Genomic DNA, 70,366 nt, shown 5'->3' on the forward strand with positions numbered 1-70,366 from the left:
CTCATATAGGGATCCATTAACATTTCCCCTGTTGTTGTAAAGGAGCCTAACCCAGGGAGTCTACTGTATGTGTGTGCTTGATTTTACTGTGCCCTTAATTGAGTCACATGTGACATTTCATGCTGCAAGAGGATCATAAGAAGGGGGGAAACACCACATTCCTATTGAGAAAATAAGTGAACTTGTTATTTATGAAAAACGGCTCCAGTACATCAGAACCTGACTGTCCTCATGTATTCATCAAATCCTCTATTTCTCTTTTATTTTACCTCCGACATGCAGATGATTAGACTAATAATTACTTCTTTTTTTTTGTTTGTCCTATATGTGTATGGAACGCATCACACATGGTTGAAGGTGCTGTTTAATAGAATACTTTCATGTGCTTTGTCTATAGCTAAAGATGGCATGCCTCCATTTTTCTCATGAATAAATTATAATGGTAGTGCTGTTGCTGGTTGAGAGACGTTTACAGGGATAATCAGTCTTCACACTGATGCCTTGTTAATCACAGTTCATTTGACAATGACAAATAAAGATAAAATCCTTCACGGATTATACCTAAAGTGTTTTCCAAGAAAATTCCCTCTGAATAATGAGGATTAATGTTCTGAGGAAGGGACGTCGACTCCACTGAGACTGACTCTGTTTTCAATGACGAACATTCGATTTATTTTTAACTTCCAGTTCTATAGTCCAGTCCTCTCATCCCGTCTCGTTCACCATCTGGTATTTTGCACCCAATGACTGCCCAAGTGTCTTCGTAATCAAACTAACATATTGTGAGACTGTATAAAAGGGACAGTAGTTTGATTTACATCCTGTCTGCGTTTTTAATGCTATCCATATAAAGGTCTGTCAGCAGGAAATGGATTCTGTCTGTGTTGTCTGTCCTCATACCAGCTTGTGCCAACGGTCCATTCACGAAGCATTTTTAGGACGCTGTGTCTTCCGCTCTGGATTTTCAAGTGGAAGTCAGGGCTTACAGTAGAGGTTAGCAGAGATGCTCAGTTCACACACCAGGCATCTGTTTGGTTTTGTGCAGCAGAGGGAAAGGTCTTACTCTTCCTGTCTAGCATTGGAGATTTGAGTGATTGCATTCCAGTGTGTGTGTGTGTGTGTGTGTGTGTGTGTGTGTGTGTGTGTGTGTGTGTGTGTGTGTGTGTGTGTGTGTGTGTGTGTGTGTGTGTGTGTGTGTGTGTGTGTGTGTGTGTGTGTGTGTGTGCGTGCGTGCGTGCGTGAGTGAGTGCGTGAAAGAAAGTGGTACACAGCATGTTGCTACTACAGTAGGTGACACGTCCTCCATGCAGATTGGAAGCGTCACTCTCCGTCAACAATTGTCTTTTTTCATTCAGTTCGACTGTACATAAAGCCCACACAGCACGCAATCCCAATCATAAAACCACTCACACACCATCTACTGTCTGTACTACTGTAAGCTGATTTCAGAGCACCCAGACAGTATGATTTCGAGGATCAGTGAACGGCAGATTATGAAGACTAATCCTTAAGGGCTATCTGTTTAGAGGCAAATTCGACTCTTAGCAGCTTTAAGCGGAAGTTGCCACTGAAATACAAATGAAGTCTGTGTCCATCAAGAGCTTAGGCCTTACAGTGTTGCACTCCAAAGCCACATATGCTCCAAAGGTATTCAAGGCCAAATGAAAGATGCAATGCAACGGTTCTTAATCTCTTTTGACATGGATACTCTTGCAGTATGCCAAAAGCTCCTTTTAGGTCCATGCACTTTTAAGTTAAGGGTGGCGCAGCCGCGTGTGATCTGATGCCATACTGTACATCGATATGAAATGATGTCATAAAGAGAAAATAATCATGTCATTTTAATCTGTGTGTCTATATGCCTGGCCATCCTAGTGCATGCAAAGGCAGCAGCTGTGCATGTTCAGTGACATTCAGAGGAGCAAAAGAACATTAAAATTTCTCTCAGGCCACAGTTTTGTTTTGTTTTTTCTTTTTTGTCTTCGGTGATCATTCATGATGCTCATGTCCATGTGATTCCCAGGCTTAGGCAAAGCTGTAAGGGAATGTGTTGTCTTATTATCTCCTATCAAATCCAAACGGATCAGTTCGGCCAGAGAAATCCATTTTGGCCTCTGTCCCAGATAACTTACATAAGAATCTATATAGAATATGTCATAGCATGTTTATATAACTCTGACTGACACAGTACTGTAGTCAGATGAAGTGTACCATACATTGTATTGTTCTGTTCCTCTCGGTGATTTAGATTATAGGCGCTCAAAGCTACATCTGAATATAGAATAAATATGTGTGTCTGAATGCATGTAAAATGTTTTAATACCAAAACAGGTAGTGGCCATAAGCACGAGGTCACTCCAATATGAAGTTCTTCTTAGAATTTAATGCATTAAAAATGTGCAGAAAAGGTAAAGGTAAATGGTGAGAAAGAGACATAAAAGAATGAGCAAATATGTTGAGCTGTTGAACTGAATAGCTATGGTGACCTCTTGATAAAATTAAATGCAAATACCAAATAAGGATCTAACATACCAAATGATAGCACACACTAAAACATGACATTGTAACAGTAGTATAATTAGTGAAGAATCTTCAGTCAGCAAACGGTCACAGTAATGTCAGCCACTTAACATTAGCGAATAAGCTACAGGTGGTACCAGACCAATTAGGCTGTAACAGCAAAGTCCAGGTATGTACTAAATTGAGTGTTAGAAATCAAAAATCATGATCGTGAGTTTTTTGGGCCAGCTCTATACTGGGATTCCCCCTCAAGGGGAGGGAGGTGGTGGGAGAAAGGAGAATGATGGAGGTTCCTGATGGAGAACATGTTCCACCTCATGCAGGACTCTCTGACCACACCGTACAGCCCCTCCAGTGATGGGCTGCTTCACTCGTGTGTGAAGGAGAGATATTGCAGCTTCGTCCTTCCTGCTGCTGTCAGACTTGACAATCAACTCAGCTCCCAGGAGACCACACACAGCAAAACTGGCAAATTCATTCAGCACAATGTCAGCATATTAAACGGGGGAATACCAATATTTCCTATGTGCAATAATGCAAACTCAACCACCGTCTATTTTACTTATCACATTGTTCTACTTGTTTATCATCTCTTGCTTTTTGTTTTATTGATGTTTCTTACCATTACAATATCCGTTTTGCTGCTGTAACACTGCATATTTCCCTGCTGTGGGATTAATAAAGGATTATCTTATTGTATCTCTTATCTCAAATTGCTTTTGAATTCAAGTTTTCATTTGTAAGTGAAAGATTTTTGTTGTTTCGGCTGAAGTTACATAGTCTCACTTTAAACCTGCAATAACAGATTGCTTTGGCTACTTTGGGACAGCGGAAACCACCTGATAATACGTCAGCGTTAGGCAAACAAGTTGACCGCATCACTTTAGGATCATACGCCTGCCACACTGGAAGCCAGAGAGAAAAGCCAGCTGTCATATTGTTTAATTTTTGGGGCATATGGACACACATCTGTCATTCGTTGCTCACATTTCACATGAAAGACGACAGAATTAGTCAAGTTGTATCAATAATGAAAAATGCAAGATTGACAGTTCAAATCCTGGCTCCCTTCTCACCTTTGCACAGCTGGCCAATCACAGCATGAAGTCTGTGAATGTTGGATTGTTGGTTTTGGAAAGCAACTCAAAGGGCTGAACAGAGTCCACCATAATCTGAGGTCAGAGAGGTGTGAGAGGAAGGGGTTTCTAAAGCCAAACGACCATCCAACAAGCTGTCCTGAAGAAGCACTCTGGCCACTTAAGTCAAATTCACTCGGTTACTTCTGTTTTGGTGTCTTGAGAGAGTCTGTCATCTGTTAGGAGCAGGGCAGGTGGCATACAGAGAGTTTTTAAAGATGAGTCTCTGGAAAAAACTAGCTATTGCCTCTAATTATTAGCCTGGTCATGGCCATGTCCTGTAAGTGCCAGAAGCTATTTTGGTGCAGTTCTTAATGTCAAAATAAGTCACTGTGAGTCGAGACTCTTAAGGCCAGAGGTGGAGAGTTTGGAGACATCCTGTAGTCTCAGTCCATTAGAGCTCATCAATAACTGACCCAAACAGACTAAACCAAGACTGTGACCTCAAAAAATAAAATGATCATGATTGTACCTATAGAGCAGCACTGAGGTCCTCTGAGCACTGAGGTTTCCTGCATTCAAGTCGACCTTTAATCATTCCAGCTTGTTTACCTGTGAGGCTCTTAAGACAACAGTATTCTGAAATTTTGTCTAAACAGCAGCAACATGTGGCTGTCACGCTAAAACTCATCCAGATCACACAAATAGACTGAGATTCATATTCAATCTGTGTAGTGTGTGCTGTGCACATATAGCAGAAGTGCCTCCTCTGATAGGTGGCGAACTGAATTATCCTCCTACAAAAGGCTTTCAGGATGTGTGAACATTCATCCCTCCACCCTGCACTGAAGGAGTTTCAATGTGTTAACTTGAGAGCAGAGATTAACTTCTTGTTATTGCCACAAACTCAGGAGACAGCCTATCACCATCCACATGGACGTCATAAGCAGTGTTTACCAGACTGTAGCCAAGTGTTCTGACTTCCAATATACTGCTGATATTCATTTAGACTCTTGTCTGCCATGGGCACGAACCACTGGGTGATTTAAGGACTCTGCACTTTGTGAGGCGTTCAGATGTGTTCAGATGTTTCTCACAATCATTTCAAAGCTCTTCATCAAATTGCATGTGTTATTTGAAGTGGGAGATTTACTCCTGTGCAACTGCAACAGCAAATGTGCCCCTCACCTCCTGATCACCTTAACATATAAGACCATGCGGAGGTGGTAATTACCTACAGTATCACCAGCGGCTAGTTCAACAGTATTTGGGACACTTTGGCGGAGGGCCTTGGCCTGATTTGTCAGTTTTCAGAGTCATGTTGAAGTGCGGCTTAGCCTCCAGGGCTGAACATGAAGGCATGCTGCTGAGGTAACAGAGATGTCAGGCCTATCTGGCCTCATTTACTCCAAGGTTTTAAGCACTGTTTGCACAGAGGCTCAAACGCTTTGTATTTTTAGCTCATTCTCACGCAGACGAATCACAGTCCTCATGGGAAACATCTTTGAAATGCCAACTTCTGTGTTCTCTGTGCTGCAGCATAGTTCAGAGTAGAAGACACTGACTGCTGTGGAGTCATGTGTGCCTCTCACAGTGTGCAGAGCTCAACAGATCACCATCAGTCTGGTCAGCAGCAGCAGCTCATCATCCTTTCTCTGACCTCCCTCTGAACAAGAGAGCACAAATCAGCTTCTCTGAAAACACAAACAATTCTCAGAAGTAAAGCCAAGGACAAATGAAAAACCTTCAACCGCTGTGAGGAATTTGATTACCTCTCATTTATTTTATTTTCTATTATAAATGTGGTTTTATTAAGCACATTGTGCATAACTGGGAATCATCAAAGTGTCACATATAATGTTTTAATTCACTACAGCTGACTGTTACTTTGTCAGCTCTGGGACAACAGATGGAAATGAGCTCTTTGCTACATCTGGTGCAGTAAATTCATTGTCAATTGTCCCCGTTAAATAAACAATAGCAATGATAGTCTTACTTAAAATAACAGAACATATTGTGTAAACTCAAACTTTCCCACATTAAAGTCAGTTGAGTAGTTTATGTACACACACTGCGCCCTTTGTTCCACACCCCAGGCTACTTAGAATAGGCCTATATTCAAATATACGGCCCTGTCAAAGTCCCTGAAAAAAGTATAATGTATGGATTGATCAGTACCGGCCTAGATCAGTAATCTTCAAATGGGCCTTGAATTCCTTCAATGAATCAACAGTCAGACTCACAAGACTTGAACAGTCTTTGGAAAATTACCCACATTGCAACTCAATCACTGTCACTTTGGTCAGAGATTCGTCTGTTGACGTATCAGAATCAGAATCAGGTGAAATCAGGTGTATCAGGTGAAATGAGGAGCGGGCTACAGAGTTTGGTAGGATCACTTCTTACTAACTTTCTCACCCCCAGATTTTTTAGTTTTTTTCAAACTTGGAGCGCTCAGCTCATGAATGTATTAGAGGAACTCTCTTAATGCATCCTTACTTCAGATCCAACTGATGTTGCATTTTAGCTACTTCCCCTGAGGCAATTTATCAGACTTCACACAGCTCCCTCTGGGGCCACAAAAGCCTTTCTACAACTTTTTTCCACACACGCAGTCATGCTCTCCAAGAGCTGAAAACACACTTTGATGTGTGAAATCGGTGGAGTTTCCTCTTAACACTAACAGCTCTGGAATAATATTAGTCAGTTAACCAATATTAACAGACTGTATTTAAAGGACCAGTGAGTAGGATTTAGTGGCATCTAGTGGTGAGGTTGCACATTGCAACCAACTGAAACTGAAACCAACTCTATCAATGAAAGTAAACTTATGAACATTACATTACGTTTCTGCCATATTCTGCCCATAGGTCCACCTCACACATTAAACAGTTATGATCCTTAAGAGCAAGATCTAGTTTTCAACAGAGACCTGTGCATGAGATCAGAGACAAAAAGAAATTGGCAACATACAATTTACATTTAAAATAGACATTATTTCGTTGTATCTATTTTCTATTCTATGATAGAATAGGCTAAAAGAACAAGAAAGAGCTTTAGCCTATTTGTTCAGCAAGTTATTAAATGTCAGGTTATCACGGCCTCTGCTGCTTCTTTTCTTTTAGAAAGTCTGTGCAGGAAACTTGATGTAAACATACTGACTTTATTAAAAGTGCTGGAATAGGCCTGTAATTGAATCATCGTCTGTGCGCAAAGGTCTTAAATTCAGAAACCGTGCAGTGGAATGTGGCTGCAGATATTGTTAAAGCCTTGCTGTTGTTTTGATTTTGATTCGGTAACTTTTCTCTTCCATATTTCCAGGCTGATAATCGCCCCGCAGTTGTGGGCGATGGAGGGAGGGGGGAGGCACTGAGAGGGAGACAGAGAGGGGGAGAGAGTGGGTGAGAGAGCGCATCATAAGAAAATCCCACACTCGATGCGTCAAATCCTTTGACAACGTGACGTTCTATAGGCTGGTCGCTCGTGAGGCCCCGCGTGTGAAAGAGGACAAAAAGTCCAGTGAGGGAAATGTGACACTTTGGCACACAGCTGCGCTCAGTGCGGGGACGCTGCTGCTAATCTGCGCATCGATGGAGACCTTTGGGAACAGCAGAGCGCCGAACGGGACCCGTACCTCACCAGGTGTGTTCGGAAATTAGCCGGCGCTCGCGCATCTCCTCCACCTGGCACCCATGAACTTTTCGGTCCTCCGCGCGCTTCTGCACCCTCCTCGCGGACAATGAAGACGTCTCGCAAATGCAGGACCCTTCTGTCGGTTAGCTTGAACTTCTTCGCCCTGTTTTTCTCCATCACCGCGTTTATAACCACTTACTGGTGCGTGGGGACGCAGAGGGTCCCCAAGCCCAAGTGCAGCAAGCTGCGGACGCACCAGTGCATAGACTACGGAGTGAACGAGACGGACCCCAACAAGGTGGTCTACAGCTGGGAGACCGGGGACGACAGGTTCCTGTTCCGACAGTTCCACACCGGCATCTGGTTCTCATGCGAGGAGAATATCCACGATGAAAGTAAGAGAAGGTGTGTGTGTGTGTGTGTGTGTGTGTGTGTGTGTGTGTGTGTGTGTGTGTGTGTGTGTGTGTGTGTGTGTGTGTGGCAGTGCTGGAATGTAACTGAGGACATCTCATGTATCCTGTAGAGTGCTCATGTACAAATTTGAGGTCATAGGCACACTTTAATTTCACAATTTCATTGTCTTTCCTGTGAAAATCATCTGTCTCCAAATTAGGTGACCTTGAATGTCAATGTTTCTGATGAACTGATTAGGTTCCTTTGTGTGAGAAAATCCTCCTCCTTTTTCTGCTAAGTAAACTATTTGAAATCCTCTTGGATCAGCTGGAAAATGCATCATCACAAAGCTGAAAACAGGCTGTTTTTCTGAGCTGGAGAAGTTGGTTTGTTAGAGATACGTGGTTCTCATGGGACAGAAACACTACAAACATGATGATCTTATAGAAAATGATGCACTGCTGTAGATTAAACTACCCAACAGTCTATAAAGCAGTTAAATGGAGCTCAGCCTTCAACATCTACAGCAGCAAAATGCAGCACACACTTTAATTCAGCAGTGATATTGGTCCAACAACATAAGATACAATAGTAAAACACTGACAGAGAGCATATTAATACACCATGAGTACTTTTACTTTTCATACATTGATGCATTTGCATTTTATTGGCAGTACTTCAATTATTTTTTTTAACCTAAGCAAGGTTTTTAATGCAGCACTTTTACTTCTAGAGGAGTATTTCCTCAGTGTCGTATTGATGCTTTTACTTAAGTAAAGGACCGAAATATCTCTTCCCCCACTGGTGTGTGTGCATGTGTGTGTGTGTGGCTACTGAGCTAGGTTAACTTTCCACCTCACCATTAGACACAATGAAGTGATGCTCAATGTGATGCTCTCACTGCTTATATTCATGTGGTCAGTGCAATGATTAATGGTGCTGAGATGTTTAACTTTTAAACGACTTAATGAAATGACTTTTTTTCTTATCTAAGATATTATTTCTCACTCGTTTCACTCCTTACATTTCCCAGTCTTTTGTTACAGAATAGATCATCATTGCCATCATCATCATCACACTTTACTTAAACAGACAGCAGGCTGTTGTCTGATCCTACAACCACTCACAATTCAAAACGCAACATACGACAAAGAGGCATTCATCGTTCAAAGTCTCTCATTTGTCGTAATGGAACACTCAGTTCAAATGGAGATTAGTCTCTCTTTGAGTTATTCCATGTCATGAGTATTTCAGGATAACCAACCATCCATTACTAACAGTCTACTTAGCAAATTGCAGAGATCTGATAGAACTGCTTTATCTGGTTTTATCTGGCATGAAACACAGAGCCAACAGCAGCATATGGGAGCTTCACTGTGAAGTAAAAAAGGGGGTCTGTCACACTGGAATATAGTCATTCAAAAACACGGGGCTTAAAGGGGGCGATGAGTTCCACAGGTAACGTGAGCCAAGGTCATGGAGAGTTCAGGTCAAAGGTGTAATCAGGCCAGATTAGTCCTCTCAGGTTAGTTCACTGCAACTTGATCATTGTTCCTCCGTTCAAAACTCTGTTAAACACCACTCTGTCTATAGCTGTGTTATCTGTGCTCATAATACAGATTTTTATGATGCACAGGAATACAAATGAAACACGCATTGAGATTACTCAAGAAGGAATTGCTAGCACATGTCTATCTCATCAAGGGGCTGTGTGATGGAGGGGGGGCTGAGACAGCTTGAGTTAATAAGGATTATGTAACAGGGGCCTTGATGAGTTTTTCCTCAAAACAGCTGTTGCCACCCTTCCACTACCTGATTAAACTGTTCCATTTACAACAAATCCAGCAACACACTCCGCTTGACAGATGACAGAGGGAAGACATCACATCTGCAAGAATGTGACGTGTCAGGGGTCATTTTTGATATCCTGTTTGTTCATCTGACGCAAGCTCTCATTACGTCTCACGGCGTGTTCAAGGTTTGACCGGCGTCTGTTATTCCAGTGCATCTTTTGGTTTCAGATTAATATCTCTATTCTGATTTATCATTGTAATTCTATGCAAAGTACCTGTAATTCAATAGGACAAGAAGCAGATGTTGAGCAGGCTTTTCCACACGGCAGCTGGTGACACTAAATCACCAGGTGACACTAAATCAGAAGCCCAACCAGAAGCGTTTCTGACACATCTGCCTCTTATCCAACATTCTGTTTATTCATTTCTGAACTTATGAACTCTGCATTTGGTGTTGCTGTGTGCGCATTGGTCAGGAGGTCATCCTCTCTTCTGAGCCAATCCAGTGAAACACACCTGCACAGAAATTGGGAATTAAACACAGATTAGGACTTGGACTAAGGCCTGTATCTGTGCAGTACTAAGAGAATTTTTTTATTCCGTTTCGTTTGCTAATCCCAAACCAGCCCCCTCTGACCTTGCCTCTTCCAAACTCTTCCACACTCATATTACTTAAGATGATAAAAGAGTGAACTCACCATGAAGTAAGGCTAAAGATGCCACTGCTGCCCTGATGTGCTAAATCATGACAATGTGCTGTGTTTGTGCTGCAGGTGAGAGATGCCGAAGCTTCATCGACTTGGCCCCTGCATCAGAGAAAGGTGAGTGTCCATTGGTCATCATCAGGAGGTTTCAGCCATGAGCAAAATGTCCTCAGCAGTCCCACTGAGGACATTCATGAGATGGTTCAGACTTTTCTCCCCTCAATATGGAAATCTCTAGTTAAATACAGGAAACATGACATGATCAGTGCTGGTATGGCAAGCTGCTTTCTAATGTAATTCTGTCTAAGCCATTGTGCTTGAGGCTGAGTTTGAGAGAGGCTGCAGCGCTGTAAATCAGGTTTGTTGCGTTATCAAGACATCCTTTGGGAAATTGCCTTCAACTGTAATGTACTCTTGTTTTTGGAATAATCATCTAAGATTATTTCGAAAACAAGAGTACATTACAGTCTGTAAAGGCAGAACTAAAACTTTAGAGCCAACACTGATATGAAATATCTGTTTTTGTGACTGTATGATGTGAAACATTAGGAATAAGTTTTAGCCTGTGCTGTAAATACTGAACGTACACAGAATCATGTTTGGTTTGCAGTAAGAGCTTATCTTTCTTTGTGGTTGTTGCCTTTTTAATTTGAGATGGGCACACAGATGCAGCCACACACATCTGGTGTTTTCACTTTTTAGGGTTTTCAGCTGTGTTGACACTGTCATTTGAGAAATGCCCACTTCCTGTCACTCTGTGAAGAGACTGAATAGCAAGAAACACTTCAGTTGAGATGCAATTACGCTCGGCTTGATTCACAAGCTGACAGCTGAGTGAGATTTGGAGTAGACTGCTCTGACATCAGCTGAAACTCAACACCCTACCCGTTCATGTTAATATCAGCCTCAACTAGCTGCCTGAGGAACCACTGAGATTATATCTAAACGGTCTACTTGTCCACAACATACCACTGTCTGTTTTTAGGCTGATATCAAAAGAATGATTTACAGTTCATTGTGGTTATTGCCCCATTCAGTGTTCACTACTGTACGTTACATCCCACTATGAGGTGAAATGTTAATATTTGATCTGATGTTGTCATTTTGCAGGGATGCTGTGGCTGTCGCTGGTTTCTGAGATGCTGTACATTGTTCTGCTGGTGGTGGGCTTCAGCCTCATGTGTTTAGAGCTGGTCCACTCCAGTAACGTCATTGATGGACTCAAGCTCAACGCCTTCGCTGCCGTCTTCACTGTGCTCTCAGGTATAGTCTAATTGTATTTGTTATGAACTGAATGGTTGGGAGTGTTTGTTTTTATTGCCTCTGATGCTCCACAGTCAAGTGTTTGTGAATCCAGCATCTGCAACATGTTGTGGTGGGAGGGACATGATTGCGGGGGGAGAAATGTCTGAATGAAGTGAGCACTCAAGAAAAGAGGCTCACTCTCACTGAACGGCATTCTGTCACAAGATTTTCCTTTGTTTTCTATTTCCTGCAACTAACCACATATATTATTTCAGGTCTTCTTGGCATGGTGGCCCATGTGATGTACACGCAGGTCTTCCAGGTCACCGTCAGCCTCGGTCCACCTGATTGGAGGCCCTACAACTGGGACTACGGCTGGTCTTTCTGGTATGGCTCCACAGTCACAGCAGAACTGAAAGATCACATTTTTGCTCACCAATGTCAGATGAAGTGCAGCCATAGAAATAAAGTTAAGACAACTCACCCTTTAGGACACCGGATGAGGCATTCCATTCCGCGTGTAGCAGCCCCAAATAGTCGGCTGTAGCTTTGCTCTCACCTCTCCCCAGCATCACTGTCTCTAATGAAAAAAGCCCAAAGCTCTCATGTTATGGGAGGATTAGGCTTTGGTGTCCAAAGCCCCAATACAGGCGCGATTGGAATTGCATAAGGGGATAATATTTCACTCCTTTACAATATGCACAGTATGCTGAAAATTCCTCTTAGAGGCTAAACAATTCTTGACCTCTTGTGGGCATTAACCAACCTGCATGAAAAGTACATGAGGCGCAGATTTGAATGCCTCATCTCACATGTGGCCCATCAAGCTTGAGAGGAGCAGAAGGACTTAAAGTGATTGACACTAATCTCAGCAAACAAAAATACTGAGGGGAAAAAAATGTCACAATTTGGATTGTGTCCCTACACGGACGCTCATCGTTTTTTCATCACAAAAACCAACAGCAGAGTCGCCACATGTGCTCAACTGCAAAGTGATGGGGGTTTTTTTGTCTGTCTCCCATCAGCATGGCTTGGGCATCCTTCACCTGCTGCATGGGTGCATCAGTGACCACCCTCAACTCCTACACGAAGACCGTCATCGAGTTCAGGCACAAGCGCAAGACCTTCGAGCAGAGCATCCGCGAGGAGCACGCACGGGAGGCTTTCGGATACTTCCGAGAACGCTCTGTGCACTCCATCTCCAAATCTGTGGAGGTTTATTCCAGCCAGACCCCGAAAAGTGGCAGGAAAACTCCCATACCTGCTGACTCTCTGGACCTGAGTGACATTGCAGCGTCTTTGGGGGAAGAACAGTGCTGAACCAAACGGGACGGGACAGCAGGTGGTGGCATTTCTGTCAGTGTGGCAACTTGACAGAGGAGGCCCTGTTGTCCCTATCTGTCTGTCTGCGTCCAGTACGGGATGAACACCTAACAGGATATTGGGCTCCATCATTAGCTCCATCTGACACATTTTAACACTGCCTTAATTGTGGTGTGTTGCTGGCATTGATGTCACAAAGCTCCAAGTCACACAGGAGCTTCAAACTAGCTGATAACTGGAAAAAATGGACAGCGTCATGGATGATGGTGTTTTCTCTGTTTGTGTAACCCACCACAATGTAGATTTAAAAGAAACCGTTCAGTGTACCCATAGAAATAGAGTGAGGGTCTCTCAGATGCTAATAGCCTTATTAAACAAGTTTTAATCAATCAAAAATCAATGCAGAGAGAGGGTGACAGCTTAACTGGTTTTCATTAATTGTGAAATAAAGCCACATATTCTTCCTGCAAATGACGTGCCTGCATATATAAACTGTAAATATGTTTTGGAATGTAGGTGGGCAGTTTTTTTGTACATAGGATGGTTTTGGAAAATTATCCTTTTTCTGTTGGATGTTTATGATCAGTTACTTTTATTGTCTCAAGAAGCCTCAATGAGAATTTGCAACACACTTTTCATTAAAACAGTGTGAACCAAGTCAGGAAAAAGTGACAGAAAAACTTAGAAGACAGACCTTCGTGGCATGAAAGTTAATATGAACACCTGTAACGGCATGATAGGAATGCTCAGCAGTAAGCGTAGTATCACACATTTCCAGTACATTATGTCATTTGATGTTTCTGTTTTAACTGGAGGAAAATGCTGTGAAGATGTGTCTCTTCAGAGTGTTTAAGACAAATATGCTGGATATTAAAGTCCCCCTCCATTCAAAAACGTGTTTTCCATTATTCCTCACCAGCAATTAAGCTTTACGAGTCGCAGCAAGTGCCTTAAGGATGCTCTTTGCCCTGTGTTTGCCTCAAAGAGGCTTCTGCCTTATCCTCTCAGTAGTGGATTTTTGTACCTGCAGCCTGAGTGGAAGACTGCAGCCAAGACTGGAAACAAAATCTTTAAACTTACAAAGAAAAAATGACTTGGTTTATATTACACAGCCATCCTGTGGTAGAAGTCAAGGCCTGATCTGTGGTATTGCATGCATAATCTCTATAGAGGGCAGTGTTGTCCTAACAGACCATGTTTGCAAAATTACATTCAGCTACATTGTCAACACTGGCTTATTATTGGTATGATTTTGGTTTCAAAAGAAATTTCCGACATGGTAATGTAATGCAGGGGACAGTGCTAAGTGTGTTTTTGTTGTTTATGAATTTTATTTATATCTGGTGAGAAATTACATTATAAATGGCACAAGACAAGGCCTAGTCTATATCATGTGATAGTACTTATTTATATTACAAGGCTTATATGCTGTCATAGAAACCTTATATATTAAAAAATATTCATTAAAAAGGTGCATGAGGAGGTGGACCGGCACTCTCTCCTAGTCCTGCTTCAGTAGCTATTTCAGTACATTGTTTTTGTGCATGTACAGCAGCACTGAATACTGCTGAGTACTGCAACTCTAAAGTAACTGTATTGCAACTGATACTAATTCATCTATGGGTAACAACAGAAATCATTACCTGATTTTAGTGTGTGAGTGTGATTACAGTCATCTTAAAGGAATCCATTCTGTTGGTCTTTTCAGTTCTGTTTGTCTCCCATGTTAAGATAAAGTTCAATAACCATCATCATACTCGTTCTGGGCCTGCTGCCGGGCCAACATGGCCTGTATGAGAGCGCTGGAGCCTGCAGGAGCTGGCTTCTGTGGAGGTTCCTCTGCTCTCTGCCTGGCTTGCATCACCAGTGTGACAGCACTGGGTGCGTTGAGAGGGTTTTCAGGGAAACCTGCTGCACTATGGTTTTCATCCCTGTCTTGAACTAGGGCCACCTGCCTGGCTTGCATGGCCAGTGCGAGGGCGCTGGAGGACGGAGGGTCATCCGTGTGGTACAAATCTTTTTCCTGGTTTTCAGCTTGCTGACGGGCCATCATGGCCTGAACCAGAGCGCTGGAGGTGGTGATGTCTGAGGGAACAGGCACTCCACCTGTGCCGTATCTCTCCTCCTCTTCTTCAAGGCGCTGGCGAGCAATTAAACCTTGAATCATGGCGTTTGAGTTGGACTGTCCACCCGAGGAGTGGTTGTCTGAACGATGGTTGGCATGCTGAAGGACAGGAGAAAATACGCAGTGAGGTTAATAACAAGTCTCATCAGCATGTTAGCATGAATGAATTCCAACAGCAAACCTTTCTTTGACTCTTCTGTTCGCTTGTTTTATTAGATTTCTGGAGGTTCTGGAGCTTGTCTAGCAAGAAGGACTTGTCTTTACCCTCCTGGAGAGAGAAAAGGAAAGAGAAGAAAAAGAAGGAGAGGCAGAACAGAACAATAGCCATTATCAAAAAATGAATTTCAAATGCAGCCAAGAGCTACACAGACACACCAAATGAAAGCACATTTTAAAGGACACACTCACATTGACAATCTGTCGCCTCAGTTGAGCAATAAGCTGCTTGCGGCCCTGAGTGACTTGCCAGAAGATGTATATAACGACTCTGAGGAGGAAAACATGATAAAACACATGACATTATATCGTGGACACCATTTGCATACTTAGGTTTTATAAAGATGACCACATCTACATGAATACAGGCACGAACACTCACTGTATGAGCACATTGTTCCAGTCTGTATCAGTCTCTGTTTTAATTGTCAAATAAATTTGTTTATTGTTTGCATGTTGCTGAATTGAGCACCATAGACACCCTGCATGACGGATTCATTATTTCCATAGTTCATACACAACACACTTATCTGTCCATTATGTTGACATCATGGCCACAGTTAAATACACAGTAAACAATGTTCAGCATTACTTTTCATAGCTGCAAAACTAATGAGAGTCCCATCAGCCTCTGCTATACTTTGTGTATAGTGCTAATAGCTGATGTTAGCATGCTAACAAACAACACCGGATTTTATCTGCATCAGTGCAATACATGCAGCACATACACAACATACACACAATATAGCATTTGCACAATGCACTTACATGATGATGAGTGTGATGAAAAAGTAAAAAACATCACTTCTGATGACATTATGGAAGGTCCAGACGGCCCATTGAGAACCAGGGATCTCACGCAGAACATCTATCCAGACTTCAACCACACTGAAGGTGTTGTCAAGTGCCCGGAAAGGTCCACACTGCCGTGAGGGTGTCAGGCTGCAGAGGAGGACGAGATGGACAAAACGAGAGTGAGGCTTTGTGGAATTTGTACACTGGTGAAGACTGCAGCACATGTCAAAGTCTGGCTTTATCCTTTGTTTCTTTTTTTATGTCCTTAGATGATATTCTTTGTCTCCACGCCAATTATGTGACATTAAAGTGTATAATGGTAAAAAAAAAAGTGTCATGTATTCGTACCTCCAGGCAGTGTATGCAACCATGGACAGGGCTCCCACAAAGAAAGGGAAGAAGAGGAGAGCGATAAAGATGGTTCGCATCTGAGCTGCTCTGCCTGACCGCCGTGGAGGCTGGCAGTTCTGGATCAGGCTGACCTGGGGAAGTGGTATAAAGAAAAACACATGCACATGAACTCTCATTGTTCTTGCAATATATGATATTATAAACCCTTACAAAAGCATGAGTTCATTTCAGCGTAAACATCATATCTATTTCTCTCCATAAGAGAAAACATGAAGACCTCATCAGGGCTTTGAATAGCATTGCTTCAAAGGTCATTCAGCATGTTCATGAAACATTCAACAACAGCAGGTGAGCCTGGGTCAAGTTACCAATTGTATTCAATTCATTTACTCTTCTGGGATTGATTGGTCCTGCCTAGTTCAATGCAACCAAAGGGGTTATGCCATAAATCTGAAATCCTGTCTGCTTGTTCCATAATTGAAAATAAAGCGTGCGGTCAAAGTGATGAAAAGCTTTCAATTAATTATTGAACCTCATGCACAAATAGAGTAACGTGAGCCTAAAACAGTATATACAGCAGCTCAGGCAGCGATGGCATTGTGTCTGCCAATGGCAGTGTGTCATAATGGTAGTTCATTTTACAGTCACCAAGGTCTCTCAATCTCATGGGCCTGTGCTCACCTTCTTCAAGTAAAACAAGATGAAAAATTTGAGAATCTGGATGGCCGGCAGCAGAGGAGAGAAGTAGATTCCAATCCTGTGGAGAGAAAGTAAAAGATAAGATAACTTTTAATAGTAAATTAGTCCTGCCTTTAATCCCACTGAGTTGTTAGGTCATGTAGTAAGCGTTGGATGTATTGTTCTTACCAGGCCAGAGTCTGTGCATAGATGATCTCAAGGACATTCCTGGCTACGTCAAACTCTGGCACACCCATATGTGGAAATAACCTCGTCCCAATCACACTGTCACAGAGACATCAGGAATATAAGTTACCACTGAGGTTACCTACTCCCATTTCTGTGAGTGAGTGAAGAATATACACAAAATGTGTAACTCACTTGCTAAGAAACTCTCCAAAGAAGGATCCCAGCATCAGAAAAAGGAAATCAACAATGACCAGACGGTACAAAGCCTGTCCCACCATGGACTCCCAGCACTGTGGAGAACACATTCAATTCATGAATGTCTACAATCAGCGTCTACTGATGAAACTAATATTAGTGTGAGTAAAGATGGAAATCAAGTGTTAATCCCCGACAAACATACCGAAAACTTCTCAGCCACCACATTCATCCAGTAATAACACAAGACAGCCAGAATAGACATCTTGAGTAACACATTTCTGAGCATGAAACGAAAAAACAAACAAACAAAAAAAGATTTCAGGCATTATCAATGGTGAAAGGAATAGTTTGACATTTTGGGAAATATGTTTATTTGCTTTCTTGGTAAGATTTGGATGAGAAGAGCCAAATCATTCTCATGTCTGTGCACTAAACATGAGGCAGCCATTTAGCTTAGCCTAGCATAAAAACTGGAAATAGAGGAAAATAAGCTGAAGGTAACAAACTGTACTGACTGAACCAGCACCTCTTAATAATTAACATGTTATATCTAGTAAAAAATATTCCTTCATCTAATGTTTAATTCATGTACAAAACTCTCCCTGCTATCGAACCTGATGACCATGGCGTAGATCTGTCTGCGCTGGCTGGAGTAGTGCTCAAACTTGTTGAAGAGGGAGTAGAAGAGCGGGACGACCAGGTTCATTAGAGACACCACAAAAGGGACCAGCAGAGTCTCTGCCTCCTGGAGCAGAGACCAGTTGGCAGCATCTGTTGTTTTCTATAAAGATAACAGACTGGGGTCAGATCAAGATCAATAGTGCGTCCAATGAAATGACTCAAACCCTCCACTGCCGGTAAATGACCTGATATTTTACTGTCAGTAAGTTGATGCACGCTAGTAAACAATTTTAAAGATCAGATAAATTTGCCATACAGTATTGTCTTATGTAGTTCCCCTGAACATGCAAACAAAGGCAAGTGTGCAGGCAAGGACATTTCCCTGTTTGTATTGGTTTTCATGGGACAATAAGATTGACCTGTTCCAAACGCAGTACAACTACACAACTAATCCTTCAATCTTGACTCGTGTACCCGTTGTTCATATTGGCAGAGGTAATAGATGCTAGCTGCACAGCCAACAGCCAAGCTGGTGGAGAGGAGCCAGGAACCAAGATGAATCCCAAAGTGCTTGAGCTTCTCAGAGGGGGTCAGCAGCTCCCTCTGGGCCTTCTCTGACAACGACTCCTGAGGAGATGGCAAGAGGACAAAATTGCTGCTAAAACATAATGAGATGTGTGTCGTGCCTTTAAACAGGAATTAACCTCTGAAAACGAAGTGTCCGAGATTTGTTGAAAATGCGATTTGCAGCCAGGGCTAAAACAGAAATGAGTGAATATGTGCTATATATATTCATGTTAACATATCATTCAGAGTGGCTTGTTTCAGATATATTTCATGGCGGGCATGTGAAATAATCCCATGACAGAACGCTACTCTCTTTCCTGACTTGGTCAGGTAATACTCACCTTCAGTTGGACGCGTAGGTTGTTCTTCCGCTGTCTCACTGCTCTCTCATTGGTAATATTAAAATCCCAGCTGCACAGGAGCTGCCATGCACTGTTTGAAGCTTGGTCTGCTAGTACATAGTTTTTCTTAAAAGAGGTGGCCATGCTGCGTGAGGATAAAGAGAGATTTTTTTTTTGTATTGAAACTACTGTTCACCTGAAAGGAAATTAGATGGATAAATGTGCAATAAGCCCAAAATATGGTGATTAATGTCAAATGTAATTAGCAGTATTTCATAGCAATACAGACAAATGGACTTACCTAAAAATGAGTGCAATTCCACACAGCACCATGTAGACTGCAATGGTGAAGAAATAAGACAGCTGCATGTTGTACTCCACCAGACCCTTCAGAGTTTCATTGCTGTAGCCGCCGTAGTACATGACGGTGGAGTTGAAGTAACCCTGGAGAAACCAAAACACAGTCAAGATGACTTCAAGTTGTGTTAACTATCAACTAACATAGGTGACTGTTTTCAGCATTTTTACTGATCTATATACAAACTGAAACCTACATTAATTGATTTCTTTGGCCACTTGGGAGCAGCCAGACAAGCTGCAAACAGAACGCTGGCATATCACTGAATACGATGTGCTGTATAGCAGGGGTCACGTGGACGGCTGTGACTTTAAAAGAAGATAAAGGTATGTGGTGTGATAAGACCCTCCACTTACAGCTCCAGTCAATAACTCCAGGCCTCTGAAGCTCACATTGGCAGGTATGTTGGGTGAGGGGTCGTAAACGAGCAGCGGGATGGTGATAAAGCCAAAGTTGACCAGGAAGGAGAAAATGTTGAACATAAGCAGCCACTTGAGGAACAGGAAGTAGGAGAGGACACTGGTGCCAAACTTGCCGCCTATCTCTTTCATGACGCCTTGCCACAGCTCCAGGGTCTGCCTGCCTGACCTTATAGTGTAGCCACACCTGCGGAAAGACTGAAAGAACAGCTTGTAATATGGATAGCACACTAACACAGGGTATGAATCACATGGCTGCACTCAAAATGATGTTGCAACACATTGTTCTATTATGGATGAAAGACTCACCAGTGACACATTCTCAGAGCAATCTGCAAAACATGTAAACTGGCGAGATTGCTTAGCAGACTTGAATGCCAGTACTTGGGCCCTGTGGAGGTAAATTAGAGCATAAATTTGAGAATGTGCACTGAATTTAGTTAATAGTTTATTGTTTTATGTGCATTGAAACAAGAGAGCAGTGTGCATACACCTATGTGCATGTATGTAACTTTTCCTCCAGTGATCTATATTGCAGCAGCACCACAGTACCACCTCGGTTTTGTGTGCAGACCCTTGTTTTATGGTTCTCAGCAGGGTGTAATGATTAACTAGAATGACACTGACAAGGAAGCATATCACCATTAATTGCTTGCTAACTGCACACAAAACCCACCTGATAAGTTTCTTTTCCTCAAAGCTCATTGGGAGGTCCCGGATGGCACGAACTCGACCTTGTGTTGACATGGCAACGAGTTCCTTGACCAGGTTCTCTTCCTCTGTCATATACAAGACAAGCCCTACCTGTTACCTACACACCGGCTATCACCCAGAACACAGATCAGGTGACACACTTCACATGTATTCTCAGGTATAATCTGCCTCATACCATTCTCCACCTCGTCCCTGATGGCATCCTCTGTGAAAGCTAGATGGGCAGGATCGGCGCTGGGAAACATGCTCATCCTTCTCATTGTCATCCCCCTCCATCTCATTGTCGTGTTACCTGGATGAACAAAACAGAAGAAAAGAAAGTGTTCTTGTTGGATTTTTAAGCTTGATATTTAAGGTAAACTCACGGAGCAGATGGGAAATACAGAAACAGGATGACATTCATCAAGGTTGGCTTTTTCAAATGTAACTGCATTTAAATATTTACTCTCCCATCACAGCTTGACTGAGATTTACTCTCTTTTCTTTATAATTTCCTGATTAACCAGTGCATGTAAACTTTGGATGTGTGTATTATCTACTGTAAACACACTGACTGAAAGCCCAGCTGATAGCAGTGTAATATGTGTTACACTGACTTAACATCATCTTAACTCCTGAACCCCTTGCTAAACTATAGCTGTTGACACTGCAGCCTGTCAGACTGTAAGGGACCGCTGTGCCAACTGTTGCACTATATATATTCACAGGTAGTCTGGTGATTCTTAATTATATATCCCACAAATTACATGTTGTATTAAAACAAGACTAAGAGTGTGCAGCTCCATGAGTGAAGTACTGGGCAAATCAAATCTTCGATCTGATGATGGCGCTACATGGGAAGGGAAGCCTATCACCACAGTTATTATATTATTGAATCTAATTTCATGGAAATCCATCCAAAAGTTCTTGAGACTTTTCACTCAAAACCACAAATATGTCTTATGGTGGCGCAAGAGGAAAAGTCCAGCGTTCACCAAAATCATTAGGATTCATCCTCTGGATGCCTTGAATGTGCAAAGCAAAGCTCATTGCATTCCATCCAATAATTGTTGGGATATTTCAGTCTGGACCAAAATAATGATCTGACAGATATTGCCATCCCCAGAGACATGCTGCTAGCATGGCTATAAATGTAAACGATGTCCTTGTTGAAAACATAAGATGAAAGCTACAGATATGGTTAGTAATTGTACAAGGACTGAGTTACAGTACAGCAAGTCAGACAGAGTGCAGTTACAAATACCTGACAACAATAAATGTCCCAACAGTCCCCCTCCCTCTGTTATATTTTCTCTCTTATCTTGTCATTTGTTATCATGTGGAGCCTCCATTAACAATAATCCAGTTGGACTGATCATCAAAGGCAATAGGCCAACATGAATGACACATTAATTTTAAATTCTTGTCTTGTAATGCACCGAACAGCTTTGTTTGTTTAGCGATACCACAGTAACAGAGTGAGCGCGCACGAAAGACTTCATCAAAACTGTTATCTGCAGTGTGGAGAAAGATCAGTTTAACCATTACCTGACACTGAAGAAGGAAGTCGAATAGAATGCGATCGACCATGCTGAGGGGAGATTTGGAACGTACTGTGATCTGAGTAAAACAAGGCGAGGAGGACAGAGAGCAGACGTGTCAACAGGAGTGTCACTTAGCAACATGTGAAAAAAAATGGACAGCCAAATGAACAAGTAGCTACCACTAAAAAAAGTTTTCTGTGACGCAGTGAGGGGTAGACATCAAAACATATACACAGATATGCATAGCTCAGCAAATTTATGTGGGTCACTCACTGAGGTCATGCTGCCATGAAGGACTGTCAGGGCGCGCTGAGATGAGGCCCATGGGGATGCTTTCCCTCCCCCTCCAGCTCTCCTCCTGCCAGCCCCCCCAGGGCACCCTCCCTAATGCATCGTCTCTGCTGGTCTGACCAGTCGCATGCATGTCTGCCCTGTCACCCCACCAGGCAGGGCCTTCCCTGGCATAGGGGTTAGTGTGGTGGATTTTATTGGATGACCTAGTGATCGCACAAAACAAATAATGTACAAAGTGACAGACACGCTGCTTATCAATGAGTTCATACTGTTCGTGTTTATGATATCACTTTATACAAGGGGACAAGAAATCAAGGTCATGATCATGAAGTGGTTATTATATGTAATTAATTTGGTTTCATAGATATGGCTGCTATGGAGCTGATGTTTTTATGCTTCAGGTAATTTTAAAGATATAATATCTGACAAGAAAGTGCAGGATGAGCAAAGTTCAGACATCAATGGACAAATGAATTCACCTGAATCTTTTGACTCTAAAGTTCTTACCAAAATATCCAAAATCAATACACAGAGCTCCATGTTCCCTGAGCACATCCTGTCCATTCTTTCACAGTACAGTCTATGCCCTTAGATTACACACAGCACTCGCTCAAACACATTCTCTGATCTATCAAAATAAAGGACATGTGATTCACTGATGCACATTTTGAATTATTATATTAACACAAACCTTCTATCGATTTCCAGAGTCTCACTGTCATGGTAGGCATGGTTGAAGTATCCCCCGCTGCTGTGACTTGTCATGAGATCCTTCAAATGGATCCTCTCACTCTTCTCTGAAAACAACAACGGTCCGTCAGCTCACCCGGTCTCAGTCACTTCTCAGTATGCTGTTTGTGTAGTCCAGGTCTTGACCAAATATAGTGTGTCCTAAGCTCATGAGAAAGACAAGAGTATAAGGCTTCATCACATGTTGTATGTTGGCTTCAGCTGCCAACAAACTTTATTACAGCTTAAAGTAGCATTGCATGTGGAGGCCAAACGCTTTCTGCGCTCAGAGTGACAGCTACATTGTTCGGGGGAAGCATGTGAAATTTAATCTTCTGGTCCCATCCTCATTTGCTCATCATTAATTCACACACTCGGTTTGGTTTTCCATCACATGTAGTAGCCTTTATCCGTGGCTCTCACACAGAGCCAATGAAGGACAGCAGAGTAGGTAACGATTCACACAAAATTACAATCAAATCAGCAAAGTGGAACAGAAAACCCTCATACAGTGACACTACAAATAGTGAACATCATGAATTTACTGTACTGTCCACATAATGAAAAATCTTGATAAAATACAGAATATTCTTCTGTCCTCTCAAACACTGCTTACCTGGTGGACGTGTTTTGATGGTGAGTAAATAGAGAAGGAAGTCCTGACAAAATGCTGTGGAGGTGGGTGGTAACCTGTGAATCAGCCTGAGAACCAGCATCTGTGAGATTGTGCTACCAGGAAGTGTGTGCTCAACTAAACCTATACAGGTAAAAGTCCACTCCACGGCTTCTGCGTAGGTCATCAAAATCCTGTGGACACTTTGTATTGTGACAAAAACAAATCAAACCCCGAAGGCAAAATTTCTTGAAGTGTGCGTCCAACAGTTCATGCAGGTTGACCTCCGGTGCTCAACTGGATATTATTGCACTCCTCACTACGTACAGGGAAATTCCCATGCACTTTTAGCCAGAATTTCATTGCTTTACACAACTGATAAAAGCCAGAGATTAAACTCACATAAACATAAACATCCTCTTCAGTTCCCCATAAAAGAAACCCATAATTTTTGTAGGTTATTTAATGCACAGATGCTCTGTATCTTGCGATCTGGTAACACATCTTATACTATTTCCCTTTTTATCTCAAACATGCACTCTAATGCTTCGACACCTGAAATGTACGTTACTTGTCACAAGGATAAAGCTATAAAGCCTGTAAGAAAAGTTGCACAACGTTTTCTTTGGACCTGGAGAGAAATTAACACTAATGAAATTATTAGGGTTATCTCAACCTTCAATTATATACCAGACATAATGCACGGAATGACACAAACATGGAGGAGGCATGGATGTTCAGGGAAGTCTAACAAAGATGGATTTTAGTTCCTTTTTTAGAAATGTAAGATGCAGTGTTTTTGGAGCAACTAAAACTCTGCATCATCAGTTTTGACCAGACTTCTTTTAATGCGTATTCCACTACTCCCCCACTTTTTATTTAAGAGCAGTTCTAAATTGTTGAATATCTTTTAACCATTTCAGAGTAGCTATTTAATTTTCCTTTCTTTTTTTAACAATCTCACATAACTTTGTAGACAAAGGATTAAAAGCATTGCAACAAATTTTTAATATAATAAAATTATATAAATTCCTAAAAAGCAAATATTAATAAACACCTAAATGATATATATATATATATATATATATATATATATATATATATATATATATATATATATATATATTTTTTTTTTTTTTTTTTTTTTTTTAATTTTTTTTTTTAAATGTGAAATATGAGGGAATGAAATAGGAAAGGGTACAATAAAATGACATATAATCATAAAAATGTTAAAAAACAAACAAACAAAAAAACGTAAAAAATGTATTTCAAAACCACCAGACTATGACGGAATGAAATAAGAAAGGGTACAATAAAATGACACATATTCATAAAGAATTCAATAACTTAAATACATATTTTAAAACCAGTAAACTATGACGATAACTGTGACCGAACATCGTGCAGTGGAGCGAGCTGAGGTGCGCGCGGACCTGTCGCGCTGTCCACATTCAGGAAGTTGTCTCTGGGAAAAGCTGTGTTGTCTTTCCTGACGGCGGAGCGTCAACTCCCAGTCGACCGAGACTGCGAGGTTAATTGTTAGCTAACAATATTTTTTCCCCGTACATAGAGACTTTGACTCTATCAGAAAGGGGGACTATGGAGGTCGACTCAGGTAAACGGAGCTCTTGTCTGGAGGTATCCTTACTAATCAGCCCGGTTAATTAAAGCAGACTTCAGCATTAGCTAACCAGCTAGTAATGCTAGCCTCAAACTTACTACGTTAGATGGAAAAGCCGCTAACAACAGGCTAACAACTTTGTCCTGGTGGTTAACGATTTCATAAGAAAGGGTGTGTGGAGGAGCCTCGGTCACAGCGTTTAGTGAGCTGTTTACCGTGTTGAAACTCCGCTGTTGGCATTTTTTTTCTTTTGCTGACTGCTTCTTGGTTAGCCATTGTCTGGATGAGTAGAACAAGGGAGTCAAAAGTAGTCTCTCTCAGTGTTTTGTTGCTCTCTTTGGAAACCCACACGTTCATTTCCACTTTTTAACACGTTTGAGCTGCTCTGTCAGAGGTGACGGTGGCCGCTAGTAAATCATAAACAAACCACCCCCTTCCCCAGGATTTCTAGTGATACTGGAAAGGCTGGAAAAAGCGAAGGAAATGAAACTGATCTCAAATAGATCCCGTCCAGTCCGAGATCCACATGCTCCCATCAGTTTACAGTAGACCCTTCGTCTTTTTACATGTTTCTTCCCTTTTTTTACAGTAATAGAATCCAATCCAGTGATTGATCGAGCTGACAGTCAGGTTATCCAGCATTCATTACTGGCTTACAGATGCATGGGCAGATAATGAAGTAATGAATAGGCAAACTACCTTATTAATCCAAACATGTGTGGCATATGTTTATATTCATGGCTGTGTTTTATTTGGGAAACTTGTATGAATTTTATGACAGGCCAAGAAAATGATAAAGTGTTTTTTCAAGGCATCTAACCAAATAATGACACTTATGATGAATGGGGAAACATTTCAAAACCATTTTCTAGTCTTTCTCAGTTCTCTGTCACAGGACAATATCAGTCCCCACAGGTTAGGATTACTACAGTTTGAGTTTTAACCATATTGCAACTGTTGTTGAAAAGCTGGTATTGAATTAAACGGTAATGGCTTTCAGCCACAATTTACCAAACATATTCATCCATCTTTTTAAAAGTCTTCTACACTGATCGGAGCGGGAAAGTCACCAGTAACCCCCTGCTGGACCAGCTCCCCAGCTACCAGTCCCTGCTGTACCGCAGGAAGTCGTCGACCGGTGCCACCAAGCGAAGAAGCAGCTCTAGAGCTCGACTCAGCTCCTCTGGCAGTGGGAAATGGGGCCTGAGCACCATCAGCAAACAGGAGGAGAAACAGAAGGGTCAGACGGAGCAGAGACCCATCCGGGAGCTGGCCAAGTGCATGGCCGAGAAACGCAGAGACAAGTAGGAAAGACCTCATTATCGTATCCTCACCAGCCTCTTGAAAAGAGATGTTCAACTGATGGGATCCAAAATATTCAATGTTTAATTCATGTTTTCTGTTCACTATGTAAAAGGTGTGATATTATGCATGTTCTCAGCAATCAGTGCGTTTGACTTGTCAGTACACAGCGCCTGGAGGAGGCTCGAGAGCTCAGCAGTTGGAGCCAGTTGAGGCGAAGCACCCGAAGGTATCTGAGGAGGCTGAGGGATGATGGTCAAGAGTGGCTGAGCTCCCTGAAGCTGTGGAGGGGAGACATCCACCTGATAGAGGGTGAGGGGTGAAAATCCATCTTAATCCTCAGTCGTAGAGACGTTTATGGATTTCTGCTCAGGATGGCCAACATGAATAAACAGACTAATGCTCTAACAGAAGTTTACCAAGCGTTGCTCTGAACTTGATTTCTCACTCTCGTCTCCTTTACATTCAATAGGGATGTTTGGCACCGGGATCCTGTCTTACTTCTCCTTCCTGCGCTTCCTGGTCATGCTCAACTTGATCATCTTTCTGCTCATGTTCAGCTTCGTCATGTTGCCCATCATCGTTGCCCCCAGCGCTTCAGGAAATGTCACCTACAAACAGAATGATGGTGAGAGGACGCTCGCTCGTTTCGTCCCACTGAGCACGAAATGTTCCGAAGCTTATACTTTCCTGTCTTTCCCCACAGGAGGTGTGTGCAGCGTGTATCCAAGCAGCGCCCGTCGCGGTCTGGTCATCTTTCATGAGCACATCACAGATCTGCTGTCTGGTGGAGTGAGTCCTTGCACTTATCATTTAATGCTCTCTGAAAGAAAACAAGAGTTTGCATTTGCTCTCCTCGTTCACCTTCTGTGCTCACTCTGTAGGGCTTTCTGGAACAGACCTATCTTTTCTATGGCTACTACAAGGTGGACAAAATACACTTTCCAAAGGTCACTTACAATGTGCCGCTGGCCTACCTGCTGGTCACTGTAGCCTACCTGTTCCTCAGTCTCATCTGGATTGTAAAAAGGTACCGAAAGGGCAAAATCATGAGGAATTGAATTCATTAAACAGATCAGTCTCTGATTAACTTTTCTTCAAGGTCTGCCACAGGATTCAAACGCAACCTGGTGCAAGATGAGGATCGCTTTCAGAGCTTCTGCAATAAGATTTTTGCCGGCTGGGACTTCTGCATCACCAACGAGAACGCCTCCAAGCTGAAGAGAAGCAGTTTACTCTATGAGCTCAGGGTTAGTTGATCGTTCCCCTCCAATGTGATGTTTTATAGGACAGAACTTAGCAGGAGAAGTAAGATGAGATCAGTGGCTGTGTACATGCTGAGGGAGTCCATTGTTGAAAATGTTATCCACGAATGTCTACCTGCCTCATTCTAAAACGATCTTTTCTTATATCCCCAGACAGATTTGGAGGAGGAGAGGATCAAACAGAAAATAGCAGATCGCACCCGCAAAGAGAAGTGTCGGATTTACCTCATCCGCTTCCTCCTCAACCTCTTTGTCATTGGTGTTCTGGCTGGTTGCTTCTACAGCATTTATGTAGCCACCGTCTTCTCCCAGGAAGCCCAGATGAATAATATAAAGGTAAAGAAACGATGCTGATGTCCTTTGAAGGTCTTTTCTGGTTACTCTTCTGTCTGAGTAACGTCTCGTCACGACTAGAAGCTCCATTCAAACTGTTCAAACATTTTCAGTCACGCTTTTTGCTTTGCTGCAGGAGAATTTCATCGTGGATCTCATCTACGAGTATTTACCCTCAATTGTTATCACGCTAGCCAACTTCATCACCCCCCTCCTCTTCTCCATCATCATCAATTATGAGGACTACTCGCCTGCCTTCGAGATCCGCTTCACCCTCATGAGGTACAATAGACTTCCACTCATTGACGGCTCACTCATCTGTTCTCTGAACAGCAGTGTTGTACTTGAAAAGTACAATGACTCCAACTTGTAAAAGGAAGATAAGACTGTGTGGCCAGAAACACTAAACGGTCTTTAAAAACGTGAACTTGTTTACTTTCTTTCTGTCTTTCTTTTTCTTCCTCTTCCTTTGTTTGCAGGTGTGTCTTCATGCGGCTGACCAGCATTGGAGTTTTGCTCTTCTCCCTCTGGTCTCAGATCACTAAATGTAAAGAGGAACCATGCATCTGTGGCTATAACCACTTGCTTTACTCTGTAAGTCATTTTCCTCCATCCCAGTAAAACATACAATGATTTCTTGTCATGAGACACAGATGCCAACATCAAACTCACTTTTATCTCTGTCAACATACATACGTTTCCTGAAGATATCTAATGGGTGTAAAGCTATTACAATGTCATTTTATAACGTTAATTAAGTGGGTCTCTGTCACTCATTTAGCCTTTCATTACACAGTATCTACATATATGATGACATATGGTGGACATCAGGATGATCTGATGAAATTCTTCCCTCCAGTCTCATTGTGATATATGTTACTGGTGTTTTCTGTCTCCCTCTGTGTTATGTCCAGTGTTGGGAGACCCGTGTGGGGCAGGAGATGTACAAACTCACCATCTTTGACTTCATCATCATTGTCGCAGTCACCATCTTTGTGGAGTTTCCCAGGAAGTGAGTCCTCAAAATGAACATCTTTATTTCAAAAGAAGTTGAAGTAGTCTAGTTTTGCAGATAAAATGTGATCATGTAATGCCATTTCAAGATTTATACATTTCTGAAAGGATTCAGTGAAGTATGTTAAGCCTTTCTCAAGTGTGTGCGTGTCATCCCAATCAGTTTTCTAGCCTTTAGGTGGAAGTATGCCTCATCATTTGTTCTTTAGTCATTTGTAACAGTGTCGTTCTGTTGCCCTGTCCTCCTCAGGCTGATAGTGAAGCACTGTGACTGCGGTCTGGCGAAGTGGTGGGGCCAGCAGGAGTTTGCTATTCCTCAGAACGTGCTGGAGATCGTCTACGGTCAGACCATCTGCTGGATCGGCACCTTCTACAGCCCGATGCTGCCTGCCATCTGCACTATTAAATACTTCTTTATCTTCTATATCAAAAAGGTATTTATATATGTGTGTGTATGTACATGGGTCAAAATTAGAGGAAGGGTTTCCCGTGTTACCTTTCTGCTGCTTGTTCATAGGTCTCATTGGTTAACAACTGCCGTCCAGCCACGCGTCCGTTCCGGGCCTCCAGCTCCAACTTCTTCTTCCTGGTGGTGCTGCTGATCGGCCTGGCTCTGGCCTGTCTGCCTGTCACTGTTAGTGTGGCACAGTGAGTAATGCTCTGTTGACTCAGTCTGTTAGGTGATATCATATCTGCTCCTCTGCAGCTTCAATCGAACCCTGACTGTTGAATCGACATCAGAGCCCAATGTTTGTCTCATGAGTTTTATTGTTGAATAGAAATGGAGACAGGATGTTTGTCTTCTCTGTCCTCTGCATTGATCGCTCTTTGCTAATGCCTCCATGTTTCTCTTGAGGTATACACTCATTCATGCATCCTTTGTTGCGTAGAATAAACAGTTCCCAGGCCTGTGGACCATTTGTTAATTACAACACCTCCTGGGAGGTGCTGCCAACTACAGTATCCCAGCTGCCCAGTCAAGTCCAGACACTCCTCTACGCTCTATCATCGGAGGCCTTCGCTGTCTCCTTCTTTGTCGTTACATGGTGCGTGTTTCTGTCGGTGTTCCAGCATTGATCATCATCACAAAATTGATGTTTTAACTGTTGGTGACACAAGTGCTCTGTCTCCCTTTGGTTGTAATTTAAACATTTTAATTTCTCCCCTGTAGTTTGGCCATGTTTTATGTGATCGCACTAGCTGGGGCTCACAAGAGAGTTATTAACCAGCTAAGGGAGCAGCTAGTCATGGTAGGTTCACTCAAAAATTCATCTCTTCATTTCATTTATTTGAACTTTTTTTCTTTTCCGTCTCTTTTCCAAGTGATACATTGACCATGCCTGATCATCATTTGAGTTAATACCAAAATCTGGATCTACTATCTGTGTGTCATTTTGTTCTCCAGGAAGGCCGTGACAAGCGTTTCCTGATCCAGAAGCTGTGCCAGGCCCAGAAGCTCTCAGCGGTCAAGTCCCCGGTGTCCATATCGCAGCCGCGCAGAAGCAGCAGAAGCAGCAGAAGCAGCCCCAGCTACCACACCAGCTTCTCCAATAACTTCAATGAAAGTGTGTTCCTGGCACACCCGCCTCCTGACTCCTCCACGCACGTGTGAGGCAAGGGCCGGAAATTATAGAGACAAGACTGGACTGACCGACTGGAGTAGAAAACTGTTTGAATTCATATTGTAGATTTTCTCTTTCTTTTTTATTGTAAAAACACTACACCTTGGGAGCTTTTATGGGCCTGCTTACATTGATGTGTCTTCTCAGTATTCATTTGTTGACAGTTTGATTATTTTAAAACTATTAAGAAACCACAAAGTGTTCTTAAACCAAAACAGTCATTGCTGGTCAGATGTTTTTGTGGTGCGTTTCCCTGCTGCCATCTTTTCCTTCTGAGAAGGATTTACTTTAACCACTGGAGTTTGAAAAGCCTTTCTGAATTTTATGCACTTTAAATGCATTAACGAACAATACTGTTTTCTTACTTTGTTAACTTTTACATTTACAGTGTGTTCATCTTAGGTGTTTTTACATCTGCGTTTATCATAATTAATTACTCCGAGGTTGCATAATAATGCAAAGAACTAATGCATTTCAAAATGCTAAACTGGTACCCTGTTCTCCTTTTAACATTACTGTGACTCCATTTTTTATTTTAAGATTTCATTTCCCAGTATCTCAGTAGATACAGTCGACATTGTATACACTTCCTGCATCAGTGACCAAAACAAGACAAGAAAACAGAACAAAACCTACACGCGCACATTTCTTTTTTCCAGGAGGGTGTGTGGATTTCCATTTCACTGTATCCTGTAATATATCTTGAAATATGCAAACTGAAATTAAATTTCACCAGCAATCCCTCTGAGAACCAATGTTCTGTATCAAAACAAAGCTTTTGAATTTTGCAACAATCCTACAAGATCAAAAGGTGAGCGGGGAAAGTAAGCAGCACTGTTCTGTGCCCCTCTAAGTAAGTTATTTGCATAAATCTTTGATCCAAGATATTTATTTAATTCTTATTCAAAGTTTCGGATGGTGGGTATGTTTGTACTACAAATGTTTTAGTCAGATACTGAGAGGAAATGCTGTTCTGCTTTATTATTAGGCCTTTTATATGACTGTGGTGCTTGCCTTTAGTATTAAACTTAACATGGTGAATAAATATCTTGTCAAATACTGTTTGTTTTCCGCAGTCTATTTATTTGGTTTTCTATTTTGTGTTTCTGTTTTGACTTCAAAACGGGCATTGACATCAAGTCGTACCTCCTCCAGCTCAGCAGGGGTCGCTGCTCCCGACACTTTGCTCGCTGGATGACAGCAGCTCAGCTGGTACGGAAGCGGAGGCAGCGTGCTGTTGCTCGGCTCAGTGAGAGATCAGTCAGCCAAAATGTTGAGAATTACCATCCGGGCAGACATGGGAGCTCTTTGGGTGTTATTCTGTATCACCTATTCTCAGTTCTTGACCGTGTCCACCGATGACATAGTGGTGGCATGCGGGGGATTTGTCAAATCCGACGTTGAGATCAATTACTCTCTGATCGAGGTGAGAGTGCAATGCTAGCAGCGAGCTAACAGCTAGCTGGTTTACACAGTAAGCCAGGTTAAAGGTTAGGCGGAGACTGAATGGTAGTTTGAATGAAATAACCACAACCGTAACGTTTATCTACGTTCAGAGATGTTGTGTCGGTCGCTCGCAAATATAAATGAGAGTAGTAAATGTATTTTGACATCTAGCCATCTGCTAGTTTGATAATTTTTCATTTTTTTCGCTGTCAGGGTTGACTGAAAACCCATATGTGATCTCACATGAGCGTGTCTTTATTTGTTTCTCGTAACTTCTGTCTCTGAAACCTAAAACCTGTTGACGAGTAGCACGCGAAGTGCTCACCGTCAGTCCTAATCCTGCTCATTCACAGGCTCCAGGGTCTTAGCCTTTTGGCTAATTGGTTAAATGCACTAAAGCCAGATAGAGTGGTCTGTTTGGTGATGACAGCTGAAAGACACGACTCAACCAATTTGCCATTCAGCTCAGTATTTAAAGCATCAGGAGACTGAGGCCATGTTTAGTACTTAAAAATACACCTAATGACCAGTTTCTGCCTTCTTTCATGCACAGATTAAACTGTACACCAAACAAGGTTCCTTGAAATATCAAACGGATTGTGCTCCGATCAATGGCTACTTCATGATCCCGCTCTACGACAAGGTATCAGACTCACTCCTTTCAATACTTTTAAGTCGTTAATTCACTGATGGCGATTGTAATCTGTGCATTTGTCTCTTTTACTCAGGGAGACTTTGTTTTGAAGATCGAGCCTCCTCTTGGCTGGAGCTTTGGTAAGATTGTGTGACAGCTTGTTCAGGAAATGCAAAGACAGCATCAGAGGTTGTTTGCATTATGGTACTGACTTTTTTCTTTTTTTTTTTACTCTCCTTAGAGCCAACCAGCGTCGACCTCCATGTGGATGGAGTGAGTGACATCTGTACTAAAGAAGAAGACATCAACTTTGTTTTCACTGGCTTTTCAGTCTCAGGAACGGTGAGAATGAAGGATTTTCTGCATCATTAATGCAAATATTTTGTCGTGATTACCTCAAAAGCTTATCTGCATCTAAAATGGGGTTAAAGGTTACATTCTGACTGACATCAGAAGGTGTTGGAGATCAACTGTACAACAGAATGAGGTTCAGCTCCTCGCACATCAGTGCTTTGTGTGTCTGTGTGTGTGTGTGCAGATGACTTTCCAGTTCTTATTTATGCACCAAAGACCAGAAAAACCATCCGCATTATCCAGCCCTCTGTGAGCGCGTTCTTGGAAGAGTGTCAGCCTCGGGATTAATTCATGTTCTGAAATATCTCCCTGCTTATGTAATGTACTCTGCATTGTTCAGGTTCTGAGTAAAGGCCACCTCCTGGGTCCAGCTGGAGTGGAAGTCAAACTCAGCCGAATGGGAACAGAAGAGAAACTCCAGAGCGTCGTCACACAGCCTGGGGGAAAGTAAGCGGCTCGTGCCTTTCTGGCTGGTAGAGTTTTACATCGGCGTCTCTGCACTAAACATATTTAAACATCATTTAAACATGTCTTAAGTTGTTTTCCTTTTTGTCTCCAGGTATACCTTTTTAAAGGTACTCCCTGGAAGTTATGACATCACAGCTGCCCATCCCTCCTGGACGCTGGAGCAGGTTGGTAGCTTCACTTCAGTTTCCATTCGTCCATGTCCACAGCACAGACTACATGGAGACATGAGTGAGGCAGATGTGATGTCACCCATGGCTTTTTTCAAGGGGGGGTTGGGTTTGGGTGTTCTTCTTCCTCCAGCCTGCTTTATTTACTGGAGCTGAAAGTATTTGATCAACAGAGCGGAGCTGTGGAGCGATAAGCTGGCAGAGTTTCATTAATTGAAAAACAAATGCACCAGGTGACACACAGAAAGTTTAAGTCGCTTTTGGGACCATATTGGGAACATATTCTGGAAAATATGGATTAACTCTGTATTGCATCTGTTTGAATCTCCGTAAGAATGGAAGTACGGAAGCCCTGAAAGGCAGATTTTCTAAGTCTGATCTAAATAGTTCAAAAAGATGAAAAAAGTATAATCAGAATTATTTTTTTATTGTTTAATTTGTATCCTAAATAAAAAAAGTGAAAAGAGGTGAAAAAGAAAGTTTTGACACTTTTTTTTTCACTTTTTGTTGAAACTCATTTTGGCCACAAGAGGCTGAAGTGCACCACACACGGGAAAGTTTGACTTCAGGGCTTTCTGACAGAAAGGCTGATGGAAGTCAGGTGACGTGGTATAAAGAGCGATAAAGCACACGCATGGACGAGCTAGTAGCTGATTACTGGGTCAGTTAGATTTAGGAAAACATTGTTTGGATTAAAGTCGACCATTGACAATGTTAACATGCGTTAAAAAGCCTTTCTGGCAGAAAACTCCTCCCGTGTGTGATACATTTCAGCCTCTTATGACCAAAATGAGTATTACAACAACAGAACTTTCTTTCCTCACTTGCCTCTCAAGGCTTCCGTAAGAGAGAGTCAAGATCATTCGCAAGATCTTTCTGTGATTTCCTTAAAATCTTCCTTACATTCTCCAACAGATAGATAAGTTGGTTATTTATTCTTAAAACCTCATTTAGATCATTTAGAACACACATGCATACAGTAAATCACCCACACAGACACTGTTGAAACATGAGAAATGTACATTAGTAGAAACCCATTTGGCTCAGTATATAAAGAGAGCAGCCCATAATGATGATGTAAAAAGATGGATTAAGGCACTCGGAGGAGACCTGGGACAGATCAGCAGGTTTGTAGCTAATGATTTCAAGCTGCAGTCAGATCAGACCTGTGTTTGACTTTCCCATGCTCGGGTATTACCTGAGTGGTGTCATTACGAAAGCGTCATCTCAGAGGTCTTTTGAGCTCAGTATCACTTGAGTGTAGAAAATGATTCACCCACTTGCTCAGCTGATAAGGTTCCCTGTCAGGTTAGCTGGTTTGTAACAAACGATGTCCAGCAGTAAGCACGCTGCTCCTGACAGGCCCATTATTCCAGCCCTCAGCACGGCTAGCATGGTGACCTTTGCCATCTTCCTATAGAGTACCACCTCAGTGCACGTCTCCAATGCCAACGCCCCGGCCGCCGACCATCTGGTAGTTGGAGGCTATGATGTCTCGGGGGAGGTCCGCAGTGATGGAGAACCCATGAAAGAGGTCACCTTCCTCCTGTACTCAGCCACAGTCAAGAAAGAGGTACACCAACATTATTTTACATTTTCAACAAGGAATCAAACTAGATCCTGTTTCCACTCTCGCAGAATTGCTGCTTTATTTTTGGCATATCTTGGATTTCTCTATGAATTCTAACTGAAATAAGTTGCATCACTCCATATTTGTTGGTGTGTTTTCAGGATGTCAGTGGCTGTAACACATCCCCGGTGGAGGGGGCAGATTCTGGGGACGGCTCCCTGGTCTATATATGCAGCGCTCTGTCCAGAGAAGACGGGACCTTTGTCTTTCCCTCACTGGCCAGCGGCGAGTACACTGTGGTAAGCTTTCTGTCCAAACCAAAAGAAGGCTGTCCACATTTCTAATCTCACTTTACAACTACAACAACTAGTATGTCAGATATATAGAAGATGCAGTTTTTCCTGTGACTTCTTCACAATAAAACCCACCCCAAGTTTTGGCAGTTGATGGCTTTTATTGTGAAGCAGCAGCAGGAAATGAACACTGCTCTTATACAGTGTGAAGAAAGTGAACATTAAACAGTGAAGCTGGTGTCAGTGAGATAAAATGACACTGAACTACATGCATGCCTCATTTCCTGTGAATCCTTCATGCTTAGGGAGGCAATTTGTTTGTTTTTTGCAGTTATTGCGTAGAGTTTTAATAAATATATCCACAGATGGATACATAACAGTTCACTTGAATGTTTATTGGTTATTTATTTAATTGCCAAGAGACTTATTTTTCATCTGATGTAACAGAGTAACGCTGAAAACAGAATGTCAGACTAAATTTGTGATTCATTATATACCACATAAATATGTTGGACTGTGTCACATCATGCTTTAACCAAAACTGCAGAATGTTTCTCTGACATGTCCCCTTGGCCATCCCAGGCTTACGCAGGCCATTTGAACCAAAGTGGGAATGGCAGACTCCACCACTTCCACTAAAAACTACTATAATTGGAGATAATTGCTTGTATAAGTCGATAGATAGATATCAAAAAATAGGGTTTGATGTCATGACATTGTAACTTTAACCTGTGCAGTGCATTGAAAAAGTGAATGTCATTATTTCTGCCTCTCATTCTGCGTTTGTGACGTCCTTCACTTCAGGTGCCTTTCTACAGGGGAGAAAGGATCACATTTGACGTCGCTCCCTCCAGGATGAATTTCAAGGTGGAACACAACAGTTTGAAACTGGAGGTAAAGCATCAAATCATACTGCAGTTTTTCAGTATGAGTTTTAGCATGTTGTGTTTATCTTGAGAATGTGAATACATTTCATGCGTGATGCCACGTTTTGACGTGTAATGCTGTTCCTGTTGTTTTTCAGCCCATCTTCCGTGTCATGGGCTTCTCTGTCACAGGCCGAGTTCTCAACAGTGTTGGTGGGGAGGGCGTCCCTGATGCCTCAGTGTCTCTCAACAACCAGATCAAAGGTAACCAGAGCAGAGGACTCCACGCTTTACTTGCAGTGCCAACAACCAAACAATTGTGTGAATGCTCAATGTGTGTTCAGTGCTTCTCAGTCCTTTACACATGTTCATGCCTGCTTTGCTATTCTGCCCTCGCAGTCATCAGTAAGGAGGATGGTTCTTTCCGGTTGGAAAACATGACGGCTGGTACCTACACCATCCGTGTCAGCAAGGAGCTCATGTTCTTTGAGCCAATCACAGTGAAGATCGCCCCCAACACGCCCCAGCTCCCTGACATCGTCACAGCAGGGTTAGTCCGGCTCGCATACATTTTCCCATCATGATACATGCTTTGAAATTAATGAGAGACATTGAGCTTCAGCTCGACTTTCATTATTACCACGCTGCTGACCAGCTTGATCTGAGTTCTCATGTCGCTCCACACAGGTTCAGCGTGTGTGGCCAGATCTCCATCAGTCGCCTGCCTGAGGGCATGAAGCAGCAGGGCCGCTACAAGGTCACTCTGACACACCAGGACCAAGACAAGGCCTCCAGCAAGACCATCGAATCCGATCCACAGGGGGCCTTCTGCTTTCAGGCCAAACCTGGAGACTACAGTGTGCAGGTCGGTCTAACATTCACATTCACCCGTTTGACTTGAATTTTAGTAGTTTGCCCACAGGTTTACTACTTAAATGCACATGAAGGTTCCCTCCAGCTGATTTCCAACATTTGTCGGTTGAAACCATAACATATAAGAGTATTCAAAAAATAAGTCAATAATATTATACCAGTCGGCTTTGAGATGTTTTCATAGATATAACTAATTTTGGTGCTTATATAGTTGTATGTTTTAAAACTTGGCTTTCTACAAGATGACTTTGGTTGTACTTCATGTATCCAGGTGTCTCTCCCTGAGGCCGAGGTGAAAGCAGGCCTGGCTCTGCAGCCTCAGGCCCTGGAGGTCTCCCTTGTGGACCGTCCCCTCACAGACCTACTTTTCACCCAATTCATGGCTTCTGTCTCCGGAAAAGTCTACTGTCTCGGTAACGCACAATTCAAGGCGGCTTCAACCCACAGAAACATTCCATCTTTGTGTATATTTCCACATAAACTGACCATGTGTCCTCTGGTTGGCCTCCAGCTTCCTGTGACGACCTGTCGGTAACCCTGCAGCCAGTGAGTCGACAGGGAGAAAGGAGGGCGGTGTCTCTGTCTGGCAGCAGTGACACCCTCAGCTTCTCCTTTGACGGTGTTTTACCTGGGAAGTACAAAGGTCAGGATTCACCACCAGCAGCTTACATTCATAATGATAGTTGTGGTATTTGTTCTTTCATTCATTTGGGGTCAATTTGAGCTGTTGCAAATTAGAACTTGGTGGTTGTTATTTGTTAAAGTTATTTTAAGAGGATAACAAATGCAGAGTCAGCATGCAAGTTTTGACTGGGCGACCTCAAGCTAACCATCGTGCATAAGGGGATTCCTCCATTCCATGTACATTTCCATTCAGAGACCTCACTAATTACTCTCTAACGATTGTCGGGAAATCAATTAGTAATTACCAGATTTGGATCATAATTGGTGTTAGCAGCTTTCAGGAAGCCCACATTATTCAGCCAGTCTTCCTCTACCTTCTGGTGCTGCATCCATCTCACTCACCGTTCAATACAGACAATCTGTTTTGTGTGCCTGTGAGCCGTCTGCACACACAGTGTCTTTGAGGCATGTTTACTCAGCTTGTAGTGTTCCCAGGCCCAAGCAGTGCGAGTAGATGACTTTCTTCAGCATTTGTTCATAGATGAGACAATTAGAAGATCTTCAGTGTGAATGCCTGACCTTGGCTGGAGTTTACACATTTAAGCCTTGTCAGTGCAGACGCTCACATTTCTGTCTCTGTTGCTTTTTGTCTGTTTATTCATGATTTGTTCTTCTCCATCTTCGCACATGTCAGTGAGCATTTCCCACGAGGAGTGGTGCTGGAAGCATAAGTCCGTGGAAGTGGAGGTTCTGGACTCCGACGTCTTGGGGGTGGAGTTCAGACAGATTGGCTACATCCTGCGCTGCTCCCTGTCCCATGCCATTACTTTGGTCAGTGTTTCAGTCCCAGTGGCCGCGCCTGGTGCGTGCTGTAGCAGATGGCGGCTCGTTCCGCAATCATTATTTCAATTCCAACTAACGTGTTTTTCTGCACAGGAGTTCTTCCAAGATGGCAGCAAACCCGAGAACGTCGGCGTGTACAACCTCTCGAAGGGAGTCAACCGCTTCTGCCTCTCCAAGCCTGGTGAAGTTCATTCTCCTGACCTCTCATTAGCTAGACACAGTATGAATTAGCATATCTCGAGAAGAAAAAAATCTCAGCGTACCAACTGTTCCCTTGTGCATAGTTAGAGTGCAGCGTTTTGAGCCAAAAGGTCTGTGTCAGACTTGCCTAAATATAAAACTGGAGCAAAGTAATTAATCAACCAACAATGGCTTGTCCAGGTGTTTACAAAGTCACCCCCCGCTCCTGCCACCAGTTTGAGCAGGACTTCTACACCTACGACACGTGAGTAATGAGAAGCCGTGTCCATTTGTTTCTGCGTTCGCTGAATGTTCTGCCTCTATTTAGTTCAACCAAGTGACTGTTGTTCACCTGTGTCCAACAGCTCAGCCCCCAGTATCCTGACCCTGACCGCAGTGCGGCATCACATGACCGGGCTCATCACCACCGACAAGATCCTAGACGTCACAGTTACCATCAAGTAATGAAGAACTGGCGTGACCCTGCGTGCTAATGCTAGCTGCTGTGCACCCTTCTGCAGATGTCCAGCTAAAATGCTTTTTGTTTTTTTTCCTGCCTCCCCTCGGTCAGATCGTCCATCGAGAGCGAGCCGGCGCTGGTGCTGGGACCCCTGCGGAGCCTGGAGGAGCAGAGGCAGGAGCAGCAGCTGCAAGAGATTCAACTGCGCCGTCAGGAACGAGAGCGCCGCGCTGCTGAGGAGGAAGGCGGAGCCCGGGATGACAGCCCTCCCATCCAAGAGAAGGCTGATGAGCTGACAGGCCCCTTCCACTATGAGTTCTCCTACTGGGCCAGGTTGGGGCCACTGCATGTCCACTGCATTTTTCACTTCATGCTCTGTGCTCTTAGCAGTGCCCATGAGGGCCAAAACAAAGCTGTAGCACGTTAAAAATTCAAAATCAAATTTATCAGTTTTCTGAGAAGTTTGTTCTTTAACTTCCACTTAAGCTGCCCACATAGCAGAATGTTAAGCTCCTGACAGGACGTTTATGAGCGAAAGGCCCACTGTGGAGTTGACGTAAAGATCTCTGTTAAAGTTTTACGTCCACGGGCGTGTAACTTTTTGACTTTTCATCAAAAAACTAGATGTTTTTGCTCATCTTTGGTGCTGATGTGAGTCACCTGAAGTTTGTCTGTGGAGAAAATGAACTGGACTTTTACCTTCAGCACACTGGAACCTCAAATAACTCCTTTCACTTTGCAACTTTATTGTCAGTGTCTGGTTGACATCCACTAATAATAACCACGAAGTCTAAGAGTCTGTGAAGGGCGATGAATCAGTGTATATTATGTGACTGTGCAGGGCTGGAGAGAAGATCACCGTGACACCCTCCTCCAAGGAACTGCTGTTCTACCCTCCAGAGGTAGAGGCCACGATCACTGGAGGTAAGTTCCTTCACACACACTGTCATCTATCAACCCTTCTTTATCTGTTTGCGTCTTTGTTATAGCTGCTTCTTAAGTCTTTCATTCCTTGCAACACCAACAAGCTAAAGCCATTGCACTCTCCACAGAGTCGTGTCCAGGTCGACTGGTGGACATCACCGGGCGTGCAGGTCTCTTCTTGGAGGGCAAGGTGTCACCAGAGCTGCAGGGCGTGGAGATCTCCATCACGGAAAGAGGAGCTGCTACACCACTCATTACTGTGGCCACTAACGAGATGGGAGCATACAAGTATGAGAACCCCACACTTAAGTTGAGAAATACAAATAAAGTACATGGAAATTAGAGGGAGGATGATCCAGAGCCTGTGACACAAGGAGCTAATTAATAAGTCTAAATCAGAGTTTTGTCATGCTGAAAGGAAAAAGAGTCAAGATCTTAACAAGTCATTAATATACCAAAGGGCCTGTCCATAAATACATTTGAACCCCTAAAGAGGTGTAGGACCAGCAGCGATGTGTGGGTCCTAGTTAAAACTCTGGCAGTAATGTAATTTGCTGTTCTAGCCCAGAGGGTTTTAAAAAAAAAAATGTCTGTGTTAGTGCAGGTCAGCCAAACAGACTGTTAAATCACAATCTGTGCGTGAGAGACCAACCAGTTTGTGCAGGCTGTTTAAAAGGACTTCAGGGTAAACACTGTCGACGGGGCCGAGAGCTTGGAGTTCATGAAGTGCTGCGTCTGTACTGTCTGTGCATGAAAACCAAATGGAAAAGTTTGACTTGCCCTGTTTGTTAACACTTGTTTGGTTGGTCTTCTCCAGAGGTCAAACAGCCACGTGAGCGGTCATAACTCATATTTGAACCCACTGACATGTGTTGCTTCTCCACTTATCAGATATATGCTCATTGAAATCCAGAACTTGCCAGAGAATCGTCACTTTTCAAAGTTTTCTTCAGTATCAAATGAATCCCATGATAGCTGTTTGTACAGACACGGGTAGGCTGCTAGCAGGAACTGCTAATAACTAATTCAGCGTATGTTTAATGGTCCCAAAACGTAAACTGATAGAGGCTTAAAAATCCAGAAAGGAAGTTTTTCCTCGCCACTGTCGCCAAGTGCTTGCTCATGGGGGAATTGTTGGTTTCTTTGTAGATAAAAGAGCTTGGTCTGTACCAGCTCTATATGGAAAGTGTCCTGAGACAACTTCTGTTGTGATTTGGCGCTATACAAATAAAATTGAATTGAATTGAATTGAATTGAATTGAAAAAATGTTTCGGCCCCCAGCTTAACTCCCTGAATACATAGCAATGTTACATTTGCTGTATGGGCATTATAAGGTTTGTCTGCAGTTGCCTTGAGCCCTGAACAAAAAGTAGTTCTTCACAGGCAGCAAATCATTATTCATCAACTTTGAAATGTCAGTGTCAAAAGTGTCATTTTTATTATTTATTTTTGATTCATATTAGATGGAGTTCTGTGTTATTATGTCATTATCATATGTATGCCATTTGGTTTTATATGCTGGCTGGTATGCACCCTGGAGACGTGCAGTCCTGACCACCTTTCTCTGCTCTCTTTCTGTCAGTGTGGGTCCCCTCCACAGCAACCGGCAGTACGACATCACTGCCAGTAAAGAAGGCTTCGTCCTGAGTCCAGTGGAGGGAACCCAGGGAGATTTCAAGGCGTTCGCTCTGGCTGGTGTTACCTTCAAGGTACATGTGACCAGCCTCACTGGCATACATCCCAGTTACATCTCAGTAATCCCCGGTCACTTTAACGTCTGCTGTTATTATATATTACTATTTTAGCACTGAGTGCCTTAAAATTCTAGCTCTTTGCACACATTTACTACTCTCACTAATTAGGTAGTTTAAGTGAGAATATGGAGTGACATGAAGTGTTGTTAGTTCTACTGTATGTTTTCACAAAATCTAATTAATAGAAATCATCACGATGACCACTGAATCGGTTTTCTGCTTTTCTGTGTGTCACCTTGGTTAAAAAGGTCTGCAGTTATCTACAGCAGCTCTGAGGTGCAGACAAAAGTGTTAGTTTCCCCGTTTAGAGTGTGAAAAATTCCTTTCAGAATTTTTTGTGCAGCATCAATAAAGAGTTTTTATCCAATTTCTTCAACCTCATTGTATCCACAGTTTGAATGATTTCAAGTTTTTTTCTGTGCTAGTTTTTGCTTCATCACAGTAGACATTTAGTCCGACTGAAGGGGTTGAACCTGTTACCTGCGAGTTCATCCACAGTTATAACACTTTTTCAATTAAATCTTGACACCCTCATGTAGTGTAATATAAGCAGCTTCCCTCTCTTTCCCTCCGTGCTTTAGATCAAATCAGAGGATGGTCACCCCCTGTCGGGTGTCCTCCTGTCTCTGAGTGGAGGACAGTTTCGCTCCAACCTGCTGACCCAGGACACTGGCCTGCTCACCTTTAATAACCTGGTAGGGATCCAGAAATGTATTAATTTGTCTTCTCTGTCGTAATGTTCTTCCAGCATGAGTCTGCTGTAAAGTTGATTGCAGGCGTGCTTTGACTTGTGGTGTGCTCGAGCTAACGTACATATTCTTCTGCTCTCCGTTTGATATGTCCTCTCCTCAGAGTCCTGGTCAGTACTACTTCAAGCCCATGATGAAGGAGTTCCGCTTTGAGCCGGCATCTCAGATGATCACAGTGGAGGAGGGGCAAAACCTCAGTATCGATATAATTGGTATCAAGACTGCTTACAGGTATACAGATGTGCCCTGTACAGTTAAGCTCTGTAGAACTTCCTGATTCAGTTTCCACAACGTGCTGCTCAGATTTTCATTACCCTTTGATGCTGTTGCTGTTAGACTAGACGAGGGTCTAGCTCCACTAATGTCCATAGCGCTGTAGAGTCTGATCAGGGTCACGGTCTTGTTACTGTCCTCAGCTGCTACGGAGCTGTGCAGTCTCTGAGCGGGGATGCAGAGAGGGATGTGGCGGTGGAGGCAGTGGGACAGGGAGAATGTAGCCTCTACAGTGAGGACACCGTCACTGATGAGGAGGGTCGCTTCAGACTCCGGGGTCTGCTGGTGAGTACACTGGGAAGATGTTACAGTCAGGCTGGAGGGTTGAAAACTAAAATGAATACAGTAGCTAATGGACTGTATGTGATTTTACAAAGCAATGCTATACTCGTCCTGTATCTTCTAAGCCTTTCTACTGTGCACCTCATATGACTTAATGGATGTAATGTTTCCTTGCAGCCGGGTTGCAAATATCTAATTCAGCTGCGAGCTGAAGGCAATGACCACATTGAGAGGGCCTTACCGCAACACAGAGCTATAGAGGTAAGAAGCAGATGTATGTAAGGTCCACAAGGCTTCACAGCTGGATGATGTGTGCAGTAAACAAATGTTGTTTTTGCAGGAGTACAATTAGTTCAACAATTATAAGAGCAGTTTAGCACTGCACTCCCATACCATTGGACTCACAACGGACAGTTTATAAGAAAGCATCAAAATCGATGAGATATTGTCTTTTTTGTTCTTGTCAAAGCCAAAAATTCTGAATTCAATTCAGCTGCCGGCAAGTCAGTCGTAGATTCGACTTTGGCATGCTAGTAGCTGCTAACGTAGCCTCGAGCTGCTAGCCGAGAATTAGCATAGATGAGCGGCCTGTAGAGCTCTATTAAGATCAGAGATTATTATTCAGACTAAAAACAGCTGCAGGGTTGCTGCAGCAAAAGTTGAGTCTGGGTCAGCTTTCTTGCCTGACGACCCGGCGTTGTGTTGCTGCGTTGGCACCACGGTTGCATCAACACACTGGCCTCATTGAAATGATCTGTTGATGAATATCATGGGCTATGATCCAAAACTCCAGAACAGCTACTAAATGGACCTTTTTATGAGATAGATTGTTCAGGAGTTGAACTGTGAACCTCTTCTAAAAGGCCCTTCTTGATCCTGCAGTCCAAACAGTTACACATTTTCAATGTCATAGCATTTTTAAAGGTTGTTTCGTGGCGAGCACTGAAGGCTAGATACAGGAGGGTATGGAAAACTTTTGTAATTCAATTGTTAACGTAACTGTGGGAACCCTGTGATTATGACTTATCAGCAGCCTTATCACATGGGGCTTTTCTATATGCAGAACAAAAGCAGCGATAATCCCATTGCAAGTTTAAACCTCTCTGTTCATAATTTTAACTTGTCTGAAAAGTGCAGACCCCCTAATCTCTGTGGCAAGGCAGGAAATGCCTTAATTCCACTTAATTCTCTGTTATTATCACGCCGTGTGACTTGTACAAAGCTTTATCCGCTGTTCACATTTGCTGCTTTCTGAAAGAGTGCAGGGTTGTATCTGTACATTAAGCTCTGCCTTCCCTCTCAGGTGGGCAGCACTGACATTGACGGGGTCAACATCATCGCCTTCAGGCAAATCAATCAGTTTGACCTCAGTGGAAACGTCCACACGTCACCTGAACATCTCCCAACACTATCGGTAGGACCTCTTGGCATATATTACCCCTGCTCTGCAGTCTTACATGCATTTCTGTAGTTTTACTCAAAGCTTTACTACTTTTTCTCCCTTTTCTTTCCCCAGGTGAAGCTTTACAAGAGTGACAACCTGGACAACCCAATCAACAGCGTCTCTCTGGGACAGTCCCTCTTCTTCCACTTCCCTCCTCTGGACAGAGATGGAGAGGTATCTGCTTGGAATTTGGCTCTCAAAGGATGTCAGACTTTAAGTGGTTATAAGTCTCTTCAGTGTTGACAAGCTTGTATATTTGACTGAATGTATGGACGGCTGTAGACTTGACAGGACAGGCTGTCGTTGGATCTAAAGTCACCTTCCTCTCTCTGCTCCAGAGCTACGTGCTGATGCTGTACTCCACGCTGTCCCGCTCCCAGTATGACTTCACTCTGCCTCAGGTCACCTTCACCTCCAGCGGCTACCACAAACACGTCACACTCACCTTCAACCCCACAGTAAGATGCACATGCTTTTTCTTTGAGTTTACCCTGCCCAATGTCTCAACGCCTGTTTTCTGTGCTGGAATATTTTCTTTTTTAACACCAAGAGCGACAGGATTCCTGGCTTATGGTGAGGCGTACTGTGGCAGGTTTTGTCTTGGAAAGCAGTGTGGATTGTGCCTTTTCTCTGCGGTTGTCTCATCCCTGTGGGTGTGTTTCTGTGTGTTTTCCCACAGCGTAAAGTGCCTGACCAGGATGTTGCCCAGGGCTCCTACATAGCTCTGCCCCTCACACTGCTGCTCCTGTTAGCAGCGTACAACCACGAGAAGGTACGTAACCACCTCCACCTGCTCTACACAACACATCCAAAGAGCTCTTCTTGCTTGACAATTTTTAATTTTTTTAATGTATTTAGTTGGAATAAACCTCACTGGGATTTGGTCTTATCATGCCCAAGCCTGAAATTTGGAAGGACATCAAGAAGAATGTCCCACTTCCTGTTGTTTTGATGTTTCATAATCAGCACTTATCCATGTGTTAATTCCTCTTAATCACTTTTTTCAGGGATTTTCTTCATATTTCAAGTCAGAAACAAAACAAACAGCATTTGTTTAACAGCGTTTGCCGACCTGTTTTGCAGGTAATCCCCCTCCTCTTACAGGTGGTGAATCGCATCCAGGGAGTGAGGAGCATGGCCCAAGCCAGCGGGGAAATGGCTGCTCTGGACGAAGCCAAACGTCAGGCCAAGAGACAGAAGGCCAGGCGCACATGAGGACACAACCACGGCTCACCTCAGACCACATCTTTGCACGCTAAATAGTGCACTCGCACGCATGGCCGCAGCCTCAGAGAGCACTGTGGGTTCACTCATAGAGTAGATGTTTGTCCACAAGATAAACCTCTTAACGCTTGGCTTTGGCTAATTGTGTGTGCCCGTGAACTATTTAGCTTACTGAGATGTGATTTGGCCCCAAGTGAAGCCTAACACGAACCACTCAATGCGCATTACCACCTCTTCATCAGCCGTTCAGACTCACTGGACTGAGCGCTGACATTTTACTGGTCGTTTTCTTTCTTTCTTTTTTTTTCCAAAACACTCAATGTCTAAGAAATTTGTCAGTATTTGTGATAGAATATGAGCCATTTTTATACCTTTGTAATTTATCGAGGTCAACTCAAGCCTTTTGCGTGTGCTTTGAAAGCACCTGAATGCTTTCGATATCAGTTCTAACAAAGTTTAGGACTCATGTCTTTCACCTGCTGGCATTAGGGGTCAGTTCAGACAATTCATGATGGGATTTTCTTCAGAATGTGGCTGGAATTTAATGAGATCGAACCATAGCCACCAGGTTTAACTTACAGGTGATTACAATTAGATGAAATTAGAGCCAATCAGGCTCTGAGCTTGTGAAATGACTAAAAAATGGTGTAGTGTGTGGAAAAGAGTTGTGGTTGTAGAAATATTTGAAAATGTTCAAATGACGTTTGTGTTGAAATTTTTCCTTCATTGAGTTTACACCAGGGCTCTCAGAAAAAAGCAGAAAACTGTCCTGGTTTGAGTTCGAACCCAGAAAAGCAGAGTTAAGTCACAGAGTGTTTTTAAACTCGCCGAACTACAATTTTTTTCTCAATATACAAATAATTTTTTTAACAAGTCTACAAAGAGTTGAAAGAAAGTGATTGAACTTATTTTTAACTTCTTTCCACAAGCTCACAGTCTTTTTGACCCTGATTTGACCCCGTAGATTTGATGTAAAACTGAATCAGCCCTCAACATCACAAACAGGGACTGATTCTGTAACTGCTCACTGTGATTGAGCGACAGCCAAAGACGCTGACGAGCTAATAAATGCTTTGTGCTGTTGTCAGCCACGTCGTGTCACTTACATGCTAAACACCCACGAGTTACTGTAATGCACTCCACTTCTGATGGTATTTTATAAGCTGTTAAGTGCGATGCAAGATTGACTTTATGTCAGTTTCTCCTTTAGCTCAGGAAAGTGGACAGGATGCTGGAAATTTGGGTTTGAATACTGAACGAAGAGAATTCTTTTGTTTTTGGGTGAGGTGGACTGGGGTCAGGCTGGAGGGGTTAACTGATAGCTGATTAATTTATTAACATATTTGTAATTAGATGTGAATGTAAACTTGGTTTGTGTTTGGGGAAATGTCCTTCAGAAGTGTGCTTGTTTTTTTTATGATGTGTCAGATGAAGCGTGTGACAAGCGTGTGTTCTAAAGACAACCTGCAGTTTAAGAGGACAGAAATGAGAATACTTACAAAGGGTCTTTCGTGACCTTGAGTTAAAACTTGGAAAGACACGGCAGATTTGTGTTTTCTTAAGCTCATTGTCTTACCATCCAGCTGTGTACTTCACTGAAAACTCTGGACCCCAATTATTTTTCTGTGTTTAATCCATCTGCTCTCAGTTGTGGCTGGATTTCGATGAAAGATGAGAAGTCCACTGACTATTTACTGACTTGAAAGGTATTCCAATTAATCCACATGTAGGGGAGTTGATTAGTTTGGTTGGGTTGGGGGGTGGTGCGGCGGGGGAGGGGTGTAATTGTCATTTGGTCAGAATCTGTTTTGAGGTTTTTTTTTTTGTTTTTTTTTTGAGATAATAAAGTTTGGAAGGAAGGAAAAGTGACTCAACTGTTTTGTGGTTTTGCCTCTAGGGGGCAGTGTAAGTTTAGGCATGAATACTTACAGATCTCATCCTATATTAAAGTACAGCACTTACATACTATATTAGTTCTTGGTTAAAAAAGATGTGAATTACTCCTGCAAAATCAATGAACACCACCCTGACTCTCATTATTCCCTCCCTTCAGCCAAGCAGCATATGGTATAAAATGCTTTAGGCCACATTAGAGTGCAGGAGGACAAGCTGATTAATTGATAGATTTCAGGTTAAGAGAGGTTAAAAGAGTAGAGATGTCACTGGACTGAGTTTCAGCCTGAATGTTGTGCTCTAATGTGGTCAGGAAGTGGAAGCATGAAACACAGCAGAGATCTTAATAAACTACAGTAGGCCCAACTCCACTGGATTGGATAGAGAGCATCAAATGAACACCAGAGCTTATGGAAAAAACACTTTTGACTGAACCTTCAGGTAGGTAGGATCACATGCTGTGTTGACCAAACAGTGGCTTGTCTGTGTGCTTAAGTGTTAATTGGGGGGGGGGGGATCAATTTCCTGACCAGCTTCCATTGTCGGCTAATAATAGACACATCATTTATCAACAGTATGACCACAGGAAATTACATGGACAAACTCCTGGTGTTAGCTGGAATGCAGCTTGGTGGCGCCGTGAGGTCGGCTGGGTCGGAGCTTGCTGCTTGCTATAAATAATATCGTTGTGGCAGTTCAAAATATCCTGAACTCGGAATTAAGCGGAAGTTTATTGAGTGTCTTTGAAAGTTTCTGCCCTTTTAAATCTGGGACTAGTAACATTGCGGATGGCTTCACTTCATCCACTTAGGTGTGCCACTTCCGGTGCTACCACCACGTCTTATGCTGGGACACGTGGATGGGACTTTGTGATTGGCAGTAATTAAACCTGTATTTTGTGCTATAATGTGAAAATGTCTGCTATGAAAAAGGTATGTTTTTGACCACAAGGGGCAAATACTCCAAAATAAACTCTCAGAAACACAACCCTGATACACCATTTGCTTTTTAAGCTGTTGCTGTTTACCAAGAGTGACACAGAGCAGCTTAAGCATCCTGCTGTGGCTGTGGTTAGTCCAATATTCACGAGCATTTTAGTTGGAAGTCTGACGAACTAAAGATGAAGGATTGAGAACAAGTAAGCAAGCAAAGTTTATTTATATAGCACTTTTCGCAGACACCGGTCACAAAGTGCTTTACAGTTACACAACATTAAAATCAAATAACAGTCATGTATACATACAATCATATATAGCACCACAAAATAAATAAATGAATAAAATAAAATAAAATAAAATAAAATAAAATAAAATAAAATAAAATAAAATAAAATAAAATAAAATAAATGTATATACATAAAATACACATAAAATATACAGTCATACAAGAAGCATTAAGAAAGATGTAAAATGTCAGAATTTATCCAAACGCCTGTAGTGGGATTTAAAGTGTTTTTTAAAGCTATCCACAGAGTCAATACATCGCAACGTAGCTGGAAGGCTGTTCCAGAGTTCTGGAGCTGCACACTCAAAAGTATGATTGCCATGAGTTTTGAAATGAGTCCGATGATGATCTTAATGCTCGGCCCGTGGTTTAAGGGTGCAGGAAGTTGCTGATATATTTTGGAGCCTGGCTGTGTAGGGCTCTGTAAGTAAGCAGTAAGTTGAGAGCAAGTACATAAGCCAGCTGCAAAAGTTCAAAATGCCTTGAGGCTGCACAGAACTGACCTGTGATGGAGCCTTTTGATTGGATGTGAATGTCAAAACAGGCGCGATGTTCTAAGGTTGCTCTGTTGTTCTGGCCCTCTACTGTATATTTTACTGTAAAATGCAGTGTATTAGGCTGATTGTGCTGCTGCTGTTCATCTTTCAGAGAGCTTATTTCCTCTGTTACACAGGCTTCTTCTGTTCCTGGTGTTCGCAAGTCAAAAATGAATCTACTTTAGTGTATTAGAAATAGAATTTACGTATAGAAAAGCCATAACAAGTACTACTTTTTAGCTTCATTTAGCTTGACACATACTCTTAAAATGTGTGCTTCTGACTAGATGTCATTAAGTTCAACATAAATGTATTAAAATGAATATACTAATTCTGCTATACTTAAAGTGGTATTTCAAAGTACTTACAGAAGGTGTACTTTATTCTAAGTGTATTATAAATTCTACTTAAGCATACTAAATTACAAGTTCTTGACAAGTATACTTATTTTGCAGTATTTGTAGTACATTGTTAGCACGTTTAATTAAAAATGTACTTTCATTTCACTTCATTTGTAAGTGCATTTCCAACACATTTGGGATATAATACAATTTTACTGCACGTATGTTTTGAATGCTAATGGATCATGATTTTGTGTACTTCAGTCCACTCAAAGTTTGTAAAAGGTTTGCGCCGATTTAGAATACTATTACACTTCAAGTATACTCAAGTATTACTCAAATGGTACACAAGGACTACTTGAGTACACTTCAGTATACTTGAAGGTGATACAACAGGTACTTTCTACATACTTCAAAAAGTATGACTTAAGTATAATATTTTCCCTGGGTTTTCTGTCTATATCTAAGATACTGCTATACTGGATTGCAATGTTTGAACACTTAGTCATTTAACATAAAAAAAAAGAGTCAATTTTGTTTGTATTCAACAGCAGTGAAGCTGTGACAATGGCTAATACTCATGGGCTGTGTTGACATTGTTTACTGCTGATGAACACACTCTTGTGCATAAATGAAATAATTCATGATGACAATATCTCATGTGAAATATCGTATTTACACAACAAGATGCTGAGCTCATATTCACATCCACTTCACAGCCCATGCAAACTGTATAACCCAGCATCTCTCACTTGGAGTATAGACCATATCCTCTGATCAGTTTGTAGATATAGATCTGAACTACAATGGTTGTATGTGTGTCAGTGTGTGTATGCGTGTGTACACTTGAAAGATAAATGTGTGTGTTTTTCCAAGTGTATTGCACCAAATTCAGGCGGTAGTGGTGAGAGGGGGAAGGGAATCAAACTATGATCGAATGGAGCCTTTGTACAAGTAATATTCATGGATCACATGTGACATGAAATCCACAAAGTGAAATATTTTAGCGAATTTCTTTAAAGACCCTTAATGAGGGACCAGGGAGACGTCTGTCCGTTTAAGGTCTTTTTCTGCTATGATTCTGTTTATTATTCTCATTCCTGTCTGTTCCAGTTTGAGCTTTAAAAAGTGAACTGGTGCTCCTTTTTGCCCATCATTATCTCTCACCTCTCCCCTCAGCATTGTTAGTGTTTACCTTCATCCCTTTCCTCCGACACATTTTAGACGCTGCTGTCTATGTAGCTTATGTGGATCCATATTCCCTGTCCACCTGTTTACAGAGGAGCGCCGCTGTCTGAGTTCTTGTCGCTCAGCCTTTTGATGGTAGCTGTGAAACAGGACTGGGCTCATCTGCTGGCATTTCATCTTGATGAGACGCAGCCAATTAGTGTGAGCCACTCTGTCTGAAGCAACGCGGGGAATGAAAGAAACAACGATGACACACACCGGGGTCAGCCGGCCGATCAGATAACCTCTGTGCTCAAGTTCAGAACACACAACAGCCTGTTGGAGACGTGACTCACAGTTTTCCATCTCTCTCAATTTATTTATTTTGCATGAGAAAACACTTTGTGTATTTTTTTCTGTTTCAGCCGTTTTTCCTGCTGGGATCACTGTGATACAATTTGCTGACATTCTGGCATGATTTTCTGAAAACAGCTGTTTCACAACATGCATCTCTTACTTCCATTATCGGCACTCTCAAAGCGCAATCCATGAGCCTTACACAGCCTCTAAGTAGCTCCCATATTGTACTTCAGGGACCTTTGAAGGCTTGTAGGAAGTCCCCATCAAAATGTGGATTAGTGGAAGCTTTAGAAAGCAGAAAATGTGAAGTATTTGTCGTCTTATGAGAAGTTTCCACACGTATAATGAAACAGCTAAATCCTTGTCGTGCATAAATGGAGGTTTGTTGTTTGACTCTGTGTGAATTTATGTAGAGTTTCTTAGATGCAAATGATTGGAAAGCATCTCGGCTGGTCTGCGTCTATTGCATTTGCATCAGCGTGTCACCTAACATAACCTCTCTCCATTCATGTCACCCCACACTCCAGTGGCTTGCTGCCCAGGCTGAGTCACCCCTACCAGTCATGATGCATTGGCCAGGACACAAGTCATTGTAGAGCGGGGGAGGGAGGAGGCGGAGAGGGGCTCAGCACACCGTCTGTGGCACATTAATACAAGACGTTTGATGAGAAGGCCAGAGAGGGGGAGAGAAATTGAATATTCATAGGGGATGATGACAGGTTGGGCAGTGGTGAGGATGGTGTGTAATAGTATCCACTGGCTGCTTTTTGTGGGAGCTGAAGTGTGTGTGTGCATCTGTGTGTGTGGAGACATGACCCAGACGGACTCTAAGTGCCAGTTTCTATCAGAACAAGAGGTGTGTCATGTCGCCCTTTTATGAAATCTAATGCCTCCTAACTGTATGCCAGATATAATGATAGCTGAGGTGGTTACATCCACATCAATGTAAGCAGAGAGATCAAGAGTGTACAGAAGGCAATAAAAGCCTCACATCATTCATACATGCTGTGGCTTGAATAATAATCTTGCAGCACTCGTAGGGCTCAGTCATACCAGCCTTTATAACAGCAACATTTCATTTCAGTTGCAGTTGATCCATCGCAATCATTGTCTTAATTAGTAGAGGCACTGCAAATTTGCACAATGATAGCTTACACACAGAATTCAACTTTGGTAAACTGTGACATGTAAATTTGCAATTTTGATCAACTGGAAATGGCCCTGACAGAGCTGACTATGAGGGCATGGAAAGCCAGAGAGCCCAAAATGAAGTAAGGTATCACATTAGCTGCCTTGCACATTCAATTTTATATAACCCTGCTCTGCTGAAAGAGTAGATTATACAAATACGATTGAATTAACTGTGCAAACTTAAAGCCTCAATTACCGACATCTTTATTTCAAAAAATGCATCATATCACTACTTGTATGTGGCATCTGTTGCTTTTAGTGATGAAGCCACAGTGAACTATCGCCCAAATCTGCATCCACTCAGCACTACCATTGAGCTTTATAACGTCTTTCTGCTCATTGTTGTGGTTTTCTGGCCAGCAACTTTAATGTTTTGGTTCACTGTACTCTCATCATCTCATTGTTTCCAGTAACAGCAAGCAGCTGTTCTTCACAGTTAAAAAGGTCAACACACCCACTAAACACTACCAGCCCAGCACCAAACAGCAGACAGGCAAAGTTAGTGACTAGCTGGTGAACATAAGTAACAATTAAAGAGGCAGAAATTTCCATCAGAAATTGGTGGTGACCAAAAACTGAGCTAGAAAAGGAGTGACTACAGTTTGTCAAAATGTGACTGCTGGATCTTTAAACGGGCTACTGTTAATATGTTTGCCCGGTAAAAAATCGTATTGCCTTGTCCAGCTGGGGAACGAAAGCACAAGTAGCTGCTCTGTCACCAAGCAAGAAGTACAGTCCTCTCTGACACTTTGACATCCATTATGTTCAACACTGTAGGTTAAAGGTCAAACTTAAAGGCCATTTGAAAATATCTGAGCTTTATCTACACCTTTTTTTCCTGTATCTCTCATGCCACACCAGAGTTAGTCATCCCATTTTTACTCAGACACGTGAGCGTTGACATCTAAACCCTAGTCTACTTGTCTGTGTGAGCCTCAGTGCCTCTTTCCCAGCAGTGTAAGGTGAGCCAGGTACGAACACTGTCTTCTAATCCTCTGCTTGTCCACAAATCTCTCCTTAAACACATGTGTGACACTGACCACCATCACTAGCTGTCCTCAACATACTGTCCGCTCCCCTTCCCTCCATCCTGCACAGGGTCAACAAGGTGAACCCTCCTCCCTGCAGCTCTTTCCGTCTCTTGTGAGGTCTCACTGCACCCGCCTGCAATGCTCAAATACCTTGCCAATCAAATGAGCGTTTGAGCCTGCTCCCATTCAGCAAGGTGTCCGTCGCTGCTGACCTACTGGCTATAAGAGATTTTTGTTGGCGGGCACGGTGATAAAAGCGCAGACGTTATGGTAATAAAAAGGCTGAGAAGGACTGACTCTCTTTCTCTCTCTCTCTTACTCTATCCATCTCGTTTTGTCTCCCATCTCCTCCCCCTTCCCTCATCGCTCTCCTCAGCTCTTGGTTCCAATACACTGGTGCCGTAGTCTATACTGTCATCTGTACGGTCAACGGAGCCTGACAAAAGGGGAGGAGGAGTGAGACAGAGGGGGCAGAGGGAGACAGAGGGATGTCTGGTGTGTGTATACGGGGGGGGGGAGTTGATCAGACTAGAGTTGTAGAAGTCCTTGAGCAAAGTCACGTTGTGGAGGAGGACAAAAGAGGTGGGCATGGCTGCTGACAACCTGGAGGAAGCCTCGACCAAAAGGCTTCCATATACTGAGACCTTTCCCTAGTACATCAGTGGGGTGAGCTTCGAATGTTAAATATTTAGCATTAGCTTGCAGTGTTACCACTATCGATTAATGCCCAGGCAGTCATTACAGCTGCCCTTCCAGGCCGGGTGTGGGCCTGATTTAATTCAAGCACAGCACAGTGATGGCCAGATGAACAGTTTTTGGGTGAAAAGTGTGGTTTTAAATCAAAGTTTTGCTTAATTTATAAGCAAAATTATTCATTATAATATTCACGTGTCCTGCATACCTCTCATGGACTCAAAAAATGTCCTGTGAAATGCATGCACTGCCTTGGTTATCTATGTCCTACACAGCCAGTGAATGTGAAAACACTATTCTAATGAGGTTTTTATTAGTTAGCTTCAAGGCACAGCTACAGCACACATTAAACAAACAAACAAACAAGAATTGTCTGCTCGGCTCAAAGCGAGTTACGCAGGTATCTGTCAGTGTCGCCTGATTCAACAAGCTATAGAATCTATAGCTGAAGCATAAGGCTTTGGAAACTGTTGTGATTCAAAGATGATGGAGGATAATGAAACGAGGAGGAATTCCAGAATTTGAGCTTCATCATCTCCTCGTGTCACCCTTCACACTTTGCTAAGCAGGGGAGGATACAGATGATGCTGCCAGATACGACACACATGTCGTGATTAGGAGGATATACCTTTCCTGATTAATTGGATTAATTAAGTGGGTGAATAGTCAGCCAAGTGATAGCATAAGAGTGTTTTTTTGTGCAAATTTAATTTGGTAGGTGTGCAGCGCATACAATTAGGAGAACTGTGTAGATGTGGGTGTGCAGTAGAGAAAAAAAGAGGTAATGGTGTGTGTGTGTGTGTGTGTGTGTGTGTGTGTGTGTGTGTGTGTGTGTGTGTGTGTGTGAGAGAGAGAGAGAGAGAGAGAGAGAGAGAGAGAGAGAGAGAGAGAGAGAGAGAGAGAGAGAGAGAGTGAAATCCTCACTGACCTCCACTGTTGGTTAGCCTGAGGATGAAGAGATGACACAGTGGGAATGGGTAAGCTAGTGTGGGCGGTCTTTGGTGCAAGAGGAAAGACACATGGATGGAACACTGTCAGAATTTCAATGTGCTGTGCGCATCCGTTACCATCAAAAAATCATTATCACATTAATTTGAAGATATTCATATATTTAGTGTGAACAATCAAAGCCAAGACAATTGGAAGTATCTTCAAGCCACTGTGCTGCATGTTCAATGTGCTGTGCTGAAATCTCTATAGACACAGAAATAAGACACTGTGCATCCAGTGGGAATAGAGCAGAAGCTTATAGAACTGATTGCAATGGCGGATAGTGGAAACAATGGAAAATCCCTGTCCCCAGAAGATCAATCAACACTTTGAAACTATCCACATTAAATGTTAAAGATTGTGGTGGTGATTGGGAAGTGGTGGGTTGTGCAAGAGTAGATCTGAAAAACATCATGAGAGGATTGCGATATTTAAAGATCAGCCTCCAACAACTGGCTCAAGCAGCACAGGCAGAAAGGCGATTTACCAGACATATTAATGATAAGGATAAGGATGTGTGAACGAGAGAAACGCTAACAGTGCAGCAAAAAAGAGGTGACAGGGAAGGTTGTAAGAAGAAGAAATTGCTGAAATTCAGCAACAAAGAAACAAGAGCTTTTGCAAAAGGTCCTGGGTATGTAATTATATCTACATCACATGATTTGCTGATGGAGCACTTTAACATTTTGGCTTATACACTTTCTTGCTGAGAGGCAGACCAATGGTATTGGAATTTCTGTGCACTAAATATGAAGCTAGAGCTAACTCTGCTTCGCATACCAGAAGCTGCAAACAACCAGCCTACTGCAGACTCCAGAAGCTACCAGCTTGTCCATTAAACCACAACTTGTCATTTTTACAAGTCTGTATTTGTATGGATTAAATAAATGAGATACATGTTAATTAAAATATACAGGTGTTTGTGTTAGATTTTTCTTTACTCTTGAACAGGGCCAGGCTAGCTGTTCCCCCCTGCTTCGAGTTTGTTTGCACGCTATAATCTAACTGTTTCTGTAGCCAGGCTACTTATTTAGCATACAGACATCGGTGGTATTGAACTTCTGATCTAACTCTCAGAAAAAAAAGGCACTGAGCATATTTCCCGAATTGTCTGGCTATAAAAAGGCTACAGGTACCACCTTAAACTTGCTGTAACAGATTTTTTGCCAGTTGTAGGAAGTAGAAAGAAGCTGTGAATACAAGCCTGACATGATATCACCTTTTAAATTGACATGGCAAACTTGTAGGCCAACAACTGCACATTTAAGCATCCAACAGTTATGAAGCAACATTAATTTAGTCATGTTCATGATCACCTGCTAAATGCACGGAAGTCTGAGCTTTACTCTCTTTTAGCTCCATGTTTGGTTTCCACCGACTCATGAGGCTAATACCTGGCAGCTCCAATACGTTCACCAGCCAGTCCGTAACTTTGCTGTATGTTGTGGCTGAAAATGATGCTATGAGAGCGAAATTGAACCAAAACAGTCTGATGTTGTGGGTTGAACAAGTAAGCAGTCGTCTGAGGAGAACTGCACGGTCAGGCAGTAATCTCAGACACAAAGTGAGTTTGTGGCCAAGTTCTTGTATCTGTGCAGGTGGTTTTCCATGAAGTGTCCGGTTTCCAAAAACTAACACAATCATAGAAGCATTTACTGTCAAGCCCCGTGGTCTCTACCCCTGTGTCATTGAAACGATGTTGACGCAGGATTTATTTCGAGCCAAACACAAGAGCAGGTGATTTCACTGATTAGTTCCTCCCCTCTGACTGAAGGTGTGCTAATCAGTGCAATCAAACGACCAAGTGTTTGCTCCAAACGCGTGGCGCTCAACAGCGCCGTTTTTTTCTACCACCAAGCTCTCTTCATCTCACTTCTGATCTTTTTACTTAATGTCTATCCGTCCCTCCATCAGTTTATCTTTCTCACAAATCCCTGTCCCCCAAGTGTGGCCGTCCTCACATCCCTCTGCCTGCTGCTGTCCCTTCCTTTCTCTCTTTGCTCTTGCCATCCCTCATGCTTAGGTGTACCCCTCACCTTCCTATGTGAATAATACATGGCCTCCAAGGATTTGGGTGTGGGGAGAGAGTAAGATCCCTGGCCAGGGCTGTTTTTCTGTCTGCTCACCTCCTGGGACCCTCACTCTCACACTGTCTGGCCAGCTGCTGAGAGGAATACTGAGTGAGCTCCTACAACACACACATAGTCACACAGTTCTAGGCAGGTCACCCAAGTGTATGCAGAAACACATACTGTATGCAAACATTTATGTATGCATGCTCTGTGTGAGCATGAGGGTGAGACCCGAATGCACATAAAATGTATGAACTTCATGTTCTGATGTGTGGTCATGATACAGTTTCATCTTTCTCAGAATAATGCACCATCATCACTTGTAGTCTCATCTGGATAATTTATTGTGCAAACCCTGAAACCTTCTTTGCATTGGAAACATCTGCTCACAACAAAACAACCCATAATGGAACACCGGCATCTGCATCCTTTAACGAAATGACATTTACAAATTCACAACTAGCTCCCCTTCCCCTGAAGCCCTTTTGAAAACACGACATCATAACAGGGACAAATGAGAGCAAGTCTCCCTCTAATTGATAACCTCATTACCTGTGTCTACCAAGCTATTAACAGCCCCCTGCTCTGTAGCGCCCGGGTCACTGGGTCACCACTGGGACGCACATATGAGAGCAGCCAGCATTAAATTGGTACAAGCTGGCCAGGCCTCTGTGTGCTACACTAGCTGTCTGCTGTCAAATGGCTCTGCTGGACAGACACATACTCAACGGGGCACCGCCTGCCACCAGCTGCTCTTTGATGATACAAACAGAGAAAGGGACACACAGGAATTTTGGACTGAGGGATCTGGCAATGGAGGTGTCAGGTGTCTGAGATTGTTATCACCAAAGCTGACAATGCCTCTGTACTTCCACTTTGCGAGATGTCTGGATGCGCTTTAGGAGAAGTGTTTGAAGAAAAAGACTCAACAAATTATACCATGACCCCTAAGTCTCTGTAGGTAGCCCACTGATGCTGGATGAGAATGTGCGGACCTGGGACCAGTTCAGCTTCTGAGCTTTGTTAGTCATTTAGTGAGAGGTTGGAGTTTGCTTGCATAACTGCTTAATGCGGTGTGTGTAAGGCTGCCAATAAACAAACCTTATATCAGATTTAGTGGGTTCACAGACTTCAGGCACACAAGTGCAGGTACACATAGTGACTCTCGAGCGAAATTTCACCAATCAATCACACAAAATAATTTGCTTACTTAATTTAGATATGTATGTGTATACAGAAAAAATTGGTTGTGTTAAACCTACATTAATTGATTTTTGGGCCAGTTGTGGGCAGCACAACGAGCTGTACAACATATTGTCACCTTATCAAGTTTATTCCACTAATGCGTTAGCAAACATTTGCTTATTTACACATTGATAGCAAGCTGCAACCTCTTTTATGACAACTGTACAGGGGTGAATTTTTATATAACTCACTTGTTTAAATTATATTAAGGCTTAAAGGTAAGCATAATTATGAACATTTCTGCTTCGAGTGACAGCTAGCTGCTAGGTTTCAGGGACCAGGCTTCATTTGGTCCCCCACCCTTTTTGCTCATGGATTAGCAGGGAGTTTGGTTGCAGTCAGACGGTCACTGCGCTTCACAACGGCTCTTCAGTGACCTATGGGTGACATCACAGAGACTGTGTCCATTTTGTGTACAGTCTATGATTCATGCAGACACAGAGCAACATTAGAATTCATTTGGAATTGTGAGTGTGACCTCCTATTGAATGTCCAAAGTCCAGTATTCATACTTTTAGCTCTGTTTTGGTCTTCACCAAGTCCTGAGGGACATATCTGCCTTTAGCTGTTGAATGCTCCACTGTGTTTACCAGCTAGATGCTAACTTCGTCTGTATTGCCATCTGGTGCTGGGTAGCATGCAGTTGGTTTATTAGAGGTTTGTGTGTGTGTGTGTGTGTGTGTGTGTGTGTGTGTGTGTGTGTGTGTGTGTGTGTGTGTGTGTGTGTATTACTCACATTCTGGGGACAAAAATCTGTTTACACAGTCACATGTGGGGACAAAATACAGGTCCCCACAATTTAAATCATTACATTTTAGGGTGCAGACTGAGGATAGGGTTACGGGTTAGGTAAGGATAGGTTAGGTACAGGGTTAGGAATAGGCAAATAGTAGTTATGGTTGGGGTAAGTCTCCAGGAAATGAATGTCAGTGTATGTACCCACAAGTGGGTTAGGTTTAGATAAGGGCACCCCCTTGTGTGCGTGTGTGTGTGCGCGCCCGTGCACGTGTGCATGTGTGTGTTGGATTTCCTCTGCGTCGGTTCAGGGTGCTTCACAGGATCTCAGACGGATCTGATGTGTTTGTCCAGTTTACTTTGTGGAAATGTGCTCAAAACAGACTTTAATCCAACAAACCAGATTAAGTAAATCTGACAAAGGACTCAATAATTCAAAAAGAAAAAAGGCAACATTGTAACCTTTGAGCCCTGCGATCGGCTGGCGACCGGTCCAGGGTGTACCCCGCCTCCCGACCGTTGACAGCCGAGATAGGCTCCGCCCCCCGGAACCCCGAAAGGGATAAGCGGCATAGAAAATGGATGGATGGATGGATGGATGGATGGATGGATGGATGGATGGATGGATGGATGGATGGATGTAACCTTTGATAGAAACATTGTGACTAATACTGATTCTCACAGCAAATCTCACACCAAATTCCCTCATTTCATTTATTTTGCTCCCAAAATCTGTCCCACATTATTTTAATCCCCAAATTTAGTTTAATCCGAGACATTATTTTTTATATTCCCTTTAAAAAAAAAAAAAAAAAAAGGTGTTTTTATCCTTAATTTGTCAGAATAAACCCAACATTTTAAACACAAACATCACCTGAACTCACAAACAGAATCAACATTTTTTCATAAATGGAATTTCCCCTCAAGGGACGAATAAAGGAATATTGAATAAATTCATAAATGATCATTTTAGAAATGCTGAGCTCCTCTGGGGCCCCTGGAGGCTGAGGGCTGACTCTGTCCTCGGCAGCATGAACATGTGGTCGTTTCCTCTGATGATCTTCTACCTTTTTGAAGTTCTGCATCTCGTTTGTATAAAAGGTTTCTTGGTGTATCTGCAGCTCAGGTTGCTGGTTCTGCTCCATGGTTCCCTTCAGTGCCTTTATCGTTCAGGAAGATGAAGATTTGATCTGTTTTGATTTTTCTGTCGTGTTGCCTTTTGCACTTTGTAGCTGCGGCAGTGTTTCCCTGCAGACAGGGAAAAGGAAAAAATGTCCTGTTTGATCAAGTTTTAACTTTAGTTTCCTGCACTGCTGCTTCTTTTTTACAGCCTTCAGTGTGTGTCCGTGTTCACTCAATTCAAAAGTGTTTGTCCAAAACCAACTAAATCTCTGGCTGATTTGAGTGACATCCCAACTCAGCTTTGATCCAGTTCAGAAAAAAGGAGTTTTCAGCTGTTTTAGTGTTTGAATGCAAAATACAAATGTGGAGCACCATTTTACAAAGTTAAAGAGAAAAGTTCCATTTCTGAGTGTGACGTACAGAATATTAACAAAATCCAACTTTAGAACTCACATACAGGATCTTCTTTCATGATCACCTACATACAACCAGGTGACCCTATCTATCCGGTAAAACTGCGCACGTTTCATGCAGCTGAACTAACTAGTAGTCTGAGTTAAGCTAGCCCTCCTGAAGCAGCTAACAGTAGCATGAACAGAAACCTGAAGGTCCTGTTACTCATTTTGATCAGTCCATCTGAGGACGAGCTTGACAAAGCAGGAACACTAAGCAACATTTTCACCTTCTCAGGTGTCTTTTCGTGCTCAGTGCTTTGTGGAAACAGTTTGAGATGAACCTTGAACACTGACCCCTGCTGGTCTTTCAAAGTCACAGCATGAGGCAGGCAGTCTGCTGACATTAGAATGAAGCAACCATTATTCTTAAAACTATAATAAATTATATATAAATTATCATTTATATAACAAAAATGCACCATGAGACTAAGTGAAATCACTTAAATTCACATGCAGTTATTAATTATTAGATATTAATGAAGCTCATAAAATTATTCCCAGCTGATGTTTCCAACAACCTATAACATGACATCACTGAGCTGCAAAGCAACAACCTGCTTAAAGCTACAAACAACAACTGCACTGATGCTGACTGATTGCCCTTGATGGATGTTACAAACACTTCGTGTGCAGAGAACAGTTTATTCGCTCTTGCATGGAGATAACGGTGCTCTCAGCAGGGAAGACGCGTGGAGCGCCATGCAGTCAAGGGGCCGGAGGGAGGTCAGGATGGCGAGGGGAGGATACAGCTCAGGGAGAAAAGCAGTGATGGAACTTCGTCATGAGAGGTGAAGCAGGCTTCAGATTTTAGGAAGAAGTGGAAATATCTGGGAAAAAAAGAAGTTGTTCCAAACAAAAGGTTAAAATAAAGAAAATTAGGTAAAAGCAGCTTTTCAGGCCATGAAATCAGATTCTCAGAACATGCCTCGTATCACACCGTTCTGCTTTAAGATTTTTTTCTCATAGAGTTCAGACTTTATTTGGAAATTTTTTTTCCCCCTAAAAGAAGTCATAAAAATCACAGCAGATTCATAAAGCGGCTCATTGTTCCAGTTCAGCTTCTCATGTATCAAAACCACCAAACAAGCGTTGAGACTGCAGCCGTCATCTCAACATGGACGTTAGCTTTAATTTGAGGACTCTAAGCTGTGTCCACGATGACCTTTCTGACATCTATTGATAGTGGCCACTGGTGCAGCCACATGTGATAAATTAATGATGTCTGCATTATCAATAGCTGCGTGACGCTCACAGGAAATGACAGCTGGCCTCACGTTTGCTCACATGTGAGGAAAGGTGTGTTTACGTCCAGCAGGTGGGACAGCAGGGCTGGAGACACGTCTGAGAAAAGAACATGTCATGTTTCATCTGGACCAACAGTGGATCTGCTGATCTTTTTAAACCAGCTTTCACTGATCGATCCGGTTTGTTCAGAACAAGATGCTTTGATCATTTTGGGTTAGAAAATAAATTATTTTAGAAATAAAATGCATTTTATTGAATAAGACATCACAGAAGAAGCCTTTGTAACCACTGTCCCCTTAAATCAGGTTGATAGGTTGTCACGCTCTACTTCGGTGCACAAAAAAGTGCTATGAGCGGCGATTTCCTCTTATAGATGATTTTTGTTTCCCCCCTCTTCCCCAACGGTTTCAGTCCCGATGAAATTAGAGTTGCACTATTGGCATAAAACAAAGTTTGAGCTCGATAAACACGAGTTGAAAGTTAACCTTTGAGTGACGAGAGTTGATGGAGGAGCTGTGACCTTGCTACGGGGGTTTAGGACTATGAACATTTGATATCCCAGTGAGTTATCAGCTCAGTACCTGCTGATTTAGCATGCTAACTACATTAGCAAGCAAAAAAATTACTGAGAGACCCTGTAGCCTACTTCTATCAAAACCAGTCGGGATAATCTTGAAGGGGATAAGGTTTATTTATGATAATGTCATGATTGTGTTGTGAGCAATTTTGGTTAATCGCCATTTAGCTTTTGGGCAACTCGAAGCCGCACGTGGTGTCGAGGCATAAGATTCCATGCCATGGGCTCTATTTTTGACTCTGCCGCCGGCGCAGTGGTATTTTCGAGCGGTGCAGGCAGGCGCACGGCACATTTGGTATTTTGGTAAACCGAGGCGTACAGAGGTATTGGCATTTTCGACCATTTCGGTTCAGTTATTGGTTAATGTGATATTGAAACTGTTGCTAGCAGTTCATTGCTTATTCCAGATACTATTGACAGGTAGCTGGTAACTGGTCATACCTTTCTTGCATTATTGTGAGTGTCTTTTTGACAACAATACATTCCTGTTTTTTTCATTACCAGTTCACTGTTGTGTGTTACTTGGGGTGGATGTTCTGTTTATTTAAACAGGCAGACAAATAGGTTCCAACCAATCTCCTCATTGAATCTAAATTAGAAGTTGAAGTTGCTTTTCTACTTAAAGCCTTTGAAGTAACAGGTGCAGGAGGTTACACCAGTAAGTTTCCTCTGCGGCCAACAAGGAAATGAGATGAGAGATGGGATTAAACCAAACTTCTTAACACTGATGATAAAAACTGTGAGGCTGCAGAAGAAGAACAATTTTACTTTTAGGCTAAATGTTTTCATTAGATAATTAAAATATCACATTTAAGCTATAAAACATTCTAAAATGCAAACAACATATGCTAAAGGTATTATTTAATTAATCCAGTAGACATACACAGTGTGAAATGTAACATACCAGCGCTGGTTTAGTTTGGCTTAGCTGTATTTCAAAAGCACCAAGTAAACTATATTTAGTAGCTGCTAAACATCTTCATAATTCAGTTTCCATTTTAACACTGCATTTGGTTCAGAAAACAATTAATAAATAAATTTGACAAAAACATTTTGAACACTGTAAAACAGGATTTTATTAAGAGCAACACAAGATGTAATATTGATCAGTACTTTGATAGTTCCTGCCTACGGCACACATGCCCTCCTTTTTGAGCCATTGTATCAAACATTCATGTGGTTGGAAATTGACTGTGAGGCTACATGCCTTGCCTTGTTGATTGAGCTACAACTTGTTGCCTTCTCGTTATTATTTTGTAAATTTTTTCTGGGTCCATGAAGGCAACATCATGTTCTTTTCCTGTATCTTTTTTTTACATTGATAATTTGAGCTGCATATTTCTCTACTCAGATTGCACAAATTATACGAGTACACATAGTTTAACAACCCACTTCATTAATCGTTGACACAGAAGTCACAAGTCACCTTAGTGAAATTGATCCAAGCTGGATTACAAAGTCACACCTAATGAAGCATGACTTTCATCAATAGGTTTTCTAAGCAGCAACTAGCAAGATCCTTAAAACAAGAACTAAACATCCATCCAACCATGCATTTTCCTAACATATTGTATTACACAAGTATGATTATAAAATAGATGCAAGGTTTTTATTAAAGCAAAATGAAGTTCAAAGCAGCTGTGCATGGTGATGAATGAGGCGTCCTGCACACACGACCATGATTGAAGCTAAATTTGAAGCTTTTTGAGTCATAAAAGTTCTACACCCCCGACAAAAAGCTGTTTAAAAGCCAAACAAAACTTCATTTAGTAGTGTAAATAGTTTACAAGTGTTTGTGATTGGAACACATTTTTGTCCATACCTGGATTCACCTTATTAGAGTCGTGACTGCTGAACTATTCCCCTCCAACAATCAACAACACAGCAGAATATCCGTAAGCAGCTCCGTGTCTGACAGCTGTCCGATCTGGCACAATCGCTAGTGCTGACAGTTTATTGGTTCTCTTCAAAGACCTTAAGATACCGAAACTCATATGGGAATTCATCAAAGCCAGCGCTGTCATTAGTGATGAGCTGCTTCTGAGCTGAACGTTTCTTCCATGTACACCTAAATTTTTACTCTTCTCAGGATTTAAGTCTTATTTTAACACTTGTGCTGACGGACAGTTAAGATTAAATAAATCATTGCTGAAAGAAAAACTATCCTGAGACGCTGTCGACAGGAGCAGAGGGGATCCCAGTTTTCAGCTTGTACAAAAAGAATGAAGAATGAATGCTCAAAAAATAGAGAAGTCGATGTTTCTGCAGAAAGCTTTGAGTCTCAACAAACTTTAAGCTGCACCAATCAACTTTTTAGAACAAGAATTGATCAAATGATTGCTGTATATGTATGTGAAATTGATCGCTCATAGTGACGTACCCACTGGACACATGATCAGCATTTTAGTGTATTTTGGATCACCTGCCCACCACCAAATACCACAAAAATTACCGACTAGCTGGAGATTTCGAAGCTAAAGAGCCTGATACATTTGTGGTAGAGAGCAAAACAGATTGGCCAGTGTTCCTCTCTTGGTTAGGATTAGTGTTAGAAAAAAATGTTAGGGTCAGAGCCAATCAGAGTCAGAGTAGGGGCGGGTCGCATGGAATTGGAATAATGGGATGTTGTAACAATGGCATGGCGAGGAGATAATGTTAACGGATGCAAGGACCAATTAACATGCCCAAAAAAATGCCTATTTCTGTAAATTGACGTAAACCTGGACAACTGCATCCACCTCATCCATGCTTAGTCCTGGCACCAGAGGAAAGTAACTGGCCCGGCATTTGGTTTTCATGGCCAGGCACCTGACAATCATAGTAATTTTCTTTCTTTCTTTTTAATGCAACAACTGATTCATATTCAGTAGTTCGATAATAATTACTTTAAACGTTAAATCTGATGATGCATGAGCCCCAAACTGTCTACAGGGGAAGCAGTCTGCAGCGTCGCCTTTTACAGACTGCTCAAACCAGGCTCAGTTTTGGTACCACGCACTGGCAAAAGTACCTTTCTTTCCTTTCTTCCTCAAGAAAAGTCAAACTGGAGAACTATCCAGAAGCACCTGCTTGGGTTTATCCACCGCAAGCTCATTTGGAATTACACTGCTTAACTCTCTAAGATGAATGTTGGGAGCAGAGCTGCTAACAGATGCATAGCTTCCATCCACATCTGAGGTAGCAGCTGCTGACAAAAACAGCGACTCACACCCTGGTGGTGGAGGAGAGGGGAGAGGAGATGGCATTGTGACTGCACTGGTCCCGGCTGGGGTTACAAGCTTGGTAGAAAGTCACTTCTAGTTCCACTGCTGAAATATACAAGACGGCCAGAGGTAACTGATTCTCATGGTGCGGCTGCACCTGCTGAGTGACTGTCTTCATGAGGTGAGCTTTTCTTGTTGGTAAATCACTTTCTTTATGTCCATTTCTACAGAGAAATATGATTGCCAATATGATTGTGAAGCATTATAGTGACAACTATGACTACTGCTACGACTTCTACTACTACTTAATCATACTAGGCTTTGATTGGTGGGATGTTTTGCATTGAGGGGGAACCAGCTCCGTATGAATCCCTGAGCAAACTGGAGGCATGGGTGTTGATTCAGAGGTCTGGAAATGGGCTATGCTAGCATTTGTATAGTATAAAGTTAGTCATTGGTACAACATAAATACACATCCATTCACAAAGGTGACAGTGGGAGACTGAGAAGAACTGTCTAACAGTGCCAATGTTGATGACCCATTCAACATGCAGTCAGATTTGGATATGAATAGCGATTCTGGATATATACAAATAAGATAAACAGGATCAGAGTGTTTCCTGATGGACGCCCACAGGAAGGTGGACTTGAGTGGCAGCTTGGCAGCCAGTGGCGGAGAGATCCATCATGTCATGACAGGAAGGAGAGGGCTCTGACGTCTTGGCCTGCCCTGAAGGGCCAGCGCCTGTCAGCTTAATGAGGCTCCCACTGACAGGTGATGTGGTTGTTAGATTGTGTGTGTGTCTGAACGTACGTGTGTGGGTGTGGATTTTCACAGAGGTTGAACAAGTGCCTCGTTAGCATGACTTCCACAGTTGAAATGTCTGTTACTCTCTCCGGCACGTCTCCAGCAGCCTTATGTTCCTCTTTGATTTGTGACTCAGAAAAATCACAGACGCTTTTGTCTCCATTTATATCTCTCAGACTTGGGAGATAACCAGGGGTTTGATTTCCTCTATAGTTCACAAGTGATGTTTGTGCAGCCACTGTATCCTACCGGCATCTCTTGAGTCTAGAAAACGCTCAACTTCCCCAATGTCACTCTAACTCAAGTTACTCTAACCTGTGTGAGCACACCTAAAACTTTGTGTATAAACAACTCTTTCACCTCTCCATCTCTAACTTCCTTTTCCCCTCCAGTGCACCTCCCTGCTTCTGAAACTCCCTCACCTCTTCCCCTCAAACCACCCACTCATCTTCCTTTCCCCATGTGAGGGTATTAGGTTCACACAGTAGAATATAGATGAATCCTGCATGGACACCTCTATTGATTTCTCCCACACCGCAGACACCGGGGATAATGAAAGGGTTTTCCTTGCTTCCCCCCAAGTAGCCTTGCGTCATATTTCTTCAGGAGGTCTGAAAGTGGAAGACAAATTGAAAGGAGTGGACTCGATACCACCGATGCAGGAGACTGAGCTTGTCTCATATGTTCACTGTAATCAGTATGAGGTGTGTGCTTGTGCTCTAAACAACACGCTGAACAGATGATGAAAATGTTTTTTATTGTTGGTACAGTTGTTCGTGCTTTCACATGGCACATGCGGTTTACAATGACAAAGGTGACTATTTGCCACCTGACATTCTTAGTAAGTTTTGAAATAATGGGTCCTTGATTTTAGACAGAGGTAGACACAAGCAGGCTTATTGTTTCTGGCTGGTGACAGTCACAGACAGACATTTCATTGTGTTTTGAAAATGCTCATTGAGAATTTGATGCCAGCAAAATGTTTCAAGAAAGTTGGGACAACAAAAGACTTGAAAAGTGCTGAAATGCTAAAAGAAAACAGCTGGTGGAACATCTCATAATTAATCAGGTTGGCAACAGGTTAGTCACATGAGTGGGTATAAAAAGAGCCTCCCAGAGAGGCTGAGTCTGTCTGAAGTAAAGATGAGTTGCACTCTGTGCAACAATTAAAAAATAATGTTTCTCAACATAAAATTGCAAAAAAATTGGGGTTTTCATTGTCCACAGTACATAGTGTCATTAAAAGATTCAGAGATTCTGAAGAAATCCTGGAATGCAAGGGACAAGGCCGAAAACCAATACTGGATGGCCGTGATCTTCAGGCCCTCAGACGGCGCTGCACTGAAAACGGATACGATTCTGTCGTGGACATCATTGCATGAGCTCAGGAACACTTCCACAGTTTGTCGCTGCATCCACAAATGCAAGCTGAAACTCTACCATGCAAAGAGAAAACCGCATATAAACAAGATCCAGAAACACCACTTTCTCTGGTCCCGAGCTCATTTAAGATGGACTGAGGTCAAAATGTGAAATTCTTTTTGGATCATCATGGACACCGCATCCTTCAGGCTAACGAGGAGAGGGACCATCTGCACATTCGTGAAGGCTCCATTAATGCTGAGGTTTTGGATCAGCATATGTTGCCAAATAGACGTCTTCTTCAGGGAAGGTCTTTCTATTTATTCTTTTTTTTCCCCTCACTTTGTTTATTGTCTTTTTCATTAATAAGATAAACAACAAAGCACATGAACTCATAAAAGCCATCCCTCCCTCCCTCCCACCCTCCATAATACAAGGTTAAATAAATAAATACACACACACACACACACACACACACACACACACACACACACACACACACACACACACACACAATAAAAATAAATAAATGAATAAATAAACATAAAGCCACACATAAAATAATAAAATTAGAAATCCAATCTCCTTGAAATCAAGTAAAAAGAGTCAGTAATCATAGAAGACGATGCCAAACCTGCCAAACTGCACATATTCCAACAGCATGGCTCCGTAGTAAAAGAGTCCAGCTGCTGAACTGGCCTGTCTGCAGTCCAGTAAAGTGTGGGACAGGGCTTCTAATGTCGTCTAAGCTGTGGTAACATCGTCGCGACTGCATCATCTTCCTGGCCACATCTGGAGGTAGTCTAAGTAGCATTGTGTTCACATTTTAGGTAGGTGGAAATGCAATCTGTTCAGCATGCTGGCACAACACAACACAGATATTTTTATTTTTCATGAAATGTAGGTTTAGTTCAATTTAGAGAGCGAGTGAGTGAGAAACTAGAAGAGACACTTCTCTAATTAATGATTATATGTCTATATATGTCACGTCAGCGCCAAAAGACATGTTGTTTAACAGAGCTGCATGAAAAATGAAAGAAACATGGTTGGGAAATGAATGATATACATAACTGTGTGTGACAGTGTTTGTGCACTCGTATAATAGACTACATGCTGGTACTGCAACACACCACAACAAACTGACACAATATATTTTATACAAAGAAAGGAATAACTTTACGTTTTACATTTAAGAAATTCACAAGTGGGGACAAATAATTAAGAATTTATAATCTGTACCATTTCACAGAGTTTATTAAGTTTCCTCTAACTCGACAACTCGACACATTAAAAATTGTAGTATTTTGGAAAGCCTTTAAAAAAAATACACCACCCACCAAACTCTCTCAACAGTGAGCCCATGTTACAACTGGTCAATGGCTGTTTGGGGGACAGCAAAGGGTCAATTCTGGTGATGACATTTCCTCGAAGTAATATTATCTGAACTCACAGCTTTCTGCGCCTCAGCTGGATGTTGCAGTAACTTATTGTTAGCAATTTATCATCCCACAAAATACACCCAAAAGACAAGCACACACTTTTCCTGAAAAGCTTTGAGGCAATATTTTTTGTGAACAGCTTGCTGTAAATACAGTTATATGGCTGTTATTTAGCAGCCAGCTGGGAAGTTTATGTCACTTTCATACTGATTGGAAGGTGATTCAAGTCGTACGTTGAAGACAGATGGAGTGCCCGAAGCGATGGTGGCCATTTGGGAGCAGCGAGGGGCTGATTTCTCCTCTTTTAATCTGGTCACACTGGGCTGGGTGTGTCCTCTCTGGTTACTCAGAGCTCTAATGGCTGCAACACTCTGGAGGACTTAATTACTACCCAAGCAGCGCTCAGAGATACGCTTGGAATGTTAAAGCCACTTCCTTTTTAATTGCTGCCATTTCTTCCCCTCTAAGAAGAAGCCTCTCTTTTGTCTCTGTGTGTGTGGGTTTGGAGAGGGGCAGAGCAGAAAAGATAAACAAAGACAAATATACAAAATGTTACCAAAAAGCTAAGATCTGTGGGCACACTTGAATTCAGATCACTTCCTAGATTTTCAGTCTATAAGATGGTGGTACTGAAGGACAGACATCACCTGGAATTTTGCTTGTACATTGTCAA

The 70,366-nt window shown here is 42.4% G+C and overlaps 5 protein-coding genes across 6 annotated transcripts in view; 4 read left to right on the plus strand and 1 right to left on the minus strand.

Moving 5' to 3' along the window:
* The window catches only part of sec23b (SEC23 homolog B, coat complex II component), a 9,744-nt gene extending 9,291 nt beyond the window's left edge, over positions 1-453 (plus strand). For both annotated transcript variants that reach the window (XM_070985345.1, XM_070985352.1), the window contains one exon: positions 1-453. This exon is cut by the window's left edge and continues 142 nt beyond it. The gene's annotated coding sequence lies outside the window, so the exon portion shown is untranslated.
* A 6,511-nt stretch (positions 454-6,964) lies between these two features.
* On the plus strand, positions 6,965-13,575 carry LOC139343788 (germ cell-specific gene 1-like protein). The gene is made up of 5 exons (XM_070981588.1): positions 6,965-7,624; positions 10,189-10,236; positions 11,230-11,382; positions 11,640-11,751; positions 12,390-13,575. The coding sequence occupies exons 1-5, from the start codon at positions 7,336-7,338 to the stop codon at positions 12,682-12,684; spliced, it is 897 nt and encodes a 298-aa protein (XP_070837689.1). The 5' UTR covers positions 6,965-7,335; the 3' UTR covers positions 12,685-13,575.
* Positions 13,576-14,375: 800 nt separating this feature from the next.
* Positions 14,376-22,841, minus strand: tmc5 (transmembrane channel like 5). Its single transcript, XM_070985301.1, has 20 exons — positions 22,768-22,841; positions 22,056-22,279; positions 21,787-21,858; positions 20,435-20,551; positions 20,222-20,324; positions 19,855-19,936; positions 19,483-19,743; positions 19,070-19,212; positions 18,769-18,913; positions 18,335-18,487; positions 17,854-18,020; positions 17,442-17,517; positions 17,234-17,331; positions 17,042-17,137; positions 16,856-16,931; positions 16,172-16,305; positions 15,797-15,970; positions 15,221-15,299; positions 14,994-15,080; positions 14,376-14,911 (listed from the first exon to the last, which is right to left on the minus strand). Exons 1-20 carry the CDS (start codon positions 22,839-22,841, stop codon positions 14,426-14,428), a joined length of 2,847 nt encoding a protein of 948 aa, XP_070841402.1. The 3' UTR covers positions 14,376-14,425.
* Positions 22,842-24,867: 2,026 nt separating this feature from the next.
* Positions 24,868-31,636, plus strand: LOC139340202 (transmembrane channel-like protein 7). Its single transcript, XM_070975926.1, has 16 exons — positions 24,868-25,033; positions 26,079-26,343; positions 26,505-26,653; positions 26,814-26,969; positions 27,048-27,133; positions 27,226-27,371; positions 27,444-27,591; positions 27,760-27,942; positions 28,076-28,221; positions 28,419-28,533; positions 28,854-28,951; positions 29,204-29,387; positions 29,471-29,601; positions 29,844-29,999; positions 30,125-30,203; positions 30,359-31,636. The coding sequence occupies exons 1-16, from the start codon at positions 25,018-25,020 to the stop codon at positions 30,563-30,565; spliced, it is 2,265 nt and encodes a 754-aa protein (XP_070832027.1). The 5' UTR covers positions 24,868-25,017; the 3' UTR covers positions 30,566-31,636.
* Positions 31,637-31,811: 175 nt separating this feature from the next.
* nomo (nodal modulator) lies at positions 31,812-47,872 on the plus strand. The gene is made up of 31 exons (XM_070975912.1): positions 31,812-32,001; positions 32,575-32,664; positions 32,750-32,795; positions 32,897-32,997; positions 33,350-33,456; positions 33,569-33,641; positions 35,065-35,217; positions 35,376-35,513; positions 36,312-36,401; positions 36,532-36,637; positions 36,773-36,923; positions 37,061-37,238; positions 37,518-37,659; positions 37,758-37,889; positions 38,565-38,701; positions 38,807-38,894; positions 39,095-39,158; positions 39,259-39,354; positions 39,465-39,686; positions 40,195-40,277; positions 40,406-40,565; positions 41,861-41,987; positions 42,614-42,727; positions 42,885-43,012; positions 43,198-43,339; positions 43,514-43,597; positions 44,640-44,750; positions 44,853-44,954; positions 45,119-45,238; positions 45,460-45,552; positions 45,864-47,872. The coding sequence occupies exons 1-31, from the start codon at positions 31,846-31,848 to the stop codon at positions 45,993-45,995; spliced, it is 3,666 nt and encodes a 1,221-aa protein (XP_070832013.1). The 5' UTR covers positions 31,812-31,845; the 3' UTR covers positions 45,996-47,872.
* The last annotated feature ends 22,494 nt before the right edge of the window (positions 47,873-70,366 follow it).

The sequence above is a fragment of the Chaetodon trifascialis genome, chromosome 2 (genome assembly GCF_039877785.1).
Source record: "Chaetodon trifascialis isolate fChaTrf1 chromosome 2, fChaTrf1.hap1, whole genome shotgun sequence".
Lineage (NCBI taxonomy): Eukaryota > Metazoa > Chordata > Actinopteri > Chaetodontiformes > Chaetodontidae > Chaetodon > Chaetodon trifascialis.

What these genes read in the sequence shown, in the direction of transcription:
- LOC139343788 (XM_070981588.1), top strand. Translation starts at nt 7,336, where the DNA reads ATGAAGACGTCTCGCAAATGCAGGACCCTTCTGTCGGTTAGCTTGAAC. An exon ending in GGAGAATATCCACGATGAAA is followed by an intron (nt 7,625 to 10,188) that starts GTAAGAGAAGGT and finishes TTTGTGCTGCAG; the next exon opens with GTGAGAGATGCCGAAGCTTC. An exon ending in GGCCCCTGCATCAGAGAAAG is followed by an intron (nt 10,237 to 11,229) that starts GTGAGTGTCCAT and finishes GTCATTTTGCAG; the next exon opens with GGATGCTGTGGCTGTCGCTG.
- tmc5 (XM_070985301.1), bottom strand. Translation starts at nt 22,841, where the DNA reads ATGACAAGTCACAGCAGCGGGGGATACTTCAACCATGCCTACCATGAC. An exon ending in TTCATGGCAGCATGACCTCA is followed by an intron (nt 21,859 to 22,055) that starts GTGAGTGACCCA and finishes TGTTTTACTCAG; the next exon opens with ATCACAGTACGTTCCAAATC. An exon ending in AACAGAAGAGTCAAAGAAAG is followed by an intron (nt 14,912 to 14,993) that starts GTTTGCTGTTGG and finishes CCTGTCCTTCAG; the next exon opens with CATGCCAACCATCGTTCAGA.
- LOC139340202 (XM_070975926.1), top strand. An exon ending in CTCATCTGGATTGTAAAAAG is followed by an intron (nt 27,372 to 27,443) that starts GTACCGAAAGGG and finishes CTTTTCTTCAAG; the next exon opens with GTCTGCCACAGGATTCAAAC. An exon ending in TTTGTGGAGTTTCCCAGGAA is followed by an intron (nt 28,952 to 29,203) that starts GTGAGTCCTCAA and finishes TGTCCTCCTCAG; the next exon opens with GCTGATAGTGAAGCACTGTG.
- nomo (XM_070975912.1), top strand. Translation starts at nt 31,846, where the DNA reads ATGTTGAGAATTACCATCCGGGCAGACATGGGAGCTCTTTGGGTGTTA. An exon ending in CAGCCACAGTCAAGAAAGAG is followed by an intron (nt 35,218 to 35,375) that starts GTACACCAACAT and finishes GTGTGTTTTCAG; the next exon opens with GATGTCAGTGGCTGTAACAC. An exon ending in CTGGAGACTACAGTGTGCAG is followed by an intron (nt 37,239 to 37,517) that starts GTCGGTCTAACA and finishes TCATGTATCCAG; the next exon opens with GTGTCTCTCCCTGAGGCCGA.